Source organism: Carcharodon carcharias, chromosome 3, assembly GCF_017639515.1.
Source record: "Carcharodon carcharias isolate sCarCar2 chromosome 3, sCarCar2.pri, whole genome shotgun sequence".
NCBI classification, from domain to species: domain Eukaryota; kingdom Metazoa; phylum Chordata; class Chondrichthyes; order Lamniformes; family Lamnidae; genus Carcharodon; species Carcharodon carcharias.
Genome location: NC_054469.1, coordinates 109,732,212 through 109,804,300, shown reverse-complemented (window position 1 = coordinate 109,804,300; position 72,089 = coordinate 109,732,212). Strand labels below are relative to the sequence as shown.

At 44.4% G+C, this 72,089-nt stretch overlaps 1 protein-coding gene across 1 annotated transcript; it reads left to right on the top strand.

Moving 5' to 3' along the window:
* The first annotated feature begins 25,412 nt into the window (after window positions 1–25,412).
* LOC121276032 (tissue factor pathway inhibitor 2-like) lies at window positions 25,413–67,999 on the top strand. Its single transcript, XM_041183977.1, has 6 exons — window positions 25,413–25,560; window positions 36,926–37,105; window positions 38,319–38,362; window positions 39,648–39,879; window positions 39,994–40,167; window positions 67,544–67,999. Exons 1-6 carry the CDS (start codon window positions 25,488–25,490, stop codon window positions 67,642–67,644), a joined length of 804 nt encoding a protein of 267 aa, XP_041039911.1. The 5' UTR covers window positions 25,413–25,487; the 3' UTR covers window positions 67,645–67,999.
* The last annotated feature ends 4,090 nt before the right edge of the window (window positions 68,000–72,089 follow it).

Sequence of the window (72,089 nt, the reverse complement as noted above, 5' to 3'; positions counted from 1 at the left end):
AGCTTTTAATTAATGCATTAATGGCCTTAATAGGCCTCTTAATTGTTGGCGGATGCATGCCCGTCAACCAAAATATCGCACAAGTGCACGATGACGTCAGGACACTCGCCCAGTGCCATCACATGCCGTTTTATACCCGATAGGTTCGGGCTGGCGCCTTCCTCGGGACGTAGGATCCTGCCCCTGGTCTTCCTGGCCACTCCCAAGGGTATAATGGAGCCTTTGAAGCTTTTGTGGGGAGTACGAGTGATAGTACCTCCAAAAGAAAGAGAGCCATTGCTAATTGAACTATACAGCTCACATCCAAGTATATCAAGATTGAAGACCATAGCTCACAGCTACCTACGGTGGCCTGGGAAAAATGGTGAAATAGAGAGTTTGGTGAAGAATTGTGTACAATGTCAGCAATGTCAGAAGTACAAGAACAAGCACTTCAAGGTTGGTCACCAGCCATCCTGGCTGGTAATTCCATGTCTTCTGTTAAAATACGGTTTCATTTAATCAGATACAGGCTCTTTTGACCAACCATGAAGCACTTGTTCTTGTACTTGTGATAGGACAGGGACCCTACTTGAGTAGCCTCTGATCTGTTGAGCACATACCCGTGAGGAATTTAAGAAATTTAGCAATAAAACAAGTTCCTTTGGAACTGGGAGTTCCTCATCCTTTTCTTGTAAAGGCAAATGACTAAGTGCATCGGCGTTTGCAATTTGACTACCAGGCCTATGTATGAAAGTATACTCGTATGCTGCCAGGATTAAAGTTTTAATTGTGTTTCTGTGTCTTCCTTCTATGTGCCTTCTTCTCTCTAGCGCTGTCTTTAATCTCAGCCTTCTTTTCAATTTCAATATTGGCCAGACTAATCTCAGATGCAAGTTCGACTCAAGTGAAATCAGTGGTTCGGTCTCCCAGAATTTCATCATCTGTCTGCTTCTAGGAAAATTCTGTGACTTTTGCCTCCAAAGTCTTTTTGGCTTCATGTAACTGATTCTTCCATCTCTTTTTGGTATTTGTTTTCTGCTGCCTGGAAAATTAAGCATTCTTGTGGCTTCCCTGCCAACTCATCCTTCAGTTTTGTCAGAGAGGTGCTGAATTCTTTCTGTTTCTCTTCCCAGAGGTACAAACTTTGACCTGAGGCAATCTTGTGCTGCATGAAAGTCTTTCAGCAGGTTTTCTTTTTCCTTTCGGAAGTTGCTCACCTCATCTCGAACTCTGTCCTTAAGCATGGTCTCTTTGAATTCCTCCTGCTGTTCTTCAGGTTGTTGAGTCTTTACAAACTCCTCTTCCAATGCAGAAACACTTCCTGCTTCCTTTTGGAAGCAAAGTTGATTTCCCTTAGCCAGCTTCACCCTAGGAAGCTTGGCCCTCTGCCTCGCAATACCAAAACTGGCAGCTTTACTGATTGGCTCCCATAATGAACAGTTACTCCATTTTTGCCTTTGACTTGGATGGCTGCACCCAAGTATGTTTTTAATTGGGCAGTTGTTGCTTCTAAGTTTAATTGATGTTCACCATTACTCAGATATTTGAAAGTATGTTGCCCAATTACTGTAGTGGAAGCTGCTGTGTACACTTCCATTCAAACAGGTCTACCATTCACTTTCACTGTTACATAGATTGGTTCTGTTCTTCCAACCTTCAAGTTTAACAACAAATAACTATCTGGATCTGTTTCTTCAGGCTCTTCTACATTGTAGATCTTGCTGTTTTTTTTTCTTTTGTTTAAAAGGCTGTTTGACTCTTTCCTTACACTGTCTCATTATGTGACCATTTTTATGACAATAAGAACATTCTATTTTATTAAAGTGCCAATTGTGAAAAGACTGCTCATTTCCACCTCTGTTGAAATTACTCCTTGTTTTCACTGCTAAGTCATTTTTTCTCATTTTCCTGCTGGCGGAGGCTGTTTCCCACCTCTCAGCAGCATATTGCATTTTCACGCCCTTTTTGGCTGGGGCTTCCCGCCCAATGTGGAGAATTTGTGCTCCCTGTATGGCTTTTGAATCTCTAACTGCACTTTCCATCGCCAGTGCAATCTCTAACATCTTCTTGAAATCCAAATTTTTTTTGGATAACAATCGCTTCTGAATTGTGTCCTCATTCACACCACAAGCTAAACAATCTCTATGCATATTGTTTAAGGGTGTACCAACCTCATAATGCTCCGTTAATTGCTTCAAGCTTGTCACATAGCTCGCAACTGTCTCCTCCGGGGGTCTAATTGTTGAATTAAACTTGAACCTTTGCATCTTTACTGGGGGCTTTGGTTGGTAATGTCCCTTCACCAGGTCCACTAATCCATCAAAATTTCCCCATTCTGGGGTGCTGGGTGCCATCAAACTTCAAATCAAGCCATAAGTCTTATTCCCACATGTACTTAAGAGGATCACCCACCTCTTCTCTTCCCCTGTAATCTCATTTGCTTGGAAAAAGAATGAGAGATGCTCAATGTAGTGGAACCAATTGTCCATTGCTGTATCGAAAGGATCAATTCTTCCGAATTGCAGCAGGCTGTGAAGGAACTACTTCAATGATTTGAACGGAACTTCTACTTACAATTACTGTGCGAGGTATAATACCAATTTTGTTTCTCTTGATTTCTTCTGTTTAACTTGTTTAATCCCCGTTGCCAGTTTGTTGGATCCTAGATGTCAGTTTGATGGATCCTGCTTGTTGTCGGTGGTGGCCGATTTGGTACTAATTATACAGTTGAGTAGCTGATGCTTCATAAGCAGAAACTCTTAGTTTATTTACAAAGCTACTCAGCTGCAATTAAACCTGTGCTTACAGTTCAAAATCTATCTCTAGACTACTCTAAACTACTAACGATTGACTACTAGCTACAGACGTACCCCACGCTACTTTGCTATTGGATACTTAGATCATGTGATCTTCCTTAATAATGTTCATCATGTTATATGTTATATAACATATGTTATACATCAGAGTACCACAATTTGCTACTTTCCCGTTCGCAGAGACATTTCCACAATTTATATAATTTTGAAATACCCCCCAATACACCCATTATCTCTCTAGCCACCTCCTTCAACACTCTAGGATGAAGCTCATCTGGTCCAGGGGGTTTATCAACCTTCAACCCAGTTAACTTTTCAAGGACTACCTCTTTACTAATATCAATTTCCTTTAGTTCCTCAGTTTCACAAATCCCTCGCATTTCTGGGAGATTTGCTGTATCATCTTTCTTGAAGACAGACACAAAAGAACTGTTTAGTTTCTCTGCAATTTCCCTGTTCTCCACTATATATTCTCCTGACCCAATGTGTATTGGGCCCGCATTGGTCCTTGCTAACCTTTTACTTTCCGTGTACCTAAAGAAGCTTTATGTTCCTCTCTACTTTGCATTCATATCCTCTTTTCTCCTTCTTAATCTGTTTCTTGGTCCTCCTTTGCTAGGTTGATCTGACTGTGCTCACCTTACTTACAGGAAGGTGGGCAGCATCTTGGCTGCCAACCATTGTGCTTATAAGCAGGATGACATAAACTGATCTAAAAGTGTTAGTGATTGCAGTGTTCCTCCAATTTTCAGAAGTGTGCCCACAATGCCCAGGAGAAAGGCTGAAAAGGAGGTGGTGTGCCTGACCTGATAGTACTGACACTGTTTGAGGAGGGACTTCTTGAGCTCTCTGCATCCAAAGCCTCCAGAGGCGGGATTGGATGAAGGTGTGGGTCTGATGTGATTGCAAATGGCTGAAACTGGGAGAAAGAGGGTTTGGGCAAAGGGAGGTGGATTGATGTTTGGCAGGATTGAATGAAAGGCATAAATCTCGGTGTGACATTAAAACCCAGGGAAGTTCTGAGTCAAAAGCTTTCCACGTTGCTGTAAGTGTGTATAGTGTTTACATCATGTCCTATCTCATGGTGCACATGCCTGTAATGTTACTGAACATTGTGACCTTGCACAGCAGTGGAAAGGCTTTTGAAAGTAACTAATGTCCTTTCTTCTGTCTCTCTGGCACAGGTGAAACCTCTTCCCCCGACCAAAATGTCATAACCGGCCCATCATTCCCTTCCGAGGATGAGGAAGAATCCTTGGGGGAAGCATCATCACATCCTCTCTCTGGCCCAAACATCAGTGCAGATATGGGCACTGCGGCAGAGATTAGCGCATCTGGACAAGGGCAAGCACATTCTAGTGAGGGTTCTTCACATTCACACACGCAGAAGCTGGACAGTGTGGTGGAACATGCCTCGGGCAAATGGAGGGCTGTCCGAGATGATCCTGAGACTGAATCCGAATGGGATTGATGAGCCTCTGATGCCATCCTTGAGGTGGCAGATGTTGGATATCCAGCATGAGCTCTTGGGAGATCTGGCGGATATACCAGAGGGGTTGTGTGCTCTTGCCCTGAAACTAGAGGTATCCATCCAGGCCATGTGCACTGTGATCGCCCACACTTAGGAGCACCAAGTTTCCACAATGGACAGACTGGTGACTGCCCTGGAGGGGCAAAGCAAGCATACTGCAGACACAAACCTGGGTATGTGCTCCGACCTGCACACCATCGCTCAGAGCCAGGATGACAGGTGGCCTAGGAGCCGGGACACCACGCCGGGTCCTGGGACCTCACCGGAAAGCAGGGAGGACCAAATGGTCTTCGTGGCAGAGGATGAGCAGCAGCTGCCACCAACTGGAAACATCTCTCATGGCACTTCTGATGGGGACAGCATCTCCTCCGTCCACCTGTCATTGACACAGTCCTCGTCCAGTGCTGTGGCGACAGAAGCTCTTCCTTCCATTCAGCAGAGTTCAACAATTATAACATATTGATAGTTTGAGACAGAGCAGGATGCATCGAGTGACAATAACTGGACATAGTAAGTGTATTGACCGGACTGTGATCGGAGTCTCTCATTCCACATGGAAAAAGAATTGAACACATGATGTGCCCACATCTCTGATGCCGAGAATTTAAAAACTGTTGAAACCTCTGCCTTATTAAGGCATCCCCTGTAACCCCCCCGTTTAAGAAGGGAGTGAGGCAAAAGACAGGAATATACAAGCCGATTAGCCTGACCTCGGTTGTGGGTAAGATTTTAGAGTCTGTTATTAAGAATGAGATTTCAGAATACTTGGAAGTGTATGGTAAAATAGGGCAAAGTCAGCATGGTTTCATCAAGGGTAGGTCATGCCTGACAAATCTGTTAGAATTCTTTGAGGAGGTAATGAGCAGGTTAGGCAAAGGAGAGCCAATGGATGTTATCTACTTGGACTTCCAGAAGGCCTTTGACAAGGTGCCACACAGGAGGCTGCTCAGTAAGATAAGAGCCCATGGTGTTAGAGGCAAGGTACTAGCATGGATAGAAGATTGGCTGTCTGGCAGGAGGCAGAGAGTGGGGATAAGGGGGTCCTTCTCAGGATGGCGGCCGGTGACTAGTGGAGTTCCGCAGGAGTCAGAGTTGAGACCACAACTTTTTACTTTATACATTAATGATCTAGATGAAGTAACTGAGGGCATCCTGGCTAAGTTTGCAGATGATACAAAGATAGGTGGAGGGACAGGTAGTATTGAGGAGGTGGGGCGGCTGCAGGAGGATTTAGACAGGTTAGGAGAATGGGCAAAGAAGTGGCAGATGGAATACAATGTGGGGAAATGTGAGGTCATGCATTTTGGTAGGAAGAATAGAGGCATAGACTATTTTCTAAATGGGGAGAGAATTCAAAAATCTGGAGTGCAAAGGGACCTGGGAGTTCTAGTCCAGGATTCTCTTAAGGTTAACTTGCAGGTTGAGTCGGTAGTTAGGAAGGCAAATGCAATGTTGGCATTTATTTTGAGAGGACTAGAATATAAAAGCAAGGATGTGCTGCTGAGGCTTTATAGGGCTCTGGTCACACCACATTTAGAATATTGTGAGCAATTTTGGGCCCCGTATCTCAGTAAGGATGTGCTGGCCCTGGAGAGGGTCCAGAGGAGGTTCACGAGAATGATCCCAGGAATGAAAGGCTTAACATATGAGGAACTTTTGAGGACTCTGGGTCTATACTCAATGGAGTTTAGAAGGATGAGGGGGGATCTGATTGAAACTTACAGAATACTGAAAGGTTTGGATAGAGTGGACGTGGGGAAAATGTTTCCATTAGTAGGAGAGACTAGGACCCGAGCTCACAGCCTCAGAGTAAAAGGAAGACCTTTTAGAACAAAGATGAGGAGAATCTTCTTTAGCCAGAGAGTGGTGAATCTATGGAATTCATTGCCACAGAAGGCTGTGGAGGCCAGCTCATTGAGTGTATTTAAGACCGAGATAGATAGATTCTTGATTGGTAAGGGGATCAAAGGTTACGGGGAGAAGGCGGGAGAATGGGGTTGAGAAACTTATCAGCCATGAATGAATGGCGGAGCAGACTTGATGGGCTGAATGGCCTAATTTCTGCTCCTATGTCTTACGGTCATACGGTCTATCCCTAGTCACAGGCATCCATGCTATCACATCCAGGGTCTTTCAGCTGAACATTGCTGTGTTCCCTCAACTCAACCTCACCCTCAGATGAATTGGCCTCCATGTACCGTCCCCTCTTCCTCAAGGCCAACCCCTCTCTTAATAGTGGGGTTATGGAGAGCACAGCATTCTGTGACCGTGAGGGACACACGTGATGTAATGTATTGCAATACCCTTCCTGATCTGTCAAGGGATCCGAACCTGATTTTCAAGAGCCCGATTGTCTGTCTGACATTGGCCCCGCTGCTTCTGTGGTTGTCACCATAGCTCCTTTCCACATCTGTTCTGGGTGCCCTCACTGGAGTCGTGAGCTATCTCTTCAATGAGTAACCCTTGTCACCCAGAAGTCATACATCCAGGACATCAAGACCCCTGAATAAGTCTGGTACCCATAATTACGCAGAATGAAGGAGTCATGGCTGCTGTTCAGGTACCTGGTGCATTACTGAATTATCCATTGATGATCATGGACCAGCTGGACGTTCAACAAGTGGAAGCCATCTATGTCTATAATGGTACAGGGCTGTCCAGCCGGAGGCTTTATGGTGTCGTCTGAGCAGTAAACGCCTCGCTGTACCTTGGGGAAACCTGCAATCGCCGCAAACCCCCGGCTCTTTCCAGGAGACTCTGGCCGTCCATTATGATTGAGATGTAATTTCCTACCCATCTGAACACAGCATGAAGTGAAGACCTTGAAACAGCAGGCTGCATTATACAGTGCTGTGCTGCAGGCTGCATTATACAGTGGTGTGAAGCTGGCTGCATTATGCAGTGGTGTGTAGCAGGCTGCATTATTCAGTGGTGTGCAACAGGCTGCATTATACAGTGGTGTGAAGCTGGCTGCATTATGCAGTGGTGTGCAGCAGGCTGCATTATACAGTGGTGTGAAGCTGGCTGCATTATGCAGTGGTGTGTAGCAGGCTGCATTATTCTGTGGTGTGCAACAGGCTGCATTATACAGTGGTGTGAAGCTGGCTGCATTATGCAGTGGTGTGTAGCAGGCTGCATTATACAGTGGTGTGCAGCTGGCTGCATTATGCAGTGGTGTGCAGCAGGCATTGTCATTCAGTGGTGTGCAGCAGGCTGCATTATGCAGTGGTGTGCAGCAGACTGTGTTATGCAGCGGTGTACAGCAGGCTGTGTTATGCAGCGGTGTGCAGCAGGCTGTGTTATGCAGCGGTGTGCAGCAGGCTGTGTTATGCAGCGATGTGCAGCAGGCTGCGTTATGCAGCGGTGTGCAGCAGGCTGTGTTATGCAGCGGTGTACAGCAGGCTGTGAATTGCGACGGTGTGCAAGAGGCTGTGTTATGCCACTGAGGCCTTCACATGTTGCCTGAAAGGATCCTGTCACAAAGGAGTTGAGTGTAAGAGTGACCTTGAAGCTACAGGCATTGGGTAATCCCCAATGCAGTGGGACGAGATCTACCTCACCAGCACATCATGAAGGAATGTGACTGTGGCTCTTGAGAGCCTGAGCCTCCTCTTGCATTGTGTTTCAGACATCTGCAGATAGCTCATTCTCTGCCTTCAAGAGTTCTCAAAATTCCTACGTTTTTCATATCATCAACAAGGATATGACTTTTGGACTTTTAAACTGCTGAGTTAAGTGTAAAACCCTGCAGACAGGAGACTGGGCCCATGAAAGCCTGGGGCTGTACATGCCCGGGCTTATTGAGTACAGAGTGGATTGTTTTGCCTGAAACCAGACAATGAGAGGAGACAGAATATGCGTTCTTCCCTGTAATACAATCAACCCAGAGAAAGACGTCACCTCACTGAAACTGAAGCCCATCAAAATCTTGCATAAATAATCGCTACTAACTACTAAGGCAGGAAGGCATAATCAATTCAAATTATGTGAACCCATCAATACTCCACACATACATTGGCTTTCAGTTCAAAACTACTTACTAGTCCGGAAGACAATGATAAACATCATGCGAGCCCATTAAAAACAACGAGACATCAATCACCGGGGGAAGCCCACCAAAATCAAACAAAAAACTAACCTTGATTTGGATTGAGATAAAGAATTCGAAAGGCAGTATAACTGGGCAGTCAGTTATGAAAGAGAGAGATAGAGAAACCAGCTAGCAGAAAGGTGAGCACTTTGGAAAGCTGAAACAGGGCAGTGAGCAGTCGGGAGCAGTTGAAGCTGAGTCTAAACAGAGAGAGAAACCAGCTAGCAGAAGGCTGAGAGAGGGAAACTAGCTAGCAGGCAGTGAGCAGTTGGGAGCGGTTGAAACAGAGATTAAGCAAGAAGATCTGGAGGTTTGCAGGCCCGCAGGCAACATCACGGTGAGGGGCACGGGGTGGCAGGCTCAACCGAAGACAACAAGGCCACAACCGCAGCCCTCCACCAAGATCGACCACCCACAACCTCCACTCCTCCAATCAACAGAAGGACCTTCGCAGATTCCACAGACCAGGACCACGTGGGGATGGCAGGGTCCAGAGGACACAAAGAGCGTACCCCAAAGCTGCAACTGGCTTACCTGGCTGGATTTCAAACTGTCAAGAACCCTGGGTTGGTGACCATGATCCCTGACCTCTCCTAGTTCAATTTAGTAATGTTTTGGGGGTGGGACAAGGGTAAGGGGATTAGTAGCGTGATTTTCCCTCATTACGCCGTGTTTCCCATTCTTAACTAAGTGTACTTTGTAAGTCTGTATAATTTCAGTGTAATCCTAATATTATAAGTTCATTTGTGACTTCAATAAAATTAGTTTTTCTTGCACCAAAACCAATTGTCTGCTGCACTTTGTCACAACCCCCAAATAAGTCTAAGGTCTAGAACCCAGGGAGTGGGAGTGATTCGAACCGCTCAGAAGTCAGAGGTGAAACTGACACACACCACCACCCCCTACATAATGGCGACTGTGGCAGAACCTTGGCAAAAGGGACGCGATGCAGTGGACACTGATTTGGAAGAGAGAAATGTGATGGAAGAGAGGATTTCAAATGTGTTCAGTAAGGTGAATATGGGAAAAAAATGGGTCACTACTCTGTTAAAAACTGGGCGCCCGGCAGATGCTGCAGCTAAATGGACAGAAGGGAAGAATCATAAAAATCCATAGAAAAGGAAAATATCCATGGATGTGCTTCAAGAAACAGATCCAGCTTTTGGACAGACTTGTTGAAGCACAGGCAGCTGAGATTCGGGAGTCAGCCCTGGAAGTCCAAACAAAGGCCCTAGCAGGGGAGAATTTACTGAGGGCATTGCAGGCTCTGAACCAGGAAAGGGTGCAGTTAGTGGGGGAGCATAAGACCCAGCAGGAATATTTACAGTGTCAGGTCACCGAGGCCAGGAACAATGAGCTGAGGTTGCGGGGAAAGAAAGCCCGCTTAGCAAGACAAGTAAGAGAGCAGGAGGAGAAAATAAATGGCTTACAGGCAGCCTATAAGATAGTGAGTGCACAGGGGTTTGAGGATGCAGATCATGGCCCCTGCCAGAAGCAGATAGAGAGTCTGAACCTTGCTCTAAGGTCGGCAAAAGGCATGGTGTGCCTCATAAGCCCTAATGCAGCCCAGGTCGACTTCACAGGGAACCTGGAGAGGACACTTCAGACACCACAGGTAGTGCCAAGGGACTACCCGGTTGAGGAGCAGGAGGGCCCACGACCACCACCCGAAGCACCAAGCTTTAACGAAATCATGCAGGGTGGGGCGTTGGAATTAGGGGCAGAAGCTGAGGAGGAAAACCCCCAGCTAGAGAGGATGTGCCCGGCAAGACAGTAAAGGTTCGGCCCACCCGCTAATAACGGGGATGAGGGGCCCCTCCAAAACCAGTCTGTAGTTCCCCATGGCACCCAACAGCTTAGGGCCATGGTAAGACATTTAACTAAACTTGCGGCAAATGGGGATCCCTCGGTCCACTTCAGGGAAGTGGAACAAGCAGTAAGTATCAACGAGTGCAATGATGCTGAACAGGCCAAAATGCTGCTATTCTCCCTGGAGAGTGAGCTCTTCCAATCCCTCTCTGACCAATGTAAGATGGGACAGTGTGATTATGGGGAGCTCAAGGAGGAAGTTCTTGAGGCCATGGGGATGAATGAGGGAAGTCCTTTCTCCTGGGTGGAAAAAACAGTGCAGCTCATAGGAGAACCCCCACAGGCTTTTGCAGACAGGTTGTGGCCGGTGTATAGGAGTGCATGCAGTGGGATGCCAAACAGCTTGCCACAGGAATGCCGCAGCAGGAATATGATTTGACCCAAAGAATCCCCTGACTACCGAACTCACAGTGATCAGATAATTGACCATAGCTCACCGTAATGGTAAAGGAACCGATGCACACCCACCTAAAGGGAAAATGCATGAAATGAAACTCGGCCAGGGTAGGAAGGAGAGGCATCAGGAAGGGAATAACCCTTCCAGCACAAAGCTGTAGAGTTATCACAAAATTATTTCTATACTTTGGAACAGAGAACACACGAGATACAAGGAGAGATGCAAGGTATCATAGTTCCACCCTGGTGGGACATCTTAGAAAACATAGAGTTCCCTTCATGGGTCAGAATGGCTTCCCACATCCTCGTGGTTTGCCAGCTGGGAATAGTGTTTCCTCTGCCATTTTTGCCAACTCCAGCATGATGCCACCACCAAACACATCTTCCCTTTAACCCCCCTGAAGACATTCCGTAGGGATCGTTCCCTCCATGACATCCTGGTCCACTCATCCATCACCCCCTACTCCTCAACCCCCTCCCATGGAAGCTCCCCATGCAAACACAGAAGATGCAACACCTCCCCCTTCTCTTCCTCTCTCCTCACCGTCCAAGGGCCCAAACACTCCTTTCAAGTGAAGCAGCATTTCACTTGCACTTCCCTCAAGTTAGTCTACTGCATTCATTGCTCCCAATGCAGTTTCCTCTATATTGGAAAGACCAAATGCAGAATGGGTGACTGCTTTGCAGAACACCTTCGGTCTGTCCGCAAGCATGACCCAGACCTCCCTGTCGCTTGCCATTTCAACACTCCACCCTGGTCTCTTGCCCACATGTCTGTCCTTGGCCTGCTGCATTGTTCCAGTGAAGCTCAGCGCAAACTGGAGGAACAACACCTCATCTTCCGACTAGGCACTTTACAGCCTTCTGGACTGAATATTGAGTTCAACAATTTTAGATCTTGAATTCTCTTCTCCATCCCCACCCCCTTCCCGTTTCTTCCCATTCCTTTCTGTTTTTTCCAATAATTTATATAGATTTTTCTTTTCCCACCTATTTCCATTATTTTTAAATGTATTTCCACCCATTGTTTATTTCTACCTTTCAGTATTCCCCCACCCCCACCAGAGCTATCTGTTCCTTATCTGTCCTGTCTTCTACTCTTAATTAGCACATTCCTTTAGATAATATCACCACCTTCAACACCTCTTTTTTCTTTTGTCTGTGACAATTTTTGGTTATCTCCACCTATCACTGGCTGTTTGTCCCAACAAATGCTCCCCCCCCCCCTTAAAGCAGCTTATATTTCACCCCTTTCCTATTTTTATTTAGTTCTGTTGAAGGATCATGAGGACTCGAAACGTCAACTGTACTCTTCTCCACCGATGCTGCCAGACCGGCTGAGTTTTTCCAGGTATTTCTGTTTCAGTTTTTGTTATAGTGTTGTACCTGTTGTGCTCTCAGTGCAAGGGAAAAGGCAAAATCCTAGAGTCCCAAAACGAAAGGACCTGGAAGAAGCATTATGCTAAGGTGGAGAGAGATACACCTGTTTGAACCTTTCATGTATTTTTTGTTGTGTGTTCCTGAATAAAGATTGTTTTTCTTTGTGTTCAGTTATTTTTAAGAAAGACTTTTATGTGTTGTTTTCTTTTAATAAAGATGCATGTGCACAAGTCGGGTATTGGGCCCCCTATATGTTTGGACATATGTAAATAACTGTATTTTGCCTATGCATGCTTATGTACACCACATTTTAAGAATGGGGAATGTATGTGTCGTGAGATTTTAGATAGGTAATTACAGGGTAAGATTGACTATGGAGGGTTGGGAATTTTTTTTTTCAGTCTGATACTTGAATCAAGGTTTAAGTATCACGGGGGACTGAAGGGTTCTCAAAATTCCCACTTTTTTCATATCATCAATAAGGATATGACTTTTGGACTTTTAAACTGCTGAGTTAAGTGTAAAACCCTGCAGACAGGAGACTGGGCCCATGAAGGCCTGGGGCTGCAAATGCCCGGGCTTATTGAGTACAGTGTGGATTATTTTGCCTGAAACCAGACAACAAGAGGAGACAGAATACGCGTTCTTCCCTGTAATACAATTAACCCAGAGAAAGACGTCACCTCACTGAAACTGAAGCCCATCAAAATCTTGCATAAATAATCGCTACTAACTACTAAGGCAGGAAGGAACAATCAGTTAAAATTATGCGAACCCATCAATACTCCACACATACAATGGCTTTCAGTTCAAAACTAGTTACTAGGCAGGAAGACAATGATAAACATTATGCAAGCCCATTAAAAACAACGAGACATCAATCACCGGGGGAAGCCCACCAAAATCAAACAAAGAACTTACCTTGATTTGGATTGAGATAAGAAATTCGAAAGACAGTATAACTGGGCAGTCAGTTATGAAAGAGAGAGAGAGAGAGAAACCAGCTAGCAGAAGGGTGAGCAGTTTGGAAAGCTGACACAGGGCAGTGAGCAGCTGGGAGCGGTTGAAACAGAGTTTAAGGAAGAAGATCTGGGGGTTGCAGCCCGCAGGCAACATCACGGCGAGGGTCATGGGGTGGCAGGCTCAACCAAAGACAACAAGGCCGCAACCGCAGCCCTCCACGAAGATCAACCACCGACAACCGCATCCTCCACCCAACTGAAGAACCTTCGCAGATTCCACAGACTAGGACCACGTGGCGATGGCAGGCTCCAGAGGACACAAAGAGCGTACACCAAAACTGCAACTGGCTTACCTGGCTGGATTTCGAACTGTCAAGGAACCCTGGGTTGGTGAACATGATCCCTGACCTCTCCTCATTCAATTTAGTTAGGTTTTGGGGGTGGGACAAGGGTAAGGGGATTAGTAGCGTGATTTTTTTCCTTGTTATGCCATATGTTCCCCCTTCTTAACTAAGTGTACTTTGTAAGTCTGTATAATATCAGTGTAATCCTAAATTTATAAGTTCATTTTTGACTTCAATAAACTCAGTTTTTCTTGCACCAAAACCTACTGCACTTGGTCACAACCCCCAAATAAGTCCAAGGTCTGGAACCCAGGGAGTGGGAGTGATTCGAACTGCTCAGAAGTCAGAGGTGGAACTGACTCACACTACCACCCCCTACAGATCCTCTTATTGACGTGTAACAGTAAAACATACAGCCTAATTCATAGTCTAATGGCACCCAACAGCATTAATTTAACCCAAACTGGTTAAAAGAGATTAACCGTGAGAGACTACTGAGATCTTAACCAGAAGCAGGAAAAGTTACTGTTTGGAAAAAGGACCACTTAAAGACTCAACAAAAGGAACTTGTAGAGGTGATGCTTCAGCACAGAGTTCGAGTTGAAGTCTGTAACCTCCAAAAAAAAGGAAAACCTGCTCAAGGACTTTTGCATACCGCAGGATTCCCTCAAATCCCAATTTGTACCACTAAAAAGATGTGAGGAAGAACAGAAGTAATTCATCATATCTCTGGCCAAGATGGGAAATAACTTAGCCGAGAAAATACAGCAATACTAATTCTCCAGGAAACAACTAACAAATATAAAAAAGAAATTGAAGAGCTGAGGAATCAGCTACATGAAAGCCAAGAGACCCCTGAATTTTCAAAGGAGCTGACAGATGAAGAAATGGTCGAAGACTCAATCACTGACTTCACCAAGTTGAGCCCATACCTGAGCTTAGTCTGGTCAATAGGGAAGTTGAAGAGGAAGCTGAGATTAAAGTCAGTGCTACCAAGAAGAAAACACATCAAAAGAAGACACGTAAGAAGAAAAAACAGAATTACTAACAAGGCACCGAAAATTTTAATTTTAATTTTTATTTTTATACAAGTAGCTGATCATACCAATTTGAATTTAGCCTTACCAACATCCTGATTTTGAGAACCTTCCTGACAGTTGACCTTCATATTGTTGAACTAAGAGGGTGAGGCAGCAGAAGTGCATGCGATTGGGCCCAAAAGAGGGTGCAAGCATTCCCATTGGAGTCTACACCACAGGTTGAAGGAACTCCACTTGGTTTGGAGATACCTGTAGGACCCATGGAGGCTGAGATAGTCGAAGAGTCAAACTTACAGGTTCCTACTGGAAAGTCTAGTGGACAGATAACTCCCGAGAGGGAGGCCTCCGATAAACCATCCAGAGTCATAGAACTACGACGTTCGACATGTTTGAAGAAGCCTCCAGAGAGACTGAATTTGTAAATAGTTTATTTATTTAAGTATTTGATATATTGTAAAGATTGTAAATTGTACTTTGGAGTAAAGGGGGAGGGATGTGGTAATCTGAGGTGCAATATACCTTTAACAGAATGTGAGCAGATGTACCAGGTGACTGTGTTACCCAATTGCTGGTAGCACGGGCTACAATGTTAATCAGTAGCTTAGAATAGGGTCCGGTTGGAGAAGCACACATTGTGCTCATGCTCTCTTAATTGTGTAAATAAACAGCATATGTTTCATCTTACATTGGTTTCTGCATCTGCTGTATATTGTTTGCCAACTAACCCACCAGTAGATAGGCATGTAACTGAGTTCATGAGCAAAGCAATACCCGACAGAAGCAACATAACATATACTTTTCTATTTTTTCTTAAGAAATGATGTACTCAGATTTACAAGGCTGGGTACAGTGTTGGAGCTATTTTACCCTCGTCACCAAATATATTTATTTTACGTACTAGACCCCTCAAGCCTAATCTATCACCTAATAAGATTGTGGATGATCTGATAGTCACCTCTTACATTCCTGTCTGCCCCCCATAACACTTGACTCGCTTATCGATAAAAAATCTATCTAACTCAGCCTTGAGTGTATTCAATGACCCAGCCTCCACTCCTCTCTGGAGAGAATTTCACAGACTAACGACCCTCTGAGAGAGAAAAAAAATCTCCTGATCTCAGTCTTAAATGGGAAACTCCTTATTTTAAATTGTGTCTCCTCGTTCTGGACTCTGCCAAAAGGGGAAATATCCTCTCAGCATTCAACTATTAAGTCCCCTCAGGATCTTAATGTTTCAATAAGATCATCTCTCATTCTTCTAAACTCCAGTGGGAGTTTAACAATCTTAGCGGATGGCAGATTTGGCTCGAGGGGCAGAATGACCTATTCCCGCTGCTAATGTTTGTATTCATTTGTTTGGCTCCTTGGGTTTATTGTGGGTGAAACTTCCTTTTAAAGAAAAAATCCATATACGGCATGACAGAATTTTTCAAAGTCAATTTCATGTTAAAAAAATGCACACTATTTATGTCCCAGGTTGTTGGATATAACGACTGTACAGGGCACTGTGATATATTTTCTTCCCTTGACATTTTGTTTGCTTTTTGGCAGGTGACAGGAAAACAGGGAAAATCAAGGAAGTTCTTGCTGTCCCAGAGCTTATGATAATTAAAATACGTTTAAAGAAAGCAGTTTTTAAAAATCCCAAAGATGAAAAATTAAATGTTTAAGATTCTTAGCAAGAAGGTCCAGGTCTTGAGTTCCTACATTTTTAAAATCCTGATTACAAATCTAAACAGATGATTTTTTTCTCCATATTTTTTGAACATGACAAGAGGCATTGTAATCGACATCGAAGCCTCCCAAAGTATTCTTAGAATAGAGATCTTTTCAGATTATGCTTCTGTTACATTTATACTAATGACATTAATTTTGCTTAAGGAAATGTTGTAAAAAGGACAGGGAGGCCTTGAATTATATGGTTTGTTCTTAGATTTGATGGACTAACTGACCATTTCTCATTCCAGTTTTGATTTTATATTATTCCAGTGGAAGCTGTTTGATAAGTGTAAAATGTGGATAGATTTAAATGGAGGATTTTACTAAGTGGAACTTATTAAGATCTTGCTGCAAGATGTATGCACCACTTTCTTCTTAAGTGATTATTTAGTTGGAAAAGACATTCCCTCATAGCCCATTTCTTGTCTTCTCTACAGTGACTTGTTTGAGTTCATATAAATGTAAAACTCTGTATTCATTTAATTCTCATAATTATTTCTTAAATTTATAAACACCAGTAATTTAACCCCTTTACTGTATTTGAATGGTGCTAGTCCCTGCTTTGGGCTATTTGTGACTGCCAGTGCCACAACAAGGACATAGAGGTTTAATGGCTACTGAATTATTTTAATAATCCATTTTTTTAGTAATTAAATACATACAGAATGCATATAGAATATGAATATAGGGATGTATGAATTACAAGAGTTTATTCTTAGAATAATGGAAATCTGATAAGTAATGCATCCTTTTCAAAGATGTTGCCATGTTGTAATAAATTCTGCACTGCAACTCCCTGTTATGAATGCTTATTAGAAAGCATATAACATTTTATGTGCTGAAACCTTTTAAAAAATTAAAATTGATTGAATTGCAAATAATGTAATGTGTGAATGGATTTATGTCTATATATATTATCTATATTATCATATATATGATGACAGTTCTGACCCTGTTACATTTATACAACATTTCTAACCCTGCATTACAAAGTTAGCTTCTGCAGAAGTGTTGTCAATGATTTCACATTTGCTCCAATTTGGACTTGGTGCTGGATCTTCCCCTCTCCATCAGGAAATGTGAGTCAAGCCATTTCCAGACTTTGTGATTTTGAATCCGTCACATCCTCCCAATTTCATAGTTTTTCAACTCTGTGATCCGTGGGCAGGGAAGGTGTAGGCAGGACCAAGGCAGCAATGTCAATGGGTCGTTGCCAAGGCAGGTTGAGTAGAAGGCCAGAATGAACCCTCTGTTAGGAAATAGAGACAGTTTAAGTAAGTTATATTTGTATTTATGGGTGTTCTGAACGAGTTTTAACTTTAAAGTTTAAGTTTGATTTGTATTTCTGTATGTGTGTGTTAAGAAAAGTTCAAGTTGAGTTTTAGTTTCACTTTAAAAGGTGCCTGCATTTCTAATGAGTTTTTTATGACTGTTTAAGAGAATTTAAAGCAAACACAAGAGTAGGAAAGGTTGTGCTCTTGCCTAGCAAGAGGAGTCCAGAGAGGCAGGCCCCACCAACACACAAACACACACACACACACACACACACACACACACACATATTTATACACAGGCAGAGTGGTTGAGTTCAGTTGGAAGAAAGTGCCAGATCAGGCAAGACATGAAATGGGGCAGTTAGAATCTCCCAAGCAGTAGAAGAAATGTCCCAAGACCAAGGAGAGATAAAACCAGGAGAAAGTCCCAGGGTGACTTTCTAGTCCGAAGGACAGGAACCTGGAAAATGTCCTGTTAAGTGAAGTTGAGAATGAGGAGCAGAAGAAAGCTCCAAGCTTCAAGCTTAAAGGGAGAAAGCTGCAGGAAGCAGATTTAAAGCAAGAGGCCAGAAGGTCCAAAGAGATAGCTGAATGTCTGTAACTCTTTGCGATGGTCATGTGAAGCAGTGGGGTACTGATGATGGCTGAGTTGGTGAGAGAGAGAGAGAGAGTGCGTGAAGAAAGCTTGAATGCATGTGGTGATCTGGGGAGAAGAACATTGCAAGGAGAGTTCAAAACCAGCTCCAGGGTATCTGAGAGAAAACATTGGTTTGGGACAAGATTCCAAAGCAAGTTCTTGGAGAGTGGAAATTGGAAGCTCTCATGTGAAATATGGAGTTCAGTGAGACTGGTCGGTTCATGTGTGACAAGCATCTGCGGGAGGTTGAGGAGAGATCAATAGCATCTGTTTGGCGTGGCATCTGTCACCTGGTTTCAGTGTCTGTGAGAGGTCGCCAATTGGTTTATATGAACCATGCACTTACTGTGAACATTAGAGTTTGAGAAAGCTTTTGTAACTTGTGTTATCCTTAAAAATCTGTATATAACTGTCAAGGTATAGCTGTGGGTGAAGAGTATTGTAATATAGTTCATATTTTCTTGTTTAATAAATGTTTTATTCTTTTGTTAAAAGTTCATCAGCTGAATCCTGTGACTCTGCTCAGCAGCCACTCTCCAAGTTTCTAAACGAAAAATAAAAGTTAGAATGTATCAAGCCGGGTTCCACCCTGGGTTCAGTCTTGTCCAGTGGTAACATCAGCTGAGATAATAACACCCTCTCACAGCTACTTCTAATGCAATCCCATTCCTCCTTAAGTAAGGAGCTCAAAACTGTCACGGTACTCCAGATGTTGCCTCACAAAGACCCTGTACAGCTGCAGCAACACTTCCATGGGGCAGGATCTTTCCCCTGTAGGAGCAGGCATGAGCGGGAGGGTTCCAATTAAGGCACACCCAGCGTGATGTGCACTCCCTGTGTGTACGGAGGGTTGGGGTGTTGGGGGGGGGAGGTGGAATTCCCTGAGCCTGGAGCGGGCTCTTTCGTGCATGTGTACGGAAGAGCGCACAGATCTCTCTGAGGCAAAGTGCTGCCTCAGGGAAATCGGCTCAGGTTTCAAACATTGAATAAAGATGAGAAAAAAATTACTGACATATCCCCTCTTGTGCCGCTGTCACATGAGCTGGGACATGTCAATTTCTTTTATTTAGACATTTCATACAAATTTAAATCCCCTCATGATACCCCCTCCGGCCCGTGGATGAGGTTTCATGTTTTTTCTGCAGCTCACCAGGGCTCCTGCCTGTCCACCAACCTTAAGGTCCATTGATTACTTCAGTTACTTTATTAATGGCTCTGCACCAGCCGACCTGAAAATGTAAATGATGTGGAGTGACGTTGGGGCACCCGCCCGATATCACCGCGCGTCATTTTATGCATCGGCAAGTGGGCCCCGCCCCCACTTGCTAACCGGAAGATGCAGACCTTAATTTCCCTTGCAATAAATTCCAATATTTCATTTACCTTCCCAATCACTTGCTGTACCTGGATGCTAGCTTTTTTGTGATTCAAGCACCAGGACATGCAGATCCCTCTGTACCACAGCACTCTGTACTCTCTCTCCATTTAAATAATATTCTGCTTTATCATTCTTCCTGCCAAAGTGAACAAACTCAAATTATACTCCATCTGCCAAATTTTTGCCACTCATTTAACCTATCTAAATCCCTTTGCAGACTCTTTAGCTTGGATTTTCAACTTCGAGATGGGTATTGGAGTCTGGAATTTTCATGACCTGTGATCCTGTCTCTGTTGCGGAGGTGCCCACATTCTCTATTTTCACCCTGGTGAGGAGAGTTTCTGATGGGAACAGGCCTGCCAACTCTGAAGGCTCTGCGGAGGCAGAAATGGGCTCAGATGCGGAGGTGGGCAAATCGTGTTGCAGCCCGGTATAAATGCCCGCCCCCAATGGCATTGCTGGGAATTGAGACTCAAGACGATATTGCTGACCCAGCACTCAGAAGTATTCTCTAACTCTTGTCATGTGCATAGTGAACATCTCCCTGACTGTATGTGACAGCCCACAGTTTGTTTTAACTGTGATAAAGTTGGCCCAGCTTGCCTACCCTATAAGCTGTAAGTCTGGCTGCCTCCATTTCTCATGTGACTGCCGCACACAGAGATGACTCACTACTAGCATTTGTTCCTGCTGTCCTAGCACGTGTCTGCACTCTGCAGCAATTGTCATCAGAAGCGCAGTTTTGGGTCTGCCCTGTGATGGTTGGGGAGAGCTTTTTACCCATCAGGTGCAGGATGTCCCTCATGCCACTCACTGACTACACCAGGAGCTCCAGGTCCTGGTCACTGAATTGAGATGCACTTGATGCCAGGCTGTCCATTGATGATATCCTCTAGGAGATTCTGGAATAGCAACAAACAAACACATGGGTCATTATGCATGCTCGCCTGGTATGTCATAATCCATGGGTCCACTTGGATAATGGAGAGCCACTAGTGAATGGTTTGCTGTTTGGGGCTCAGTGTTTGGAATATCTACGGCAGATTTTTGGACAGCTGGTGGAGTTTCTGGAGGTAATGCAAGTTCATGCTCTGCGAGTGTAAGAGTTCATGGCACAGCACATGAGTTCTTTGCAGGAGAGAATGGTCATCCTCATGGAGAGCCACACGCAGCAGCAACTGGAGTGCATGCCACCCACACAAGTAAGGGCATCTGTAATATGGTGGGCTTCCACTTGGGAAATGCACACGGGTCTGCAGCAGACCCCTGGAATGAGCTGGTCACAAAAAAAGTTAGGGCCATTGTAACCTTGATTGCAAAGAGCAATGCTAGTTGTCTGTTGGTTTGAGGCACTTGTTCATCTTTCACAGTAGCACAGATGTCTGTGGCCATCTGGCTGGACAGGCTCAGCTTTCTCCTACACTGGTGCTCTGACATGTCCAGATAGCTGCACCTAACACAATGCATCCTGTGCTCAGGGTAATAGTGAGTCCTTCTTCCTGCTTGTGCCTCTTGAGGCTCTACCCTTGCTCTTGCTGTAATCCACAAAACCACGTTGACTCTACCTGATAGTATTATGGTTTTCTAAATGTCCTATTATTACCTCCTCAATAATGGATTCAAGCATTTTATCTTTGACAATTATTAGGCTAACTGGTTATATTTATGTGTACATATATGATATATGTGAATTTGTGTGTGTGTGTGCATATATATGTATATATATATATATATATATACATGCAGACACATACATATATATAATATATATATAAATAATCTGAATGACTTGAGTATACAGGGCATAAGGTCAAAGATTGAGTTTAAACAAAACTCACACATATAGTAAACAATGATGAGGGTAGTAACAGACTTCAGGAGGACATAGGCAAAAGGATAATTGGGCAGACACATGACGGTGAAATTTAATGTAGAAAAATGTGAAGTGACACAATTTAGTAGAAAGAATGAGGAGAGACAACTTAATTCAAATTGTAGTTTTAAAGGGGGTGCAGGAACAGAGAGGCTTGGGGCTGAATGTAATGGCCCCATCCACTGGTGGAATGATGGCGGCAATCCTGCTGCAGCCATTCCTGGCAGCCCCGACAGAATTAAATGCCTATCAGTCAGTTATCTGCCTGCCGTCAGGATTCCTGCACCTTAGAAGGTGAGGAACATACCTCCAGAGCCGCCAGACAAACCGATGGCTGGCAGTTCTTCTGTCCCAGCAGCGCAATCGGTCCCAGCAGCGTGATCAGGACCAGTGGCCACTGCTTGTCCAGCTGGCAGCCCTGGAGCAGCAGCAACAAGGAGGCCCCAAAGAAAGAGACAAATTGGATGGGCCCATTGGAGCCAGTCAGGCAGGCCCAAGTGAGGTGCTTTGCTGGGGTGGGGGGGTGGGGTGGGGGGTGGTGGGTAGGCAGGCTGGCGGAGGCTGGTGGTGGTGGTGTGGAATCATCAATGTCATATTTTATTTTATAAAGCTCCTGTGCTTTGGTCTCAGCTGTGGGTCAGTTGGTGGAACACTTTCTTCTGAGTCACAAGATTCTGGGATCAAGCTGCACTCTAGGGCTTAAGCACAAATATCAAGCTGACACTGCTTTGCAGTACTGAGGGAGCACTGACTTGTCTGAAGTGTTACCTTTCAGGTGAGATGTTAAACAATGACCCCCATCTACCTGCTCTGTTGGATGTAAAAGTCCCATGGAACAGTTTCAAAGAAGAGAAGGGGACTTATCCCTTGTGTCCTGGCCAATATTTATCCTTCAATCAATATCACAAAGAAGACTAACTGGTCATTATCACATTGCTGTATGTGGGAACTTTCTGTGTGCAAATTGACTGCCATGTTTCCCATATTACAACAGTGACTGCACTTCAAAATAAATTACTTTAATTGGCTGTAAAGTGATTTGACACATCCAATGGTCACAGTAAATGCTATAAAAACAAAAAACTGCGTATGCTGGAAATTCAAAACAAAAGCAGAATTACCTGGAAAAACTCAGCAGGTCTGGCAGCATCGGCGGAGAAGAAAAGAGTTGACGTTTCGAGTCCTCATGACCCTTCAACAGAACTGAGTGGTTCACTCAGAAGAGTCTCTCAGTTCTGTTGAAGGGTCATGAGGACTCAAAATGTCAACTCTTTTCTTCTCCGTCGATGCTGCCAGACCTGCTGAGTTTTTCCAGGTAATTCTGTTTTTGTACAGTAAATGCTATTATGCAAGTTTTTCTTTTTTTAAATAAATACAAGATGATCTTGTTGGTGTTGCCTGAAACCATTATTGTATTATTTTTATAAGACGCTCTACCTGGCCTAAAAGGTCTAGCCTTTACTCTGGGTATCAATGGCACACAACAGCTTGGATATTGTTCCACTAAACATGGTACACCTTTATTAAACCATCAAGCAATAGTATATACTCATGATAATACTGGTTGCTTAGTTCCCTGTGAGCTGGAGCCCATCTCAATGGTCAATCCACCAAAGAACCCTCCATGTGTGACTTCTGAGTGACTGACCAGGTCACCCTAACCACTGAAGCAACAATGTCTTTGTATGTTCTTTCTTTATACTGTTTTTGGATCTAGCCTTGTGTCATAAAAGATAAAACTTGTTTATAACCAATTCAGTTGGTCTGCAATTACCTCACTGCTCTTCCCAAAACAAGTCAGTGGGTTCAGAGTATCTTCTCCAGACATCTCCTGCCTGGGACCCTTGCTGGAATCCCAAGGCCACAATTGAAGTAATAGAGCCAGCTTGAATGTGTTTTAACTCTCACATTGTTTTCAATCTCCAAGCTGAGAGGCGACATTTTTATTAGTCTTAAAGAGGCAAAGTCAGTATCTTTTCACTGATGCAAGCACTTCTGCTGTTTAATTCATTTTGCAAAGCTTGCTAATTCTACCAAGGCTTTGTGTTGGCTAAATTAATCATTATGCCGTCCTCAATGCCCACACTGCACAGTTCTTAGATATCTCAGTCTGGATTCTTCTTTCATCTCAATATTCCATCTTCTACCATCTGACAAAATCCATACACAGACCACACCAGAACCAGTCTACATACATTAATATAGAAGTAATTACATAGTTAAAAAATAGAATTAATTAATCACATGTTCTCTGATACATTGGCTTACATTTTCTGTTCATCAGTTAATGTGAATCAGCCCATTTATCTGCAGTGGATATTTTGGAGCATTGGATATTTCCCTCTGCCTAACTGACCCAGTGACTTCAAACATACATATTTGGCTATGAAGTATTTAGGGATGTCTTGAAGTCATGAAATAAGCTGTATAAATACATGTTGGCTTTTTCAAAACCAGCCCAAAATCAAAGATGCCTGGCCTTGGGCATCAAAAAATTCAGAGCCCGTTCTCCATCCACTGCACAGCTCCCAGAATGGATAACAAAATTTATACTGAATGGAACCTCCAAAATACTACCTCCATATTTAGAATTGATGGTTTGCTACTTTCCTGTCATAGAGTTTGATCTGATTATCTCCACTCACATTTTACTCAGTGAACAGCCACCACACTTACACTCGCATAACATATTTGTCGACTGCAGTATCCTTGTGTACCAGTTCTGTTTCTCTTCAAAAAATCAATAAAGTTGGTCAAGTATCACCTTCCCTTTTGAAATCTATCCTGTCTATTGCATTACAAACATATGAACATACATATTATGAGTAGGAGTAGGCCATTCAGCCCCTTGAGCCTGGTCTGCCATTTGATAAGATCCTGGCTGATCTGTTTGAGGCCTCTATTTTCTTGTCTAACCCCTATACCCTTTGACTCCCTTGTCAGATGAGAATCTATCTAATTTGGCCTTAATAATATTCAATGACCCACCCATTAATAGATGAAAGGTCATATCAACCTGAAACTGTTTCTCTCCACAGAAGCTGTCTGACCTGTTGACCATTTTTTTGTTTTTATTTCAGATTTCCAATATGCAGAGTATTTTGCTTTTGTATTACTGTCTTTTATATTTTCAATTTCTAGATTTTCCTATTCCACCTTTGAATAAAGATTTTATTACCTTTCCTTTTTTTTGCAAGACTAACCAAATATTTACTTTTTGAATCCTGTTAAATTTTCAGTAATTTCCTTCATGATCTTTCTTAGTAATCCCAACACCACCACCTATCACCTTCATAGCTTATCCTTCAATTTGGAGTTTAGGAGACTTGGGCTTGGCTTTATAACTTGATCAACATCACTGCTATTCCACGTTCATCTGACTGGTGAAGTAGTTTTTCAGGCATTGTGTTTTTTTTCCAAGATGGATTCTTTGCTGCTATTAAGTGATCTATCTGAACGATGAGCTGAGAGTTCATGAAACTTGGCCAAACATCATGGATAAACTCATAAGAACTTCAATCTTTGTGTTTCATTAGGATTACCCCTTCATGTTTAAAACTATCAAGTGTGATTTCTCATATTTAAATAATACATCCAAAATCCATTCTTAAATTACCACCGCCAATGGAGATCTTCCCTATGTTATGTTTATATAGTTTCCTCCAGTACAAACAGGAATGGTATCCCTACAGCTTAATTCACATATGCAACCCCTGCTTCCACATGTCAGCAGTTTTTGAGGTTGTACTGCTGCTTAAGCTGTAGGACAGGGTTTTCAATAAATACCTGAACTCTAGACTGAAAAGTACAGCTACTCCCAGCATACGTTATAAAGCAAAAATACTATTTTGGTTAAAATAATAGAAACTATTATTATGGAGTGATATAAAATGTGCACAGGAGAGTGTAAACATTGTGGAAGTTATATGCATGATTGACTGCACTTTATTTTGTTTTGAGAAAATAACAGTTGAAGTTGAAGTCTTTGGTTTTACAGTTGGGGTCACACTGGCGCATCTCGGAGCCAAGCTGAGTGCAGTGACCGGAACCCTCGCTCTATAAGTGTACCAGGTTCGAGCCTCAATCAGGGAGTGAGGAGTCCACTTGATTCCGCTGACCAGGTGTAGACTGAAGTCACGAGGCACCGCGAGAAATCGACAGTGAAATCATCGCAACTCACTCACTCCATCAAAATCATGGAGTTGCAGCTTTTCACGGTGATCTGCAGCATCTTGCTGCTGGCTCCACAGTTTGACATTGCATCTGCAGGTAAGGAGTTTCAACATGGTCTAATGTGCAGAAGCTGAGATTATTTTCTTCAATGCTTTGTTTTAAAATAGCCATGTTAGGAACAGCGTTACTGAAAAATAATTGAGATTTGCCTTTGAAGAAGGTGGAGTGCAGCTTGCCAAGTGCTCGTCGCTCAAGTAACAAATGTTGGAACTTTAGCTGGGCAGACGGGTTTACAACCTCCTGTGGGAACAGCCCAGGTCTGCTGCTCGAGGGCTAGAATTACTGTCAGCTTTGATGGTAAAGCAACATAAATGAAAAATGGACAAACATGTAGAGTGGTGATCCGTGCTTATTTATAACTTAGATAGCTGGCAAGACTCCATTCCTGTTTCATTGAATGAGGGTATCAGTGATGAGACATTCAGAGGACTGGTAGAGTCCACTGTGAATTCCCAGATCAGCAGAATTCTGTAATTTCCACCCGTTAGGTTTACGTAGGATATTGGGAGATTGGTAAAGGCAGAAGAAAGTTTTTACTTGAATTCACGGTGAAATTCATCTTAATTATACTTCAAAAAATCCCGAATCAATGGGAGGCGTTCAAAGCAGAGTTGGGAATGATTCGATCGATGTGTTTCACAACTCTACATGAGCGACGAGCACTTGGCGAGCTGCACTCCACTCGCACCTTTGAGGTTTGTTTGCCTACCTTGCTTCCGGCAGCATTGCTGGTCAGCAGCGCCAGGCTTCGCAGGCAGCACCACATCACTTTTAGGGAGGCCCAGAGGCAGGTCTCTCTCTACCAGACCAGCTGTAAGGTGGGTGTAGCTATTCAACGGTTGCAGGGCCAGGCTTGTTTGGGGAAGGGGGAAGGAGAGGCCTCAGGCAAGGGAAGAGACTGCAGGGCAAGGGCAGTACTGGGGAAGCAGGGTATCCCAGGGTGTGTGTGGGTGTTCAGGTTGATCTGTGCTAGTAGCCTCCAAGGTGGTGAGGGCTGAGCAGGCAGTCTCCAGAGGAGATGAGGCCAGAGGGAGATGTGAAGGTGTGCGTGAGAGAGTGACTGGTGACGTCCCTTAAGCTGACAGTGAGTGAGTTGCAAGTGAATGTGTGACGGGCTTGTGAGCGTGTGAGTTTAGAGTGATGAGATGGTTGCCTTACCTGGCAATACAGATGAGATCATTCATCCTCTTTCTGCACTGGATGGCTGACCTCTTCTGTGCAGCGTTGGCACTGACTACCACCTCCCAAGTTGGAATGGTGAGATCGCTGGACTTACTGTGGCCAGAGCAGTGGTGAAATAAATCATGGCAGGCCTCTTAAAGGCATTCCAGTGATGGGTCACTGAACTCTTCTTGGCTTTCAGGGGCTCATCTTCACTGGAGCAGTTCTGGGCTGCAAGCATTGAGAACTGTGCACGTGGCTGCAACTTAGGTATGGTAGCTAGAGTGTGGAAACAGTGAGGTAATGGCATGGCGGGCGATTCAGAGGTCACCCTCTAGCACGACGGTGTGCTTCCCGTGGCTGCACAATTAATGAGGTGGGAAAGGGGTGATACAGTGCGAAAATCCGCCATTGTGGCTGGTGGGTAAAATTTTTTTACGCCTGCTACTGCACTTAGTGTAAAGCCTGGATGATTTAGCCCTAGGGCTATTCTCTCTAACACTTTCTGAGTAACTATCCCCAGGTAAGTAAGTCAAAACTGTCCAAAGTTTTCCAACTTAGAGTTGGATATTTTTTCAGAGGGTCCTGGAGAGCAGGAGAATTGCCCATTGGAAGTTCAAACCTCCTGGGCAATTCCCACAGAGCCATTGTGTTGGGACTTCTGAGGTGTCCTGTAGCACATCTAATGGGATACATTTTATCTCCAACCCATCTGGAGATTGGAAGATCTGGGCCATTGTGTCGATGCTAGGTTTTCATTTTTTGGGGGGATCCAATTCCAAGGTTCCATGGAATTCTGTGAAGTAAAGTTGGGGCAATTTCTGAAAATGCCCATCACAAATTCCCTTTTTGCAATACCATCTTTGGAGTTTTAAACATTGACTTATTTTAAGTTGAATGCATTCTTGATAAGGACCAGCTACAGGACTCGACTCCCAAGTGATTGATGTTCTGATACTTTTAAATCAACTTCTCCTGTCCTTGCTGAGCCAAGGCCTTACTGATTAACTTTTAGTTGTCTCTTCTTTCACCCTCTGCTCTCCATCATTGCCAGAGATAGCAAATAGATCACAATGATCAATTGGGTTATGACCAACACATGAGACATACTGTTCATTCCCAACTCCATAATTGTTCCCAAAATGGGATAAGTTTAGTGTTTTGTATATCTTTCCTCACATCACAGTGCCTGAGTTTTAATTCCCACATACATGTTGAGCTACGTCAAGATCATTCAATAATTTAGTTATTTCGCTGTGATCTTCAGGCCCAAGTAGATCTAGCTCTTAGCCAACTTTACTAACAAATCCTTCTGCTTCAGCCATTTTCTGCAGGTGGGTGATGGTCACCAAATGATTATCAAGGGAAGCACTGACACATGCTTCATCACCTCCTCCTCCTTTATCTTCCTGAAAAAAAGTGAAGGTTCACTCTGCATTGTCCCCTTCTATACTATCTGGGTTGCACTGATCTAAATGGTTAAAAAGCAACTCCTTCAATTACAAAAAATACAGGCATGCTCATGGCATTTATGACTTCTCAAGTTATATTTTGGGCCTATAGAGCTAACACCCTCTGGGCTCTCTCCCTTCTGGTTGCCACCTCTTGTTATTGTTTTTCAAGGGGCTGAGACTGACAGTGGTGACCATTGTGACTGTCCCTGTGACTGCATCATCATAGGTACAACCTCATATTCTATGGCCCACCATTTAGCCATACTCATAACTGTCCCATCTAATTATGTTGCTTCTTTTGGGGTTTGTACATTTTTTTTGATTGATATGGAACCATTTGATCTTTCCGCATAGCTACTCTTACTATTCCATCAGGCTCGCCTTTTCCTCTATATTATATGGTCCCATATACGGAGGTTCCAGGTGGAGCATAATTTGTAACCATCACCTGATTATGTCCCATTCCTGTGGTTTGTGTCCTCGATTCATTGTGTTAGCACTGTTTTCTGCTAATATTTCCTGCACCTTGCCTATAGAGCTCCTCTGTTTCTTTAGGTCTCTCACAAACCTATCTCAAGTAACTGCTTTTAGTTAGAACAGGTATCAATAAGTGAACCAGCGTTCTCATAGATCGCCCTGTTATTAACTCATGAAGTGAATAGGCTCTTTTATAAGGAGTATTTCCCTTAGTATTCATCAAGTGGTAACATGTCATTCCGTTTCTCCTTTTGTTCATCCAGTTCTTTCCTATGTCTTTCTTTGAGGGTTCTAACCATGTCGTCTACAATTCCTGAAGAGTGCAGATTATGACTTACATGCCCAGCAGTTTCAAAGTCACTTGTATTACATGTTGAGTAACGTGGCTTCCCTCATCTGATTCCATGATCTGCTGCTGTCCCCATCCAGAAAATACTTCCTTCACTGGACTTTTCATTGTAGTTAGGGCAGTGGCTACCTCTCATGGAAATTCCTTAATCCATTTGGTGAAGTTATTTACCAGAGCTTGACAGTGCTTATTCTCTCTGCTTGAAGTTGGGAGAGGTCCTATAAATTTTTTTTTTTCACATCACTAGGGCCTTTCTGACCTTTTGGTGTGTCCTAAAGGTGCCTTTCTCCTCTGTGGGTCTGGATTTATTGACACAAATCAGACAATTGTGACAAAAATACTTCACAGCCTCTCTCTGATGAGGTCACCCACTCCACTGCATTCAATCCTTTCTGTATTTCTTCTGCACTAGGCTGTCCTGCCCTTGGTCTCCCATGTACTAATTGGAGTAAATCTTCCCTCTGGTTTGTAGACACCACCCATTTGTCATCCTTAAATAACATCCTTTCTCCAATTCCCATTTCAGGTCTTCCATTGAGTCCCTCAACAGTGTCCCCCTTTCCTAGTTTACTTAACACCTTCCTGAGTTGTGGTTCCGCCTTCAGCACTTCCATGAGGTCATTCACTCACAATTGTTCAGCTGCTGCTGCCTTTGCTATTTCTCTCACTCCTTCCATGGGATCCCAAGGCACTCCTCCTGTAATACCTTTCTTTGCTAGCATGTCTGCTTTCTCATTTCCTTCCTATCTCAGCTTTGTCTTTGAGTGAAGCTGCAACTCAGGACTGCTTGCATGCCATACAGCGAAAGCAGCATCCAATGGACAGATCTAAGCGATTCCACAACCAATGGACCAAATCTAAGCTCTGCAGTCCTGCCGCATTCAATCATGATTGGTGGTGGACAATTAAAGATCTAACAGGAGTTTCCATGCAAGGTAGCTACCACCGTAAATACAACGAAAAACCTAGTGAAGGAGGTATTTTCCAGATAGGGGCTACCCACAGATCGTGGAATCAGATTAGGGAAGCCACTTTACTGGACAACTAATGTAAGCAACTTTGAAACTGCTGGGCATGTAAGTCATAATCTGCAGTCCTCAGGAATAGCAGAGGTTGCACAAATATTCCCATTCTCAATGAAGAGGGAGCCCAGTACTTCAGACAAGGCTGAAACATTTGCAATCATCTTCAGCCAGGAATGCTGGGTAATGATCCATTGCAGCCACCCCCCCCGAAGTCTCCAGCATCACAGGTTGCCTTCAGCCAATTTGATTCACTCCACTTTATATCAAGAAATGGCTGAAGGCACTGGATTCATGAAAGGTTATGGGCCCTGACAACATTCCGGCAATTGTACTGAAGACTTGTGCTCCAGAATGAGCTGTGCCCCTAGCCAAGCTGTTCAGGGACAGCCACAACACTGGCATTTACCTGGCAATGTGTCCACAAAAAGCAGGACAAATCCAACCCGGCCAATCAGTCTACTGTCCATCATCACCAAAGCGATGGAAGGGGTCTTTAACAGTGCTATCAAACAGCACTTATTTAGCAATTACCTACTCACTGACGCTCAGTTTGCATTTAGCCAGTGCCATCAGCTCCTAAACTCATTACAGCCTTGGTTCAAACATGGATAAAAGAGGTAAACTCAAGAGCTGAGGCGAGAATGAGTGCCCTTGACATCAAGGCTGCATTTGACCGAGCATTTTATCAAAAAGCCCTAGAAAAACTGGAGTCAACGGGAATAAGGGGGAGAACTCTCCGTTGGTTGGAGTCATACCTAGCACAAAGGAAGATGATTGTGGTTCCTTCACTGTCCCCGGGTCAAAATCCCTAACAGCCCTGCAGGTGTACCTGCACCACATGGATTGCAGTGGTTCAAGAAGGCAGCTCACCATGACTTTCTCAAGGACAATTACAGATGGACAATAAATGCTAGTCTAGCCAGTGATGCCCACATCCTGTGAATGAATAAGCAAAAAGCATTAACTGTGTGTTTAAAATAGTTACAATGCCCTTCATTGTTCCTGTAACAGCATTTTCAGGATAGGGCCACTTAAGAGTGGTTTCCCTTCCACTGATCTAAATCTTCACTTTTCCCAGATTAATTGAAATTCTGCAGAGGATTTTCCAGCCTCAACATCAGCAGCCCTCGCCACTGACAGGATGTGAAAATTTGGAGAGCCGTTACAAGTTAATGGCTCTCCAAATTTTCCCGGCAGTGGCAGGACCACTGGCCCAAGCCAAATCTCCTAAGGAGTGGTAATAATCATCAGATTACCACTCTGCTCCTTTTGTTCTGCACTAAAATGGAGTTCTGCATTTCTGACCCGAACTTCCAAACAGGCCTCTTTCAGAAATGCGGAGCATAACTGTTCTTGCAGCCATTCCTCATAGGGCAGATCAGTGGGGGAGTGGGGGGTGGTGGTGGGGGTGGGGGGGGGGGGGGGGGGTGGGGGGTTGTGGTTGGGGGGGGGGGTGGGGGGGTTGTGGTGGGGGGAGGAGGGGTGGTGTGGGGTGGTGGGGGGAGGAGGGGTGGTGTGGGGTGGTGGGGGGAGGGGGGGTGGTGTGGGGTGGTGGGGGGAGGAGGGGTGGTGTGGGGTGGTGGGGGGAGGGGGGGTGGTGTGGGGTGGTGGGGGGAGGGGGGGTGGTGTGGGGTGGTGGGGGGAGGGGGTGGGTGGTGTGGGGGGGGTGTGGGCGGGGTGTGGGGGGGTGGGGTGGGGGCGTAGTGTGGGGTGGTGGGGGGAGGGGGTGGGTGGTGTGGGGGGGGTGTGGGCGGGGTGTGGGGGGGTGGGGTGGGGGCGTGGTGTGGGGTGGTGGGGGGGTGGGGTGGGGGCGTGGTGTGGGGTGGTGGGGGGGTGGGGTGGAGGTGAGGGGGGGGTGGGGTGGGGGGGAGGGGTGGTGGGTGGGGTGGAGGTGAGGAGGGGGAGGGGTGGTGGGGGGGAGGGGTGGTGGGTGGGGTGGAGGTGAGGAGGGGGAGGGGTGGTGGGTGGGTGGGGTGGAGGTGAAGGGGGGTGGGGGGGAGGGGTGGTGGGTGGGTGGGCTGGAGGTGAGGGGGGTGTGGGGGGAGTGGGGGGGGGGGTTGGGGGGTGTGGGGGGGGTGTGGGTGTGGGTGCAAGCCGAGCCCCTTTTCTATTGCACTAGCTGCTGTACTTTGCCAAGTCTTCATTCACCAACAAATTGAGAAGCTTTGGGGCTATTAAGTAGATTTTCAGTGTTTTAGTGAATAAGTGTGTGAGGCACGTTGCTAAGTGGATAGGGTGGCAGGGTGGGTGAGGTGGCTGGGTGGCAACTTGGATAGAGTGGCAGATGGCAGGTGGCAGGGTGGGTAGGTAGGTGAGGACAGGTGGAGTCGATGGGTCAGGGACAAGTCAGAGGGTCAGGGATGAGTCGGAGGGACAGGAGTGAGTTGGAGGGTCGATGGGCGAGTCAGAGGGTCGGAGGGGTGATTCAGAGGGTCTGGGGTTAGAAGTGTGATGGGGTTTTGAGGGTCGTGGGGTGGGGGGGGCTGGTCAGGCTGGTCAGTGGGGTGGGTGGGAGGTGGTTAGTTGTATGGTTACCAGGAGTTAGACATGCTTTTTTTCTGTCTAACGTTTCTTAGATAACTATCCAGGCAATTCAGTCAGAACCGTCCAAAGACGATGCTAACTCAGAGTTGGAGACTTATTTGGAGGGTTCCGACTTACTTAGCTGGACGCAGAAGAGTTTCCCATGGGAAAATCCCATGGTATCCTTGCATTGGGACTACTGAGGGTGTCCCGTAACATATTCTCTGGGGTATGTTTGGTGTCTGACCATTTGGAAACTGGAAGATCTGGGCTATTCTTTGGTTCCTAAATTCCACACCACTCACCTTTCCACATAACTGGATCCATCTACAAAGATGTCTCTGCATTCTGGGTGAATGCTTTTCTTAAATCCTCCTCCTATTTCCCACATCCCCTCTACTGTATAGTGGTGCAGTGCAGTTTCCCCATGTAACCCGTATTTACTGCAAGCGTCAGGTGGTTCAGTGGTTCCATCTTCATATCACATGACCTCAATAACACAGTCTACTATATAAGGAGCTCGGCACTGTTCCTTCTTTAATTCTCCCATCTACAAATAATCTTGTTAGAGAATGTCCTATTGCAAGAGTTACCAAGGCAGTTCCTCTGAAGACAGTGAAGTGTTACTGCCCAGTAGGAAGCTAAAAGATGTCTCTCACAGGATGAGTATGCCACTTCTACTCGAGTTAATGTCTAAGAAGTGTATGCTACCAGTCTAAGGGAAGAATTTTCTCCCCGTTGTGCGAGGTGGGCAGGAGCGGTCACAGGCGGGCGTGCAGCCATTTTATATGGGCGGGCCAATTAAAGCCCACTCAGCATGATTGTGCACCCGGAAATGCTCTGTGCGGGGGGAGGAGGGAGAGTCAGGGCCCGCGCTCTTTCGCACATGCATGCAAAAGAGCGCAGAAATTTCCCTGAGGCACAGAGCTGCCTCAGGGAGATTAATTTCATGATGAAAAATGGAAAAAAAGAATTAAAAAAGTTACTCAGACATGTCCTCTCATATGACAGTGTCACATGAGGTGGACATGTTTATGTATTTCAGTAAAATTGTTTATTTAATTTATAAAGCCTTCATGAAACCTCATCCTGCCCCTGGATGAGGTTTCATGAGAAATGTGAAGGTCGCCTGGGCTCATCGCCTGTCTGCTAACCTTAAGGTTTGGAAGAGCAGCCCTGTTAATGATTTCAATTGATTTTTAAATTGTCCTAACAGGCCTTTGACAGTTCAGCGGACACACAGCCAACACTGGTGTGCGCCCACTGATCGGAATGACACACTGTGATGTCAGGACCCACACACAACGTCACCGTGCGTCATTTTATGCATCAGCCAGCGGGGCCTGCCCTCACACGCAGACCAGAAGTTTCAGGCCTAAGTCTCCCATGGGCTGATTGTAACATTACAGTCCTTAAACTAACTTCTCTGGCCACGCACCCTGTGAAGGGTTATTTTCCCCAAAGCGAGGGCTGGTTGCAACTCCTCCTTAAATGTGTGAAATGCTCTCTCCCATTTCTCTGTCCACTCCCATTCAACTAACTTCTGTGCTAATGTATACAATGGTCTAGCTATACCTGTGCAATTCATTGGAAGCTCTCAGCAATATCCTGTCAGCCCTAAAAATGACCTTAAAGCTAAAACATCCTCTAGTATCTGTAGCTCTTGTACTTTTTGCCTCATCTGTGACCCTTTCCCACAGTCTCAGTGTAAACCCCAAAAATTGTACTGCTATTGGATTATCTGAGCATCTAAAGTGTTTACCTTCAACCCATACCACATTAGGAGCTGCAACTCCTTCAGCAGCATCATATGTTCCTCAGGTGTCTGTATAAATAGTAACAGATCACCCACATGCTGGATCAGCTCATCCCTGCCAGAGAACTCTTCTAGACACTTAGCTATTTGTTAATGGCACATTGACAGGCTGTTGTGAAACCCTTGTTGGAGTCCTGTCCATGTGGACTGCATTGAAATATCAGCTAGATTTTGTGCTCAAGCTTCTGAAGTGGAACTTGAGCCCACAGCCTTCTGGCTGATTAGAGTGCAATCACTGAGCCACAGCTGACACACGTTTACACCAGATCGAAAGTTCATGATTATTTTGTGTTTGCAGGCTTGGCCTAAATAGCCAAGTGGTTATGGTACTGGGTTTGTAACCCTAAGATCAAGAGTTCAAATCTCACAATGGCAAAAACAATGTAACTTCATCTGAAACAGATGGAAATGTGTTTGTACTCGCAAGAGTTACATACACACACATGTTACAAATGATCAAGAGTTCAAATCTCACAATGGCAAACTCTGAAACAATGTAACTTCATCTAAAACAGATAAAAACATGTTTGTACTCAAAAGAGTTACTTCTTAAGGCAAATTGAATTTTTCCGCGGCTACATTCGCTGCCGGATGTCCCTGGAGAGGGAACACGCGGTGTCTGCTGACACGCTCGAGGCCTTCCGTGCTCGGTGGGCACCGCGGGGACTGGGGTGTTTTGTTGACCCCTTTAATCACATTTTGATTTAAAGTTTGTAAGGTTCCTTTAAAATTTGTCCTTGGTTTTACAGCTGACCTGAATTAGGGGCTGTGCCTGATTTATCCCAATTTTGTTGATTTAGTTTAATTGGTTTCATTTAAAAGATTATCAAGAGTTCAAATCTCACCATGGCAAACTATGAAACAATGTTACTTCATCTGAATAGGAACAGATGGAAATGTGTTTGTACTCAAAAGAGTTATTTTGTGTTTGCATCCCAAATAGCCTAATGTTCTCAGTACACAGCTAGTTTCTTATCATCACCAATACTTAAAACATCCAATTGCTCAATGTTAATGTTGAATAGAATAAGAAAGCAGGTTTGTCTTTGGATATAAAGTTGGCAGGTGTAATCTTCTCCCACTTTCTGGAGGAGTTAAGGCATTTCAACAGGAGGATGGGGATTTGAATTCAGTTCATTGAGGAATGGGTAACCAGAGGAGATAATAAAGACAGAGGTGAGCAGAAATCAGTGAGTAGGTTGTGCATGGCAAGAGATTTGGGTGAGTTGATAATTATATAGAGTGGGATGTGGAAGGGTGGTGAGGAAAGCATTGGAGCAATAGAGTCTGGAGATTAAAATGCGAGGGCAAATTTGTGAATAGCTGAAGATTCAGCTGTATTTTTCTACTTTCAACCATAACAGAATAAATGAAATGGAACATTTTGATTAAGAAAACCACTGACTTACAGAGATCACATTCTAATGAAGCCTCCCTGAGGTTTATAGCCAGGCCTGCTGGATTCATTTCATATCTCAGCAAATGTATTAAGTTACTTACCATTAATACATCCTATTTTTTACAAAATGACATCGGAACTAACTTTCATTGTGCTTAATTTTTCTCTAATTTTGTTTAACACTTATCCAATTACAGCAAAAAGTCCTAGTAGACCCTGCCATGACCACTGGAAAACTCTTGTTTGCATGGATCTCCAATAACTGAAGAGTCCACATTTGCTTGGATTTACTGCTCTGTGTACTATGGTTTGAGACTTACATTGATGTATGTTGTACTTACTCCAAGTTAGATGTTTAAATAATGCAGCATTATTTTATGTATCAAACATAAGAACTGGGAATATGACTAGTTTCTTAAAGCTTTATGAATAGAGAAATGATTCTATTCAGCTATCAATATTTTGTGATTATGGTAAACTATCACAGTGCATTTGTCTTTGTTGTGTCCTAACACCTTTTAAGATTTTTAATACACACTCCCCTTCACACTTCGGTGTCAAAAGCTATTTTTAAATCATGCTTTGGTTATTCTGTCACAAGAGGTTTTCAAATTATTTATTTTGCCCAGTAATCCTTCTTCAGCCAATCAAAACACAATGAACACATTTGTGTTGTGAGATTCACATGGAAGGCAGAACTTTCTACAATTGAAGATTTTAAAGACCAAAGTAATCTTATCCAGCTTTTACAACTCTTGTTACAGGCCCATCCTTCTCCTAGCTATTACTTCGAACCCTACATCATTCACCCTCAAGATTACCTGCCTCCCCCTCCACAACCTGTGCCATTGAGAGTTAATGGATTATTCAACCATAGGGGAGAACAGCATCACAACAAGCTCAATCTATTCATGGTGCAAATACATGCGCATTGTCTATGTGGAGTCATTGGTGATGATCAGAAGTGGGGACTTCTTCCCAGCTCAGAGTGCTGAAGCAGTATTAGTGCACTTGATGTTGCACTGGCAAGGGTCTGTTACCACCTTTCTGAATTCTACATTCTGGAGGTACTTCTCCAGCCGGTAATGGTTTGGATTTCCATTGTTTCATGCTCCTTGGCACCAAGCCATTTGTTTAATAACTCAAGTTATCATGCAATTTTACAGAAGTTACATGTAGCAATCTGTAATTTTCTAGACAACCGAGAAGACTGCTTATTGTTACCAGACCCAGGACCCTGTAAGGCCTCGTCCCGTCGCTATTATTACAACAAATACACTCAGCAGTGTGAGAAATTTATCTATGGTGGATGCAGGGGTAATGAAAACAACTTTGAATCTGTGAGAGAGTGCATATCACATTGCCAAAGAATTAAAAGTAATTTTCTGTTCAAACATTTTTTCCTGTTAAGTAATGTGAAGTTTTGCCAACAGGACATGCTCATTTAGGACAAAGAAACCGTGAAAGGGACAGTGAGAGTTCCTGCTTACTCGAACAGTTTTAAATAGAGTTTGAATAGCTGAAAAACTGAACTGTGCAACTGGTGCTTACAAATGACCAATTCGGAGAACAAAATATAATTTTGCATTTATTCTCATGCTAGGTGGATTTTTTTAATATTTAGATATTTCTTTTTTTACAAAGCATCTTCAAAATAATTTTCCAAGTCATTCTATAGAAAATTTTATATTTAGTGGGACTACTTTATTTTTTTTAAAGTTAGGTCTGAATTTTTAGGTCAGTGGGCAGGCATGATCAGCAGGCCCAGGATTGGCCGGGGAATAGACCGCCGACCACAATTTCATCACAATTAACGGCCAGCCAGCATGTAACATATGCTGAGAAGCTCAGTGCTGCCGGGGTGAAGGTGGGAAGAGAGCAGATGCTGACGTCAATGCTGGCGCGGGCCAGTGCTGAGAGAAAGCTCCCTAAAGGCAGAGAGCTGCCTCAGGGAGCTGAAGGCCTGAAAAATCAAAAATAAAGGTTTCAGAAGCTCAAAGTGTCCTTGCATCATAATAAATCACCTGAAAATTTAGCTACTGAAAATGCTGTCCACAGAAATTTATTTATATTTTATTTCATCATGGAAACCTCATCTCGCCCTTGGATGAGCTTTCATGAAAAACGTAAAGGCTGCCTGGCTGGTTCGCCTGGCCACCAACCAGAAGGTTTGATGGACCATGAAAAATCGGAGTCAATAGCCCTGTTAATGGGCTTAATTGCCCTCTTAATTATCAGCAGGCGCACCTCCGACTTTTGCGCTTGCCCGCTGACCAAAATATCGCGCGACTGCAGGGTGACGCTGGGAGGCTTGACCGACATCATCTTCTACAATTTCACATCAGATCAGGTCAGGCGCGCACCCACCCGCCGAGCTAAAAATTCTGCCCCTAATTTTTGATTGTTTGTTTTCTTTGTGAACACATATATCCAAGAATGACTCAAAACTTTGAAAAATCCCATTCTTCCATTGGAATTTATTCTCCCCTTGTTCCAACTCCACCTATCTTGATGCTGCCAAGATAGCATTTTTGCTTGAAGTGTTTTCACAAGACCAGTTATAAGAAAAGATTGCTTTCTTTCTTTGCAGCATTTCAATTATTTTGTTGTCTGAAGACATTGTTTGATGCTGATGTAGGTTCAAGACACCCTCTGGGACCTTTTCCAAATAACCATTCTCTTCACAATGAGCTTGATCTTGTTCTTACTTTATGTTCCCAAATAAGCACTTTGCAATAGTACATTAGTCACTGAATAACGATCAGGGATGGGAACCCTGGCATTCTTTCTTTCTGATGCTTGTTACCTGACACTAATGTAGGATATAGCACCCCTATCTCCACTTCAGCTAAACTAAATTAATTCAGCACTGACCAAAGGTGGAATCCGTGGTCATGTTAATTTTAGTACTCAAGGTAAAAGTGGAAAATGTAATCACATGCGACTTGATTTCACACAGGTCTGTTAATCTGCCAATAGGGCTGCCAAGAAGTTCAAGTCAATCCTTTAATAAAATGCTGTGTGAAAGATATTTTATTTAGCTTTAATCAGAGGAAAATTAAGATAGCACAGACCTTGGTTAACCTCGTTAAGAGGGAAAGTCATACTCTGTTATAAAGATGTAAGACCTGTTAATTAGAAATTGAACAGTTCAAAAATCACCTGTGATTTAGAGAAATTTATGAAAATTGCAGGGAACACTTGTTCAAAATTCCAAGATCATTAAGATTTAGCCCTTTGCTTTGTGGATGAATGCATCCGCTAGCTTGTCTGGTAATGGTGTGAACAATCCATTTCAATCATGTAGGTAAACAAGGTAAGTCAAACCAGAGCTTTAATGGTCAACCATCAAGGTAAGTATTGTACAATTCAGCCTCATTTCATACCATTCCTCAAATTATTCAAGCGATAAATCAGAAAAAAAGGAAACTTGTCCTGTAATAATTCTTTCTATCTTGGATCTCATTATAATGAACCCAACATGCTGTATTCACTTAAATATATAAGATTTTAGCCACCTGTCCTAACAGCCAGGATTCTCCGGACCCGCCTGCGGTGGGAAACATTGCAGGCGGGATGGAAAATTTGGAGAGGCAGCCAAAAGTCCATTGACTTGTGGTGGAAATTTCCAGTCCCGCTGGCGGATGGGACCGGAAAAACCCAGCCAATGTCTTCTTATGTGGCTCAGTGATTAATTTTGTTTTGTAACTCTCCTCTGAAGAGCTTTGGGGAAATTAAATTGCACTAAAGGCACTATATAAATATATGTTGATATTGTAAATTCTTATATCCCTTGATATCCTTCACCACTTACGTGAAGTTGACGGCAATCACAAATGGGTAACATTTCTTTTGGTTGCATTTTAAATGTATAGCTGGCAGTAATGTTGAACTATGATTTATTATAAATGGGAAACAGTATGAAGAGATACATTATATAATGCATTTAACAACATTTTTTTTAATTGCAGAGGTTCCCAAAATTTGCAGGTTGGAGGCAAATGTAGGACCATGTCGCGCTTCCTTTACCAGGTATTTCTATAACTTTACAACAGCTCAGTGTGAGGACTTTGTGTTTGGTGGCTGCTATGGAAACGCTAATAACTTCAAAGACATTTCAACTTGCCTGAAGGAGTGCAAACCAATATCAGGTAGTTATCTTCAAATATATTTTTCTTTATTTTAAGCTATTTTAAATGAAATCTTAGTTTTCAATATAGAATGTTAGACATTTTTAAAGCTATGATTTCTTGATTGCTTTACAGTTTCACCCTCATTCTGTTTCAAGCCCAAAGACAGAGGATATTGTGCAGCTGAAATGCTGCGGTTTTACTTCAACAAAGAGAAAGGCTGTTGTGAGACATTCAGTTACTCTGGCTGTGGTGGAAATGACAATAACTTTATTTCTCTTGAGCTTTGCCAAAAGATATGTCAACCATGTAAGTCACACAATCAATAATACACACGGGCTCTGATATTTGGGAAGATGTGTAAATGTGTTTGGAGCAGGGGGCAGGGGTGGGCATGGAGAGGAATTCTGGGCAAGAAGCATGGAAGTATGGGTTTTTCAGTGTTCTGTAGCTATTAAATACAGGACAGCTATTCCATCTGATTGACATGTCAGCTACTTGTTGGGTGGTAAGGCCTGTGGCTCAGAGCCGCAGCTGAACAGCAGAGAGGGATGGAGGCAAAAAAGATTGCAGCTGGGGGATGGAAAGAATGTGTAGATGGTGGGATCTTGGAGGGAGTAATAGAGATGGAAGTAGGTAAGCTTGTTTGCCTAGAGGGAACAATCCTGCTCCCCCTGTCAAACAGGCAGGGCTGTAAATGCATTTATCTTCTCAAATCCTTTTACCTCTGGGTTTTCTGAGGCTCGAAAACCCAAATGAAAAGGGTAAAAAATCAGAATGGCGATTTTAAGAAAACAAATGGAAGCACACACCTTCTTTGAAAGCTATTACTGACTGAGCTGTCCCCCCCCGACAGCAGATTGGTCACCCAACATTTCCACACCTCAGTTAAAGCTGGAATTAGATGGACTCGAAGTGGGTTGGGCTGGTTTAAAATTTTTAATTTCACATCCAACTCAAACCCGCCCATTATTGAAGGCTAAACCTACCCCATAATGGCTCCTGCCTGATTTGGAAATACATCGCCATTCCTTCACTGTCGCTGGGTCAAAATCCTGGAACTCCCTCCCTAACAGCACTCTGGGTGTACCTACACCACGTGGACTGCAGCAGTTCAAGAAGGCAGCTCACCATCACCTTCTCAAGGGCAATTAGGGATGGGAAATAAATGCTGGTCTAGCCAGTGATGCCCACATCCTGTAAATGAATTTTTAAAAATGCAGTAAATTTGTTTCTCAATAAATAGGCAACCGCAAATTCCATTGTTATTCCTTTAATGTGTCCAGAATTACACTCCTGTGATTGAGAACTTTGATGTCCAGTTTATGGACTGATGCCTAGTTCTAGCATCCTCCCCCACCTTCCCACCTTTTCCTCCTTACATCCGTATATATATATATATATATATACACCCACTTAAATATACAATCACTCAGAGCTCCCACATCATAACACATTCATCAGTTCCTGCCCCTGTCAGTTAAGTGCTTTTGTCTCTGATTATGCCCACTTTGTCTTGCAAGAAAGAGGAAACTGTATCAGCAATTGTTGTGGTACATTGTAATTGGGTGATATGCCTGCCACAGTTGAATAGTTGGCAGTGTGTGCAAGCTACTAGATGTGACAGTGATGTTTGTAACACTGTTGAGTCTGTGAGGGAGAGGTGAGGCAACGAATGTTAGGATTTGAATTGTGTTTGATAGAAACTATTAGGAGGTAAGTGAAGTCGCGGATTGTGAATGGAGCAGTGTGCGAGGCTATTGGTTCATGTGTAAGGATGTGGCATGTGAAGATAGATTCACGGACCTTGGCCACGCGTGTGTGCTTATTAAAATTTTTGAGACTCTGCATCCAGTTCCTCAGAGTTAGACTGCTGGCATTAACCATAATAGTTATCTGCTCTAGCCATCTTTCCAGTGGCTGCCTGGATTGTCTCCAGGCTGCCCGAGGGATCAGAACATCTTCCTCCTGTCCACCTACTGAAACAAGGCCTCCAGGATCGAAATTGAACGACCTTCAAGCAGCTGTCTGGTCTGTTGCACCATTTCTTCTGCTCAATATCTCTTCCATAATGACTTCCAGCACTTATTGTAGCCAGAAGGCTCCTCCCTTTCAAGATTTGAAGGATTAGTTTAAGTAGGCTCGCTTTAAGGGTGTTAGGCCCATGGGAACTTGGGCCCTTTGCTGAGATGTGCAATCCACAGTGAGTTTAGCAGTGGGCTGTGCATGACCTCCATCTAATTTAGAGACAGCTTGAAGTTTGGAGGAATGCAAGATAATACAGCATCATAATCCCCATGCATTTTTTCAGGGACAATCTAATTTTTAGCCCCTTGTTCTTTTGAACCAAATTCTATTTTCCCACATTATTCCCTGTGCTGTAGCAAGCAGAAGACACCAGCTGCACAGCCTGATAAATAGACCCCAAGTGCAGTCCTGGCATAATGTGCCTACCTCATACATGATCCAGATTTTTACATGACATTTTCTAGTATATAAAACTTGTATTTAGATTAGATGTTTTTAACATTTAAACCAATCACTTTGGTGTGAGAGTTTCAAACATATGAACAGCACATGCTCATATAAGTTAGAATCAGCATCAGCACAAACAGTTAAAAAGATCAAAATAGGTTAATTATAAGGATCCAGAGGGTTCAAAGGTATGTGGCTAAAAAAGGATGCTACAGAAACTTTTTTTTAACAGTAATCTGTTCCAAAAATTAGACTTTGAGAGCATTTGGTCAATGATAAGAGAGACCTAAACTTACCATAATCTGAAACAAGTGAGTTAAGAGGAGGTAGCTGCAGACAATCCACTCAAGCTTGCTAAACAGGCTTCTTACAAGACAGTGGTCCCAATGAAAGTGGTTTCATAGCAGAGAGGATTGAAATTGTGTGTGTGCAAAACCCAGGACTCATGTCAGAGGGTTGTGATTTGTGATCACAGTTGAATTTAAGCAATGAATTTGTATTTTTGGATTTACCATCTTCGAGCTGTACAGCGGGCATGAGCTGTAATCTCAACTGTATTTAAAGGAACCATGCACAAATGGAAATTGGAGATGCTTGGGATGGATGGTGCTTGTAGACCAATGGCAGCACCCAGATTCAATATTGTATCACTGGACTGACTGCAGTCAAGAGCCAGAGAGACTGAAAGAACCCTGTGGCATTCTGCAAGATGTTCTTGGAGGGAGCTGAGGCTGTGAGCAGAAGTAGCAGTTTTTCTTGCCCTGGTCTTGGATGCAGTGCAGGAAGCAGTTTAAAACCCAAACTAGGTGAGGAAAAGTGAGGATATTTGCTGATTTTTCTATATTCCCTCCTTTCACTGTCTCGCCAAGTGTTGGTCATCACCACATTGCTTGTACCCACTTGATTTCAGCAACACCAAGGGCAGAATTTTTAGGTTGGCGTGTGGGCATGCTCCCAACCTGATCGGACACAAAATCGCGTGAGATGATGTCAAGCGAGCGTCCCATCATCTCGCTCGTAAAATATTTTGGTCAGTGGGCACGTGTGGGTGTCAGAGCTGTGCCCACCATCAATTAACAGGTCAGTTATAGCCATTAGAAAGGCAAATAATAGTGATTTTCCGTTGCCCCTGGAATTTTACACTCATCACATGGGCAAAACTGGCAAGCGGGCAGTTGGCAATTTGCAAAACCTCATCCAAGGGCAGGATAAAAAGGGTCGGCAGCATTGCCAGTGTGAGTAGTGAGGAGTTTTGGAGAGAGTTTGCAGCTGGTTGCTTCTTGTTACCTGGCAGCTTCATCTCAGTTCAGGGCTTCATTGTTAGCATCTCCAGGCTTCATTTCAGGTCTCATTGGTGCCTCCAAGGCCCCTGGAGGATTCAGACTGTGTGAACCCTTCCAAGTATCAGACAGTCTTCTGTTATCCTGGTAATGGGGATTGTGGTCTCCGCAGGTGGCACCTCCTCCTCTGAGGAAGAGAGGGGCAGAGGGGAGAGGAGGCCTGGTGTCCCAATTCAGCTTCCAGGGGAGGGACCTGTGGGAGGAGGGACGCAGGCAGAAGGGGTGCAGGGCCAGCAGGTAGTCCAAGGTAGAAGGGGCTGCAGGAGATGCCACAATCCTGCTGCCAAGGTTTACAGCAGTAATGCAGCTACCTTAATATGTCTGAGGTGCAATGCCGAAGGAAGTTCCGCCTCTCCAGGGAGGCTGTGACATCCATTTGCCTTATGATTGGGCCTGAGATCACCTCCGACTGTGCGGGTGGACACCCCTTGCTAGTAGCAATTAAGGTCACAGTGGCCCTCAACTTATATGAATCCAGACCTTTCCAGGGGTCAGTAGGGGTTCTTTATGGAGTGACCCATTCAGCTGTCCACAGTTGCGTCAAGCTGGTGACAGAAGCTCTGTTCAGACAGGTAATGACATTTATTCATTTCCACATGGATGTGGCCAGCCAGGCTGAAAGAGCCAGAGGCTTCATGGCCATTGCTGGATTCCCCTGCATTCAGGGTGCAATCGACAGCACACATGTGGCCATCAAGGCGTCAGTGGGCCATCAACAGGAAGGAATTCCACTCCATAAACATGCAGATAGTGTGACCACAGGATGCAGATTCTGCACGTCTGTGCAAGGTACCCTGGCAGCTCCCACGATGCTTATATCCTGAGATGCTCCCAGGTGCCGAGGCTCTTCTGTGCTCCAGCCCGACTGGATGGATGGCTGCTGGGTGACAAGGACCATCCGTTGAAAAGGTGGCTTATGACGCCTCTCCGGCACCCAAGAACAGAGGCAGAGCATCATAATAATAGGAGTCTCTACCTCCGCCTGCATCTCAAGCGAGTGCAAAGATGTGCTTCTGATGCCTGGACTGTTCAGGGGGTGCACTACAATACCCACAGCGTAGTTGTCACAGATCATGGTTGCACGCTGTGCTCTCCACAATCCGGCACTTGCATCGGGGGACCCACTGGAGGAAGAGGACCTTGATGCAGCTCCACAGGTCACAGAGGATGAATTCAGTAGTGAGTCTGAAGTGGAGCACGGTGAGGAAAATGCTGAGGGTATGCAGCCAGACCTCGGTAACCTCCAGGGAGGCAGTGACATCTTGATCCAACGTTCCTTCAGCTAGGCTGCCAAAGAACCGCTCCCATCTCATCCCAGGGCTGCCGCCTCCATCATGAGAGTCTGAAATTACCCTTTCATTTGAACCCAAAGTCCACTCAGTGCCTGTGCAATAAGATTTATAGCCAGGCACATCCAGTGCTACATGCTTGCGTACCCTGCACCAAAAATAAAAGGCAAAGTGCACTCAGGCTATCAGAACAAAAAAAATTATCTCAAATTGACAATCCAAGCAAATTAACAGAACCTGCTCTGGTCTTCAACCCAAGACCAGTAAACATAAACAAAGCATTGTACAACAGAAGATCACCCGTGACCTGTTCCTCTTCTGCTTATGGTGCTTTAAACTTTCGTTTGCGGGTACTACATCTAGGTGGTCCCCCCTCACTGGCAGCAGCATTGGAGGCAGCCTGCTCACTCTGCTGTCCTGTTGGCCTTGATGACCTTGGTGGTCTACCTCTGGAGAGGTAGAGCCTGTGCTGGTCCTGCCTGGGAGGGAGTGGCCAGTGCCATGGCTGGCATCTCCCTAGTCGTCGCAGCCTCATCAGATGTTACAGTCACTGTCAGAGGGGTGGAGAAGCTGCTGCCATAATCCAGAGTGCCCTGAGAGGAGCTTGCAAAGACAACAAGCAGCTCATGCACCAGCGTGAGGTCGCTCTGGACCTCCATGCTCACCACTGATGGACGGGCTCCAAGCTGGGATACTGGGTGCCTCGACCATCTCCAACATTGACATTGACCACCGGAGGTCAGTGCCTGTATGAGGCCTTGCAGGTCTGATTCCCAGGAAACCCTGATTCTGTTCCTGGAGCCACCTCACCATAAGAGTTGCCACTCTCAATGGAGGAGGCATTGCACTTGGCTATGATGGTCAATGCAGTACTGATGCTCAGCATGGAATCCTCCATAACTGGGACCATGACACACATACCCTCATGGATCTCTGCCAGATCCTCCCATACATCCCACTGGACATCCAGCATCTGCCGCCTAATGGACGACTCCAGAGGCTCATTATCAGCCTTTGACTGAGCATCGTCCTGGTCTCCAGCAGTCCTCTGACTGCCTGTGCCCTGGGCAGTCTCCACCTCCACCTACACTTCAAGCGAGTGTGAAGTGCCCTCACTGCTATGCCATCAACATTCTAGCCACCAATCTAACAGCCACCGAGATGTTAGTATCTGTGTTGGTACCTGGTTCAGAGAGTGAGTGTGACACAGGTGCGTGTGAAGTCTGGTGTCCTCTGGCGTCAGGGGTGGCTCTTCAACGTCCGGCAATTGGATACGTGGTGACAAATCTAAGGGAGAGCAACAATGTCATTAGTTAAAGTCATCACACTGTTAATGTGCATGCCAGGTATGAGATAATGGAGATCTGCATCATGGTGTCATCATCTTTCAATGATCAATGGGGACTTCAGTTTTGAAGCCCCCATCAATGATGAGACGACACAAGAATGTTTGCACCATCCAAAACTCTCACCTCTCTGCACTGCACTCTTACCTTCGTCTGACACCCCAGCCTCTCTGCAGCCGGTTGGTTGAGGTGCTTGGCGCCTCTCCAGCTCCAGGGCATCCTGCTCGTACCTCGTTAGGATTAGGAGGATTTGGGGGACTTTGTCTGTCCGCGACCTCTCAATGTTGTTATAGGTCGTCTTCTCTTGGGAGGACAGAAGAGCATGGATTAGTCCACTCTCTACCTGCAGCACCATTGCTGTCTGGCCAACCACGCCTGAGGAACACTTTGCAGAGCATAAAGGTGTTGTGGCCCTCAAGCCACAAGGCACTCAGACCAAGCAGCCAGGGCTCACCTCCTTGGCTAGCTCTGGCATCACTGACAGTTGGCACTCAGACTCTGAGCTCCGCAGGGTACAGCAGGCCCTTAACACTTCAACACACTGATCCATGCCAACACAGTACTCAACTTTGCTGAGTGCAGCAGGTCGTTAAACTTCATATGGCACTGGACAACATCATGGCTGCTGACCAGCGCTACCATCTCCTCCTAATCTCTTTTGGTAAGGTGCTGTGCGCTCCTTCTCCCACCCCTGGGGACAAGGGTGTCTCTTCTGGCAGCCACCTCCTCCAGGAGGACCGTGAGGCACTCATCTGAAAACCGGGGGAGCCGACCTACCCTCCCGTCTGGCGTCTGCAGCCGCACTTGATGACATAGCTTCATGGTCACAACATTGAAGATGTGTTCATCGCTGGCAGCATTCCAGGGGCTGCCTGTGCCATTTATAAACTGGACGCCGGTTCGCCGTTGGACCCAGCAGCAGACAGGCCACTGCCCTGCCCTTCCCGAACATTGGGAAGTCGAATTTCACGTTGGGTGGGCCTTAATTAGCCTGGCAGCGTGAAATCACGGTTGGCAGTCCATTTCCTGGCCACTCCCGGGCCCGCTAATCGCACCCGCATGCCAACCTAAAATTTCAGGCTCTCAATTTGACTTTCTATCCAATTTATCACTTCCCTATTCATCTATCCACCATTGTAACTCAATCCTAATCCTCATTGTTGCAAAAATGTAACTTCATGTGTCATAGGAATGTAATTAATAATTTGGAGTTTGAAATTTAAATGTAAGATAAATGAAATCCTTTGGTAAGAAGCTGATATCAGTGAATGATGGCTTGCGGGTCGAACACAATGTAGCTTCATTTGGACACTGATTCAGTGATCAGTGTATCCAGCATTTCCTATAGCAGGAGTCCAGATGGAGGGCTGGGTGTCACAGTTGCTGATTCGTTCAGTAATTTGGGTAGGTTGGATATGAGCCTTCCCCTGGCATGTTCAGTTGATCCATCTATAACAGCGACAGCATGATTAATATCCCTATCTGCTTTGTTTCTTCTAACATCTGATTAACTTTTGGCTCATAAAGGTTTTAACTGATTAGTATGAATCCACTTGTAGCACTTCTTCTTTCCGATCATAGGTATTTCTAATTGATTAACCAGTGTTGACAACTAACAACAAATGGCCTTCCGAGATTGGTTGGAACTTTTTAACTACATTTGGTTGTCAGCTGAACTCAAAGTAACACACTTCGGAGTCGATTCAGTGCCTAAGTCAGGTTGGTTTGTACTGCAGAAGATTCAATGGAATCTCAAGTACTAATATCATTGAATTTTGAGGTCTAACCTTAATGGCATAATTCATCATTCAGATGCATGCTCAGGTGTGCCAAGGGATAGCCAGCTTCGGATTTAGAGTTGGTGGGGCCCTGTGCGCAGCTTTTAAAAAATATCTCATACAGAATTTGCAGGCATTAATAAGCATTTCAAAACAAATAAGGATTAGAAATTGAAACGAATTAAGCCGATATTTAATACTGAACATGAAATGGAAGACGGAAATTGTTCCATTTCTGTTGAACAGAAAGTTATCTGTTTTCTAAGATACACAGCTCTTTGTATTCTTGGTATTCAACAGTGTTAAAGAGAAAGCCATTTCACTTTCAATAGCAAATATGCACATGTTTTGTTACTCAGCTGAGCTACCTCAGCCAAATCCAATTATTTGCCTGGCGAGTATTGTGAATACACTAGCTTCTATTGTTTGTAAAGAATACAAAAGTACATGACACTGCCATAAAGCAGCAACATACCTAAGGTGTTTAAATATTAAGAATTCACGCTCTCACAGTTTTATGATTCCACCTGAACCTTCGATGTGCTACTCTGTGCCTTGCAATACCCCTACTCCGCCCCTCCCCTCAGCTTTGCATCACCCTGGACGGAATGTATTCAAAAACTACATCAAAAAAATGTAACTACTTGAGGCACAAAGATATGCAAAGCCATGATACAAAGAATTGCTAAAAAGTGTCAATTGAATGCGAGCTCCTGAGCGCTGCATTTTAATGTGAATGAATGAACAACTTATGCTGTACATTTCTCCCAATCTACTCAGGAAAGGAGAAACACCTATTGTGAGGGTTAGGAATTCCTTTCTGTTGAACAGTTTCCAAAGGATGTACCATTATGCTTAAAAAATCACAGAATCACAGAATTTTAATGTCACAGGAGGAGGCCATTCGGCCCATCATATCTGCACTGGCTCTCCAAATGAGCATCGTGACCTAGTGCCATTGCCCTGCCTTTTCCCTGTACCCCTGCACGTTGTTTCAATTCAAATAATCATCTAATGCCCTCTTGAATGCCTCGATTGAACCTGCCTCTCCCACACGACCACATTCCCAGGCAGTGCATTCCAGATTCGAGCCACTCATTGTGTGAAAAACATTTTTCTTGCGTCACGTTTGCTTCTTTTGCAAATCACTTTTGATCTGTGCCCTCTCATTCTTGATCCTTTACGAACAGGAATAGCTTCTCCCCATCTACTCGGTGGTGTGGTACTGTATCAAATGCCTTGTGAAAGTCCATGTGAACCATATCAACAGCATTAGCCTCATTGACCTTTCCTGTTCCCTCTTCAATAAATTCCAAGTTAGTTAAACATGATTTCCCCTTTAGAAATCCATGCTGGCTCTTCCTTATCAATCCATATTTTCCCATGTGATTACTAATTCCACCCCGAAAATGCTTATTTCATACAAAACTGTATCTAGAAGTGTAGGGGGTGGTGGTGTGTGTCAGTTTCACCTCTGACTTCTGAGCGTTCCGAATTGGTCCCACTCCCTGGGTTCTAGACCTTGGACTTATTTGGGGGTTGTGACAAAGTGCAGCAGACAACTGGTTTTGGTGCAAGAAAAACTGACTTTATTGAAGTCACAAATGAACTTATTACTTTAGGATTACACTGATATTATACAGACTTACAAAGTACACTTAGTTAAGAATGGGGAACACATGGCATAACGAGGGAAAAATCACGCTACTAATCCCCTTACCCTTGTCCCACCCCCAAAACCTTACTAAATTGAATGAGGGATCATGCTCACCAACCCAGGGTTCCTTGACAGTTTGAAATTCAGCCAGGTAAGCCAGTTGCAGTTTTGGGTCCTTCAGTTGAGTGGAGGGCGCGGTTGTGGGTGGTCGATCTTCATGGAGGGCTGCGCTTGCGGCCTGTTGTCCTTGGTTGAGCCTGCCACCCCTTGATGTTGCCTGCGGGCCTGAGAACCTCCAGAATTTCTTGCTTAAACTCTGTTTCAACCCTTCCAACTGCTCACTGCCTGCTCACTGGTTTCCCTCTTTCCTTTGTTGCTGACTGTCTTTCGAATTTCTTATCCGAATCCAAATCAAGGTTCGTTCTTTGTTTGACTTTGGTGGGATTCCTTAGGTGATTGTAGTCTTGTTATTTTTGATATTTGTCATTGTCTTCCTGCCTTGTAACTAGTTTTGAACTGAAAGCCATTGTATGTGTGGGTTCGCATAATTTGAATTGATTGTGCCTTCCTGCCTTAGTAGTTAGTAATGATTATTTATGCAAGAGTTTGATGGGCTTCAGTTTCATGTGAGGTGAAGTCTTTCTCTGGGTTGATTGTATTAAAGTGAAGAACGCGTATTCTGCCTCCTCTTGTTGTCTGGTTTCAGGCAAAACAATTCACACTGTACTCAATAAGCCTGGGCATGTGCAGGCCCAGGCCTTCATGTGCCCAGCCTCCTGTCTGCAGGGTTCTACATTTAACACGGCAGCTTAAAAGTCCAAAAGTCATATGAAAAATGTGGGAATTTTGAGAACCCTTCAGTCCCCACTGTGATACTTAAACCTTGCTTCAAGTATCAGACTGGAAAAAAATTTCCCGACCCTCCATAGTCAATCTTACCCTGTAATTACCTATCTAAAATCTCTTGACACATACATTCCCCATTCTTTAAAACGTGGTGTATCTAAGCATGCATAGGCAAAATGCAGTTATTTACATACATCCAAACATTTAGGGGGTCCAACACCCCACTTGGTGCACATGCATCTTTATTAAAAGAAAACAACACGTAAAAGCCTTCCTTAAAAATAACCGAACACAAAAAAACCCAACAACCTTTATTCAGGAACACACAACAAAAAAATCTATGAAAGGTTCAAACAGGTGTATCTCTCTCCACCTTAGCAAAATGCTTCCATAATGCTTCATCCTTTCGTTTTGGAACTCTAGGATTTTGCCTTTTCCCTTGCACTGAGAGCACAACAGGTACAACACTATTCCCACCTGGCAAACCACGAGGATGTGGGAAGCCATTCTGACCCATGAAGGGATCTCTATGTTTTCAAAAATGTCCCACCAGGGTGGGACTGTGATACCTTTTATTATCTCCCTCTATCTCATGTGTTTTATGTTCCAAAGTATAGAAATACTTTTGTGATAACTCTACAGCTTTTATTAGTTTCGTAAGATGTTCTGGTAGAAGGGGAATTTTGTAACTGAAATGTGTGACAGAGCTCTGCAGTTGGTAATGTTTTCCATAACAGTGAGGTGAACAGTGGAGGGTTCAGGAATGGGGACAATCCATTCCTGGGCCACTTGAACTTCTGCCTCGGATTTGAAACAAAAACTGCTGTCAATAACCGGACACCGGATGTGCCGTCTAAGCTGGGGCGCACTTGTGGTGACACAATATGTCCCACCCCCTTCATATGTTACCTGTGGGGGAACATGGCCTTGTGCCATTTCCTCCATGGTATAGTTTATAGGCCATGCACCAGCAGTTTTAAACCTGCACTGTGATCTGGAATTGGCGTTCAATTGCTGGGGACACAGTACTACGTGTGCACCCCCGGCTCCGGCACTCAGAGAGGTCTGTACCTGTCACCATGTGCTCCCACTTTATGACGTAAGGTGGGACCACTGCGAAACAGACGTGTGCACCCCCTTGAATGACTCCAATGTTCTCCACCCTATATACCGGTGCAGGTCAGGCTGTCCCACCCATGACCGGCATCCTTACTACTATATCCATGATGGTGTGGTTGGAGCGCCCACAATCTACTGGGACAGGGTAGGCTTCAGAGACTAGGCGGAACTGACACGGGTTTAGTGAATTCTCAAATGGGTGGAGGGCTGCGAGGTGCTTGTTGCTGATCCAGGAGGGGACTAAACCTTGCTTTAAATCCTCCAGGTTGCTGCGGCCCTCGCCCAGCAACCATGCCCCATACAGCATACACACCTCATTCTGTGCAGCCTGGTCTGATGCATTCCTATCCTCTTGAGTAAGTGCATTCAATGTTTTGGTGTGCCTTTCCAACTCAGCAATAATCTCCTTTAAATGGATCGTCATAGCCTGGTCCTCGTGTAGCTCTGAGCCTATCACTGTGTTCTCCTCTGTTAAGATTTTTCGTAACTGTTTTTAAACCATTTATTTGTGTCTGCAATTCTATGTCATCCAGGCTGTTTATCACAGAGGATCCTGTATTAGATGCTGTGAAAACATCATTCCACGTTCCCCTTCTTTGTCTCCCCACATTGCTAAAGTACTCAGTGTGGGGAGTGTACAGTTCTGTTTTGACTATATTGGCAAAATCAAACTCGTAGAATTTCCTGAACATTTCTCTTAACAGGGCCTGGTGTAGCTGTTCTGTCTCCTTGGGGCACCACTCAGGTAAGTGTACCTCCTGTGAGGTTTAGAATCACGGAAGCTACCATGTGGTGTACCCCCTGGTATAGCACCTTTTCGGTTGGCACTAGTACCAGCCCATTCCCTGGTCCCTTGCTGGTGGCAGGGCACTTCTCCATATGTGTCCTTACCGTCGGGGACATGGGCAGGGGCTTTTGGCGTGTGCCACGAGTTCAGTGGCCTTAACTGAGGCTGGAGAGTTTGGGGTTATGCAAGTGTGTAGGTGGGAATCACATTCCACCCCCTTCCCCTTGTCCAGCCATGCTGTGGAAAAGATAATGGATACGCCCGTGGGGCAGATCTTCTGTGATTCCCACATGCAGACATAGATTCCCTGTTCCAATTTCCACCACTTGTCTCAGCACACGCTCACCCCCCCATGGTTCCCGGTAATGGTCCAATGGGTGTCGTTCCTCAGTTACTCCTAGTCAGCTGTACCGTCCTCCATGTCTCTGCTCAGCTTCCTGAGCCACCACCACCTTCCCAGGGGAATCTGTCCTCTGCAGGTCAGGCACACGTGTTTCCCCTCAGTGACCCCGACCCGTGTGGCCACAACCTGTATGCTGGAGTGGGGGAGGGAGGCCTCCCTGTAGGTGAACCCGGTCTGACTGGAGTATTGGGTGGAGTTAGATCCCACCCCTGGCCATCTTCCCACATGGGAATAGGTAGTGAACTCCTCCGCATTACCTTTGCTGCCTCTCGCAGTCACAACCAGTGCTCTCTCCCCTGAGCACCCAAAAATGTGGGAGTCCTCCAGGTCACCTCACCTCCCAGCAGCCATTCCTATCAGGGCAAGTCGGAGTATGCCCCCCATCCTATGGAAATCCTTTCTGTAGGGAGACATAAGAGCATATAGCCGGGTCCTGAACGGATTCGCTGGCTTGGGTAAAGCATAGTCAAGTCTTGAGACCTCGACCCAATACAAACACTCTTAAACAATAATAATTAAACTACCAACCACCTTATTTAAAATTTAACTAAAACATCCAAACTTAGCTTCATTTATTTAATTTTGAGATTGTTATGTACATCCACCGCCCATCCCCGGGCGGCCAGGTTAATCCCTACTCGGGCTACAGCACACTACTCCCTTCAGTGTGGCGGCTGTCTGGGGACCTCTGTCCTCAGATCGATCCTTGACTTGAGGGGCTGCCCTTTTAAACTGGGGAGCCAGTAACCATGGTTTCTTTGGCCATGGCGTTCGTGGGGGCCTTCTAGTGACTCTGGCCGGTGGGGGTTTTCTGGCTAGTGGGTCTTCAACACGAGCCACTGTCCCCTCTTGTGCGGTCTGTGGAATCTCCACTGCCGCTGGCTGGGGGTTTCTATCCTCAGGCTGTACCTCTTCTAAACCTGTGTCAGGGGCAGGTAACTCTCTGCCCTCAGGTCCCACCTCGTCTGAGTCCCAGATGAATGGGGGAGTGTCCCAGACGGTAGGTGGGATGGCCCTTCCCTTAAAACAAGCCACTGCACTTGCTTGTGCAGTCTGTGAGTTTGCTTCTGCTGCAGGCTGAGGATTTTTATCCTCAGACCTTGCCCCAACTGGCTGTTTCCTTCTCTCGGACGTAAACAACTTACATTGGTTCCCAATCCTACCCGTGACTGCTGCTTTTGGACAGGACCCATATGGGTCCCAAGAAATGCCTGTGCGGGCACCTTCCTTCAGTAGCACATTGGCCTGCTGGTTGCCCTCACTCCGGAGTTCCACAGAGGAATGGGCTTTCACCTTATGAATGAAAACCTCCCCTTCCTCCCCCACTGCTGCTGGCTGTAGTCAGGGTTGTGGGTTAGATGGGGCTGATGGGGGTCAGTGTGCCGGTGGTGGCTGCTACCTTCCCTGGGCCAGTCAATAGGGTTCTCATGGCGTCCAAAAATGACTCGATGATGGATTCCGGTCTCTGCCTTTTGGGCTGGAGTTGAGGAATTCTTTCCCATGTCATCTTTCTAAGGATTCTTACACTCCTTCCTCCAGTGTCCATTCTTCCCACACCCATAACAGTTGAGCTTTGTGCTGGAAGGGTTATTCCCTTCCTGTTGCCACTCCTTCCTACCCTGGCCGGGTTTCATTTCATGCACTTTCCCTTTAGGTGGGTGTGCATTGGCTCCTTTACCATTACGGTGAGCTATGGTCAATTGTCTGATCACTGTGAGTTCGGTAGGCAGGGGGTTCTTTGGGTCAAACCACATTCCTGCCGCGGCCCTGACCTGTGACAAGCTGTTTGCCACCAGGCAACGGAGCTAGTGGGCCCGCTGATCCTAGTCCAGGTTAGCTCAGTTAGGCATCCCACTGCATGCGCTCCTATATATCAGCCACAACCTGTCTGCAAAAGCCTGTGGGGGTTCTCCTATGAGCTGCACTGTTTTTCTCACTCAGGAGAAAGGACTTCCCTCATTCATCCCCATGGCCTCAAGAACTTCCTCCTTGAGCTCCCCATAATCACACTGTCCCATCTTACATTAGTCAGAGAGGGACTGGAGGAGCTTACTCTCCAGAGAGAATAGCAGCATTTTGGCCTGTTCAGCATCATTGCACTCGTTGATGCTTACTGCTTGTTCCACTTCCTTGAAGTGGACCGAGGGCTCCCCATTTGCCGCGAGTTTAGTTAAATGGCCTACCATGGCCCTAAGCTGTTGGGTGCCGTGGGGAACTACAGACTGGTTTTGGAGGGGTCCCTCATCCCCGTTATCAGCGGGCGGGCCGAACCTTTACTGTCGGGCCGGGCACATCGGCCCCAGTCCCACCCTCTCTTGCTGGGGGCTTTCCTCCTCAGCTTCTGCCCCTAATTCCATCCCCGGCCCCCCTGCAAGATTTCGTTAAAGCTTGGTGCTTCGGGTAGTGGTCATGGGCCCTCCTGCTCCTCAACTGAGTAGTCCCTTGGCACGACCTGTGGTGTCTGAAGTGTCCTCCCCAGGTTCCCTGTGAAGTCGGCCTGGGCTGCATTAGGGCTTATGAGGCACACCATGCCTTTTGTTGTCCTTAGAGCAAGGTTCAGACTCTCTATCTGCTTCTGGCAGGGGCCATGGTCTGCATCCTTAAACCCCTGTGCACTCACTATCTTATAGGCTGCCTGTAAGCCTTTTATTTTCTCCTCCTGCTCTCTTACTTGTCTTGCTCGGCGGGCTTTCTTTTCCCACAACCCCAGCTCGTTGTTCTTGGCCTCGGTGACCTGACACTGTAAATATTCCTGCTGGGTCTTATGCTCCCCCACTAACTGCACCCTTTCCTGGTTCAGAGCCTGCAATGCTCTCAGTAAATTCTCCCCTGCTAGGGCCTTTGTTTGGACTTCCAGGGCTGACTCCCGAATCTCAGCTGCCTGTGCTTCAACAAGTCTGTCCAAAAGCTGGATCTGTCTCTTGAAGCACATCAGCTAAACTGCCTGTTCTATGGAGTTTTTATGATTCTTCCCTTCTGTCCACTTAGCTGCAACATCTACTGGGTGCCAAGCCTTTAACAGAGTAGTGACCCATTTTTTTCCCATATTCACCTTACTGAACACATTTGAAATCTTCTCTTCCATTACATTTCTCTCTTCCAAATCAGTGTCCACTGCATCGCATCCCTTTTGCCAAGGTTCTGCCACAGTCGCCATTATGTAAGGGGTGGTGTGTGTGTGTGTCAGTTTCACCTCTGACTTCTGAGTGGTTCGAATCACTCCCACTCCCTGGGTTCTAGACCTTGGACTTATTTGGGGGTTGTGACAAAGTGTAGCAGACAACTGGTTTTAGTGCAAGAAAAACTGAGTTTATTGAAGTCACATATGAACTTATAACATTAGGATTACACTGAGATTATACAGACTTACAAAGTACACTTAGTTAAGAATGGAAAACACATGGCATAATGAGGGAAAATCACGCTACTAATCCCCTTACCCTTGTCCCACCCCCAAAACCTTACTAAATTGAACAAGGAGAGGTCAGGGATTATGCTCACCAACCAGGGTTCCTTGACAGATCGAAATCCAGCCAGGTAAGCCGGTTGCAGTTTTGAGGTACGCTCTTTGTGTCCTCTGGGGCCTGTGTCCCCACGTGGTCCTGGTCTGTGGAATCTGCGAAGGTTCTTCAGTTGAGTGGAGGAGTGGAAGTTGTGGGTGGTCGATCTTGGTGGAGGGCTGCGGTTGCGGCCTTGTTGTCTTCGGTTGAGCCTGCCACCCCGTGCCCCTCACCGTGATGTTGCCTGCGGGCTGAAAACCTCCAGATCTTCTTGCTTAATCTCTGTTTCAACCGCTCCCAACTGCTCACTGCCTTCTTGCTGGTTTCCCTCTCTCACCCTTCTGCTAGCTGGTTTCTCTCTCTCTCTCATCTTCGTAACTGACTGCCCAGTTATACAAAAACAAAAAACTGCGGATGCTGAAAATCCAAAACAAAAACAAAATTACCTGGAAAAACTCAGCAAGTCTGGCAGCAACGGCGGAGAAGAAAAGAGTTGAAAGTTCGAGTCCTCATGACCCTTCAACAGTACTGAGTGAATCTAAGGAGAGGGATGAAATATAAGCTGGTTTAAGGTGGGGGGGGGTGGTGTTGGGTGGGGGGAGAGAAGTTTGTGGGGGGTTGGTGGTTGTAGGGACAAGCAAGCAGTGATAGGAGCAGATCATCAAAAGATGTCACAGACAAAAGAACAAAAGCACATAGAGGCATTGAAGGTGGTGATATTATCTAAACGAATGTGCTAATTAAGAATGGATGGTAGGGCACTCAAGGTACAGCTCTAGTGGGGGTGGAGAGAGGAGGGGAAGCATTCTCCGGGACATAAAACGTTTCTCGGACTGCTGTTCCCGTCACATTCTGAGATCCACACTCAGTGCCATGCATACCCCTTCACTTCCTCTCTCCTCACCGTCCAAGGGCCCAAACGCTCCTTTCAAGTGAAGCAGCATTTCACTTGCATTTCCCCCAACTTAGTCTACTGCATTCGTTACTCCCAATGCGGTCTCCTGTACATTGGAGAGACCAAACATAACCTGGCGACCGCTTTGCAGAACACCTGCGGTTTGTCCGCAAGAATGACCCAAACCTCCCTGTCACTTGCCATTTTAACACTCCACCCTGCTCACTTACCCACATGTCTGTCCTTGGCTTGCTGCATTGTTCCAGTGAAGCCCAACGCAAACTGGAAGAACAGCACCTCATCTTCCGACTAGGCACTTTACAGCCTTCTGGACTGAATATTGAATTCAACAACTTTAGATCTTGAGCTCCCTCCTCCATCCCCACCCCCTTTGTTTCATCCCCCTTCCTTTTTTTCCAATACTTTATATAGATTTTTCTTTTCCCACCTATTTCCATTATTTTTAAATCTTTTATGCCCTGCTAGTCTTTCCACCCCACCCCCACTAGAGCTGTACCTTGAGTGCCCTACCATCCATTCTTAATTAGCACATTTGTTTAGATAATATCACCACCTTCAATGCCTCTGTGTTCTTTTGTCTGTGACATCTTTTGATTATCTGCCCCTATCACTGCTTGCTTGTCCTTACAACCACACCACCCCCCACCCCCCACCCCCCCACCAACACCTTAAACCAGCTTATATTTCACCCCTCTCCTTAGATTCACTCAGTTCTGTTGAAAGGTCATGAGGACTCGAAACGTCAACTCTTCTCCGCTGATGCTGCCAGACCTGAGTTTTTCCAAGTAATTCTGTTTTTGCCCAGTTATACTGTCTTTCGAATTTCTTATCCGAATCCTAATCAAGGTTAGTTCTTTGTTTGACTTTGGTGGGCTTCCTTGGGTGATGGTAATCTCGTTTTTAATCGGCTTGCATGATTTTTATCATTGTCTTCCTGCCTAGTAACTAGTTTTTGAACTGAAAGCCATTGTATGTGTGGAGTCTTGATGGGTTCACATAACTGAATTGATTGTGCCTTCCTGCCTTAGTAGTTAGTAGCGATTATTTATGCAAGATTTTGATGGGCTTCAGTTTCACGTGAGGTGAAGTCTTTCTCTGGGTTGATTGTATTAAAGTGAAGAATGCGTGTTCTGTCTCCTCTTGTTGTCTGGTTTCAGGCAAAATAATCCACACTATACTCAATAAGCCCAGGCATGTGCAGCCTCAGGCCTTCATGTGCCCAGCCTCCTGTCTGCAGGGTTTTACACTCAACTCAGCAGTTTAAAAGTCCAAAAGCCATATTATACTTGATGATATGAAAAATGTGGGAATTTTGAGAACCCTTGAGAAGAACCTCCATAATAAGCTTTGTGAAAATTACGATATCATCGCTAAATATGTTGGTCGGTTAACATTTCGCCCTCACGAAGCCAATCCATGTTCAAATTATGTTTCCCTTTCAGAACGTACTGAGTCCGTTCACATAAGTGCATGGCACTTTCAGTAAAGTAATTCAAACTTGGCTTTAGGTTGAACTTGTCACTTTCATAGAATGATGGGCAATTCACCATCATTGCACAAGTGCATACTCCCCAACTGTGGAGCTGCCCAGGTACACCGTGCCCCAACTGTGGAGCTGCCCAGGTACACCGTGCCCCAACTGTGGAGCTGCCCAGGTACACCGTGCCCCAACTGTGGAGCTGCCCAGGTACACCGTGCCCCAACTGTGGAGCTGCCCAGGTACACCGTGCCCCAACTGTGGAGCTGCCCAGGTACACCGTGCCCCAACTGTGGAGCTGCCCAGGTACACCGTGCCCCAACTGTGGAGCTGCCCAGGTACACCGTGCCCCAACTGTGGAGCTGCCCAGGTACACCGTGCCCCAACTGTGGAGCTGCCCAGGTACACCGTGCCCCAACTGTGGAGCTGCCCAGGTACACCGTGCCCCAACTGTGGAGCTGCCCAGGTACACCGTGCCCCAACTGTGGAGCTGCCCAGGTACACCGTGCCCCAACTGTGGAGCTGCCCAGGTACACCGTGCCCCAACTGTGGAGCTGCCCAGGTACACCGTGCCCCAACTGTGGAGCTGCCCAGGTACACCGTGCCCCAACTGTGGAGCTGCCCAGGTACACCGTGCCCCAACTGTGGAGCTGCCCAGGTACACCGTGCCCCAACTGTGGAGCTGCCCAGGTACACCGTGCCCCAACTGTGGAGCTGCCCAGGTACACCGTGCCCCAACTGTGGAGCTGCCCAGGTACACAGTGCCCCAACTGTGGAGCTGCCCAGGTACACAGTGCCCCAACTGTGGAGCTGCCCAGGTACACAGTGCCCCAACTGTGGAGCTGCCCAGGTACACAGTGCCCCAACTGTGGAGCTGCCCAGGTACACAGTGCCCCAACTGTGGAGCTGCCCAGGTACACCGTGCCCCAACTGTGGAGCTGCCCAGGTACACCGTGCCCCAACTGTGGAGCTGCCCAGGTACACCGTGCCCCAACTGTGGAGCTGCCCAGGTACACCGTGCCCCAACTGCGGTGCTGCCCATGTACATCGTGCCCCAACTGCGGTGCTGCCCATGTACATCATGCCCCAACTGTGGAACTCTGGCCAGAATTTTACTGCTCTGTCACAGCGGGGACTGGGCGTAAAATGTGACGAGTCATTCTAAACTCCACTGACTTCAGCTGGACCGTAAAATCCCGCTGTCCTAAAATTCCACCCAGAGGGTTTATTTGGACGTTGCGAGCATTGAACACGCTCAATGGCTATTATAGAAATTAATATTTTAAATGCAGGTAAGTACAATAAATTACATTTTTGCTACTAGGTGGTAGAAGATACATAAAACACTTTATTTCTACATATCTTCCCCAAATCTCAAGTTATCAGCACGTCATATTCAGCCTTCACTCAAGTCGCTCCTACTGATGTCCAACACACCCACATCTAATATTGTTCTTCCTGAAATTATGTGCAGAACTACGACATAAGCCAAGCCCCAGTGCAGCCAAATAAATAAAACCATTTGTTTAACATTCGTAATATATTTCATAAATCGCTACTGTTGCAGTCTAGTGACCTGGAATATCATCTCTCAGTGATGTTTGTTTTCCCCTCGCTCATTCTGATTAAGATATCAAAGTTTAACAGCAAAAAATGCAACAGAGCGATGTCATCATAAGGTGAAATGAGATTTTCCAGAATGATATTATTAATCAGTAACTATTTATACTTCCCCAATCATTATATACTACATTGCGTATATGTATGTACATCTGGTTCGCAGACTGAACCGCTTGGTAACAGAAGTTCAAGTCCTTTGTTAGATACGCACATATATTAAACACGGAAAAAAACATTAGTAAGCTCCTGTAAAAAAAGTTGCAACATGTATTTGCTGGAAATGAAAGTTATCACAAGGTCAGATTGTAACATTTAACTTCTCCCCAAAATCAACGAATTATATGCTGCATGTAAGAATAAAAAAGGTTCTTGATTCACCGAAGCTCTGAAAGCAGCAGAGCTGACCCCGAAAAGCAAACCAACAAAACACTGCAGGGGGAACATATCAATTAACCTGATAATACCATTAAACCTGAAGCAATAGCATTCCGTTTGAGTGTCATATCCGTGCTCAATGCTCCGCAATTTAAACTGCACTTTCCTATGTGAAAAGTAATTTCTGCACAATCTCGGCAAATCAAACTGTACTGCTCACCTCACCACCACCAGGCAACACATGTGTACAACACATGATGGTCCATTCAGCAGCTTGTTAGAACAGCATAGATTTGGGTTTAACTGCGCCTGCATTACACAGGGAAAATAAGTGTCTTTCTACACAGTAGGAACAAATTCGAGTGGCTGCTCGATACCCGCCACTGATAACACCAATTATAAGGGAGGAACATTCTGAGTATTAATAATAACGATTTGCAGTTACTTAGTGCCTTTAACAGGCAAACGTCCCAAGGTGCTTCACAGAGTTGTTAGAAAAAGTTGAATTCGACCTTCAAGAAGGATGATGAGCTGAATTTTCATAAGGGCATTAAAGGAGGAAAAAGTGGTGGTGAGATTTGGGTAGGGATTTCCAGAACAAGAGGCCTAGATGGCTAAGCTATGGTTGCCAATAATGGGGGAACACAATACTAAGGAATGGAGAGAATCAGAGCCCTGCAACAGTTTTGCTCCACTTCACTCAAGGTGTTTGGCCATATAAGCTATAACCTGACAATTTTTGTTGCATTTTTAGTATAAAATGATACAACCTGTCTCAACATAGGCTTCCTTAATGGATTCATGACTTGCTAAGCAAGGATTCTTTTTTTGACTCTCTTCGGGCATCAATCTGTTCACTACTCTAGATCCAAGATGCAGCTTTCTTTATGACCAAAGAGCAAAAATACTGCAGGTGCTGGAAATCTGAAACAAAAATAGAAATAGTTGGATATACTCAGCAGGTGAGGCAGCGCCTGTAGAGAGAGCACAAGTCAGTCAATAATTCAGACACGTAATCCTTCCTCAGAACCCAAAACATCAGCTAACTTGTGTCCTCGTAACAGAAACAGAAAGTGCTGGAAAAATTCAGGAGGTCTAATAGCATCTGTGGAGAGACAAAAAACAGAATTAACATTTCGAGTCTCTATGACTCTTCTTCAGAGCTAAATCTTTAACTCTGAAGAAGAGTCATATGGACTCGAAATATTAAGTCTTTTTTTTCTCTCCACAGATGCTGGTGGACCTTCTGAGTTTTTCTAGCATTTTCTGTTTTTGTTTCAGACTTCCAGCCCCGCAGTGTTTTGCTTTTCTCTTAACAGATGCTGTCTGACCTGTCTCCAGCATTTACATTTTCTTATTTTAGAAGCTTATTGAAGAATTACGTAGTTCTAGCTGTTATGATCTTGGTAGAGACCAGTAACTTGTTTTTTTAGAATCCCAAAATCGTAAGTATTTACTAATAGAATGAAGCCACAAGGTTCATGGTTTAAATCAAAAGAATTTTACTACAGAAAAATCAAAGAACGTGAATACTAATAACTACACTCCCTTAAATAGTTAGTTACACAAAATGTATTAAAACTGCAATGAACACATTGCTTATATTTTAAACCAAACTTCCTGACTTAACTTTCCTCTACACCTGTTTGACTTACACTCCCAAAACTCAATTCAGATAATTATGCAAAATTGGAAGATTAACCACTTGATGCGTTTCAAAGATTCCTATGAAGGGCTGAGATTTCTTGGGCCTCCCATTAACTTCTGGCAAGTTGTCCCTTCAAATCTCCTCCAATCATGCCGTAGTTTTAGACTGTCCAATAAACACAGGCATCACTGGAGTATTAAGCATAGCCCCCTCAGGTCAGAACTCTCCAGCTTCTATTATTCTTTCACTTTAGAGTCTTACAACAAAAACTCTCTCTCTCTTCCTCTCTTTCTCTCCTCACCCTTCGCCGCCCACTCTCTCTCTCTCTCCCTCTCTGTCTTTTCTCAATGTGCCTATGATTGGATTTTCAACTGACTGTTAGGAGTCCATCACTTCACCAGAGTTTTAAACTCTTTAAACCAGCAGACAAAATTTCAACTAAATTCTGCTAGAAAGAGTTGTTCCCTCTTCTGCAGCCAGATTGCGTAAAACTCCAAAATCTGAGAGAAACAGAACCATATACACAATCTACTTACCCCAAAATTAACTTATTTTGACCCCTTTTTCTATAGTTTATCTCCCAGGCAACTTGGTTTCATGATTAATTACTGGAAAGCAGCTGCTTTTACAAGAAATTTGGAGAAACCTAGTTATTAAAGGGACCAAGACCACAACATAAAACACAGAGCAGGATTTTGCCCCCGTCAGGCGGGTGTTGTGGGTGGGCCCAGGAGTCACTGCGAAACAGTCTGCTGCCTGCGGTCAGGCTCCCACTGTGATTTCACACTGGCTGGCACTGAGAGCCTCAGCACTGGGGGCAGGAGGAGCGCTGACAATTGCACATTCGTGGTGTTGGGCTCTCTAGAAGCTCCCTAAAGGCACAGAACTGCCTCAGGGAGCTGAAGCTTTTTAAAATGAAAAGTGAAGAATCAGCAAATAATATAATAATAATAAATAATATAGACATGTCTCCATATGTAGAGGGACATGTTGAAAATTAGTTTAAAAAAATTTTATTGGTTTTTTATTCACTGTTGGAAACCTCATCCTGCCCATGGACGCGGTTTCACAAAAAATGCAAAGGCCGCCTGGCCTACTCGCCTGCCCGCCAACCATAAGGTTGGACAGGCAGTGAAAAATTCAACTTAATTACCAGCTTAAGGGCCTTAATAGGCCTCTTAATTGTCAGCGGGTGCGCTGCCGACTCTTGTGCGCGCCTGCCGACTAAAATATCATACGAGTGCATGATGACATTAGGTTACCTGCCCAACGTCATCACGCACTATTTCATGCTTGGGCCTGTCAGGCATGCGCCTGCACGCCGAGCTGAATATCCTGGCCATAGGGTTACCCCAACCTCCAAATAAGCACATGGGCCATTACACTCCTTTAAGAAGTGCAAGAAGTAATTGCCAAAACCCAATTATTTTATGTTGGTTGGAACATCCTAAATTCAGCATAACTTGAACATGGTTATGCTGTGGCAGAAATCCACCCTGTGTACATCATTCATGTACAATGCCACTCTTCTTTCATCATCCCCAATTTTCACAACACACCTCAGTTGACCCAACTTTTGTTTTGATTTTGCAAACTGATCAGGTCGGGTCTGGCTACCTATCATTATGTCAACAACTTAAGTCAAGTAGGAAATAATTGATTGCCGTGTCTCTTGTGATAAACTAAGTAGACTTGCATGGCAATCTTTTATTCAGTACTGCCAACTAAAACCCGTTGTGAATATCTAGTTTGTGGTTCGAATGTTTTGGAATTTTACAAATGGCTAGGGAATTGAAGATTTAACTTAGAAAAACAGGGGAATCTGATTGAGAACCTGATAAGCAACACTGAAGTAAATGCAATTTAAACAAGCTTGGAAGCTAATTTATGAATCTTACAAGGTCAGAATTGACAGTGAAAAAACCTTGAGCAATAGATCCATTTCTGGGCCTTTTGGTAGAGCTGGCGTGTCTAAAATTATCTCCATAAAATGAAGATAGATACCAGAAATTCTGGGAAAGAGGGTCATAAAACTCCATTAGAGGTAGAAATTATTCATTTGAGTTACAGAATCAAAGAATTATGCTGAAGGTAAAATAATTTGTTTGCACTTCTGTTTGAATCATCCCAAAGCATGCCACATCATCATGGAAATGGGATGTGGGATTAGACATTTATTTTATTTAATTCATCTGTATGTGTTTGCTGACAGAAGTAAATAGTTCAATTTTGGTTTTGTGAGGGAAACGCAGCTGTAGGATTTGCTCTAGCATGCAGCTAATAGACGAAATCTACTGTGGTCCCCACAGAGCTTCATGGCAGTCAGTAGATTAGTGTGGAAAGCTGTGGCAAGGCAGTTGGATATCTGCCAGCAACCCGAACAAGGAGCTGAGGCATCCACAATCATGAAGTCAGTAAAGGAGACGGTTGAGGGTCACATAGCCAACAGCTAATGGAAGGACACCCATAGAATCTTACCTCAGAGGAATAACTGGAATACTATGGAGAATCAATGTAAATTCCAGAGGCCTGTGGCATACCTTTTGGGTTGGCCCCAGGAAAAGTAAATAAACCTTCAAGATTTAGTAAGGTGAGGAAACTTTTGGGGGAAGCAAAAAGTAGAATTGAGTGAATAGAATATGTCTTTATAAGCTATAATGTTAAGTTAGTGGTGTTTGCTTTGTTTAATTTCTCTTTATACAAACCATAAAGTTGTTTTTTTGTTAAAAATCGTGAAACCTTGTTGCCTATATCTGTCAATTAATTGATGGGAGTTCTTTAAACGCTGAAGGCCCCTAAACAGGATCATAACAAGTCACTTTGCCTGATTATCCATCTGCCAGTCAAACACCTATTTAAACAAATCCCAGAAAATGTTTGCATTTGAATTGAATAGCTTGGACCATTCTTTGAATACCTAATGAAATAAAATAACTGAAATCTGTAACATATGAACATATGAATTAGGAACAGGAGTAGGCCACTCAGCCCCTTGAGCCTGCTCCACCATTCAATAAAATCATGGCTGATCTGATTGTAACCTCAATTCCACATTCCCACCTACCCCCGATAACCTTGCACCCCCTTGCTTATCAAAAATCTATCTAATTCTTCCTTAAAAATATTCAAAGACTCTGCTTCTGCCACTTTTTCGAGGAAGAGAGTTCCAAAGACTGTCGACCGTCTGGGAGAAAAAAATCTCTTCACCTCTGTCTTAAATGAGTGACCCCTTATTTTTGAACAGTGACCCCCCCTAGTTCTGGGCTCTCCAACAAGAGGAAACATCCTCTCCACATCCAACCTGTCAAGACCCCTCAGGCCTTATATGTTTCAATCAAGTCTCCTCTTACTCTTCTAAACTCCAGTAATTACAAGCCTAGTCAGTCCAACTTTTCCTCATAGGACAAATTGCCCATTCCGGGTATTAGTTTAGTAAATCTTCATTAAATAAGGAGAACAAACTGTACACAGTACTTCATATGTGGTCTTGCCAAAGCCCTGTATAACTGAAGCATAACCTCCCCACTTTTGTATTCAATTCTTGTCACAATAAATGTAACATTCCATTAGCTTTCCTAATTACTTGCTGTACCTGCATATTAGCCTTTTGTGATTCATGTACTAGGATACCTAGATCCCTTGCATCTCAGAGCTCTGCAATCTCTCAAAATTTAGATAATTTGCTTCTTTTCTATTCTTCTTGCCAAAAAACATAGAAGAAAAGCATAGAAAACAGGAGCAAGAGTAGTTCATTCGACCCTACGAGCCATTCTGCAATTCAGTATGATCATGGCTCCTCCATCTCAGCACCATACTCCCGCTCTCTCCACATACCCCTTGATGCCTTTAGAATCTAGAAGTCTATCTATTTCCTTCTTAAATATATTCAGTGACTTGTCCTCCATAGTCTTCTGTGGTAGAGAATTCTACAGATTCACCACTCTCTGAATGAAGAAATGTCTCCTCATCTCAGTCCTAAGTGGACCACCCTGTACCCTGAGACTGTGACCCCCTTGATCCCCCAGCCAGAGAAACATTGGCCAGAATTTTACATTCAGTGTGTTGGTGCGCACCCGACACACCTGAGTGTGATATAACGTGCTAAGACGTTGGGCGTGCATTCCAACGTTATCGTGCACTCTCACGATATTACGTTCAGTGGGTGTGCACTGGAGTCAGCTGCGTGCCCGCCAATAATTGAAAAGCCTATCAAGGCCATTAACAAGGTAATTAATTTGAAATTTATGCTGCCCGTCCAATCTAACAGTTGGCGGGCAGGCGAAAAGGCCAAGCAGCCTTTACATTTTTTAGGAAACTTCATCCACAAGCGGGATGAAGTTTCCTAAAGCTTTTACACACTTAATAAAAACTTTATTTTTAAATTAAAAACATGTCCCAACTCATGTGACACAGTCACATGAGATGGGACATATTTTATTAAATTTTTGTCTTTATTAATCTTTATAAAAAGCGCTTCAACCTCCCTGAGGCAGTTCCGTGCTTCAGGGAGATTGAAGCGCTCTTTCTCGCACATGCACAAACTGTGCGCTAGGCCTGGCTCTCCCTCTTCCCCCTGCCTGCACAGGTAGTGCTCGGTGCTGTAGCTCACGATCCACGCAGGGTGGGCCTTAATTGGCCTGCCCGCATGAAGTAGCGGAGCAGAGCCGATTGTGGGTTGCAGCCGGCTTCCCGATCGCTCCAACAGGGCCTGCCCGATGAGGGAAAAATTCTGGCCATCATCCCTGAATCCAGTCAGTCCAAATGGACAATTTCACATTTTCCCACCTTATAATCCATTTGCCAGATCTTTGCCCACTCGCTTAAAGTATCTATATCCCTTTCTAGCCTCCTTATGTCCTCTTCACAACGTATTTCCCTACCTATTTATATATATGTACTTCCATGCTTGCTAGGACATGTTTTCTTTGTGAGCGAAGCATTTATTTAAAGAAACAACCTTCCTTATATATCAAAACAGAGTTGTAAAAAAGTCAGTTCTGTGTTAAACAAAATACACTTAATTTGTGTCAAGGGATTGTTGGATATAATAGCTGTATCGGACATCAAAATATGTTCATTTTCCTTGACATTTTGTTTCATTTTTGGCAGCTGACAGAAAAACAGTGAAAATCAAGAATGTTCCTGCACCTAAGAAAATTAAACTAAATCGAAGAAAGCAGTTTTTAACAAATCCGAAGAGGAAGAATTAAATGCTTAACTTTCTTAACAAAAAGCTCCAGGTCTAGAGTTCTTACAGTTTTTTAAAACCTTGATGAAAAATCTAGACTGAAGTCAACTTTTGCTCCATATATTTTAAACATGACAAGAGGTGATACAATTGACATCAAATCCTCCCAAAGTATTCTTAGTGTAGAGATCTCTTCAGATTACGCTTCTGTTACATTTATTTGGGTGTCACTAATTTTGTTTAAGAAAATAACGTAAAAAGGAAAGGAAATTAAAGGAATGATTTGATGCACCAACTGAACATTTTTCATTTCATGCTTTTTTATATAATTCTAATAGAAGCTGTTAGATGGCTGATGCCATACATTTAGAGGGAGGAATTTAAGATGTGGATCATATTAGTTAATATCTTGCTGCAAGATGTGTGCACCTTTTTCTCCTTAATTAATCAGTTAATTGGAAAAGATATTATTGTAGTCCATTTCTTGTCTTCTCTTTGGTGACTCATTTAAATTCATGTAAACATAAGACTTCTGATTTATTTATTCCTCTCATATTATCTCTTCAATTCAGAAACACCAGCAATTTAACTCTGTTACTATATTTGAATGGTTCTAACCTCTACTTTAAGCTATTTGTGACTGATACTGACAGAGCTAGGACATAGACATCAGTGCCATTTGTGAGCAGAGTTATAAAAGGGAAGCTGAGCTCTGCTCTAAAAGGAAAATCTTTGCAAAGCCATTGATGTTTTTGGTCGATGAGCTTACATTTGTGCTTTAAATGGTTAGACTCACTTTGAATCCTATAATTGTTTAATGGTTACTGAATTATTTTAAAAGGCTATTTTTAGTAATAAAATATATATTGAATACATTGAAGATATATTAGAATAAGGGAAATCTGGTAACTTTCAAAGATATAGCCCTGGTAGAATAAATTCTGTATTGCAACTCCCTGTTGTGAACTTTAACTATAAAGCAGGGAACATTATATGTACTGAAATCTTAAAATAATAAAATTGAATGAATAGCAAATGATGTAATGTGTGAATGTATTTATTTCTACAGGTTATATAACAGTTCTAAATGTCTTATGCACAACATTCATAACCCTATATTACAATTTATGCTTTTGCAGAAGTGTCTTTAATGATTTCACTTTCACCCCAATGTTAACATTTGCCTGAATTTTTGTGCAGATTCAGATGGTCTCCAGCTTATCCAAAGTAGCACAGGAGGCCCAAATCCGGAAGTCCCTCACCTGAACCCAGCCCCCACCACTTTTGTTGGGGTGCGGGGTGACCGGGGCCAGGGGTGGGGGAGGTGAGGGAACAAGGGTGGGTTGTACAGTGCTCATCCATGGCTCAGAGGCAGCTGCAAGTTTTAAACTTCAGCTGCCTTCAGTCAGATCCAGTTTTAATTAGTGCGATGTTCAAAACACCACTTGGGCACTTTACACTTATCAGGAGAAAGTGTAAAGTTAGCAGAGTTCTTTGGAGAGGTAGGATAACCTTTTTGAGAAGGAGGGTACTCTTTTTGATATAGTCTTGGGACATTTATGGGAGATATATGGTGCCCTTTGGGAGAGGTCCTGTGCACTTTGGCAGAGGCATGTTGCCCTTTGGGACTGGTCAAGTGCCCTTTGGTAGCATTGAAAGTAGACATGAATGTGCATACAAAGTGAATAAACCCATTGGAACCGTCAAGGGAGCTAAGCAGGCATTTAAATCTCGTATCCTTTAAATATTTTTTAAAAGCAGTCTGTTACTTAAAAAAAAAGTGTTTGCTATTTCACTCTGTTGACATAAACCTATCAGTATAGGATTAGTTCTGCATGACTGATTTCACAACCTATCAACTTCACAGTGGTGTACCTCTCAGTTCACAGTTTGATTAATAGCTCCAAGCGCTTATAAAGTCTTGGAAGTGTGACTATGAATTTGCATATCTGTTGTTATGAGAGGTTAAGTTGTTGAAATAATTTAACTGCAGCGCTTGGGGTTTAACAATAAGGTTTTTTAAAAATAGTGTATTTATCAATAGACACCTAGAAGTTTATTTCTTCTCAGCATGGGTCCTGCTTTCAGCCCGTGGTGGATACTGGGTGAGTTGGTATGGAGGGTATAAGGGCAAAGGTTTGTAGGTGGGGGACATGGGTTGGCATGAGTTGGAACTAAGTTGGCCTGGAAGGAATGAGGGGCCATGGGTGATTGGTGGAGAGGCATGGTATTATATGGGTTGGCATGGATGGGACATGGCGATTGTCTGGGAGTTGAGAGGTTGTGAGGGGTGGGGGCCAGAGGCAGACCCGAATCCCATTACATCTCACCCTCCCAGAATGAAAATTAGAATTTCCAGGGTATTTTTTCAGGAGCCAGGTTTGCACTGCTGACATGGGAATGAAAATTCAGTCCCTTGTTCCCTATAATCTGGAAATAACATATTCATTCATAATCTATCCTACAAAGTGTTGCATGGGGAGGTGGTGGCATAGTGGTATTGTCACTGGACTAGTGACCCAGGGTAATTCTCTGTGTCCCTAAGATAGAATCCCACCACGGCAGATGTGAAATTTGAATTCAATAAAAGTCTGGAATTAAAAGTCTAATGATGACCATGAAACCATTGTCAATTGTTGCAAAAACCCCTCTGGTTTACTAAATCACTTTAGGGGAGGAAATCTGCCATTCTTACCTGGTCTGGTGTACATATGACTCTAGATCCACAGCAATGTGGTTGACTCTTAACTACCCTCTGAATAAGGGGAATGAGGTATGGGCAATAAGTGCTGGCCTAGCCAGCAACACCCACATCCCATGAACAAGTAAAAAAAAAATGACCAGAGGGTGAAAAGTTACTTGGTGTAAGCTACTCTCTGGATAATGAATACTACAATATTGAAATCAAGATAGAGTGCCTTACCATGATTCCAATCTTGTAGGCTAAAACAACTAATATGTTTATTGATAGCTAATAATGGGCTGCATCTTACCTTTGTTGGGTGGGCTTGGCGAGAGTGGGTGGGGGCGGGCGTGGAGCCAATCGCCGCTGGCGATTGTGCACTGCCATTTTACGTGGGCGGGACTATTAAGTCCTGTATAATACATGGCCAGTAGCGCTTAGCGTTACCTGTGCGGGCGGGGGGAGGAGTGAGGGTCAGGGTCTGCGCTCTTTCGCGTATGCATGGAAAAGAGCGCAGCAATCTCCATGAGGCATGGAGCTGCCTCAGGGAGGTTAAGCTGGTAATGAAAATTTTGAATAACTGATGTAAAAATTTATTTAAACATGTCCCCTTATGTGACAGTGTCACATGAGCTGGGACATGTATGTGCATTTCGCAAATTTTATTTAATTATTTTATTAAACCGTCAGGAAATCTCATCCCACCTGGGATGAGGTTTCCTGAAAAACTCGAAGGCCACTTGGGCCCTTTGCCTGCCCACCAATCTTAGGGTCGGACAGGCAGTGCTGTTATTGAGCTAAATTACTTTCCTAATTGCCTTAATAAGCCTTTGACAGTTCAGCGGGTGCACAACCACATTCGGCGCGTGCCCTCCAAACACAATATCGAAATGATGCATGATGACCTCAGGATGCATACCTGATGTCATCACGTGTCACTTTACTCATTGGCATGATAGGCCTGCCCCTGCACGCCAACGGCAATATTCTGGCCAATGGTTCAGAAATGTTGTTAATTCTTAACTGCCCTCTGAAGTGGTCTGGCAAGCCGCTCATTTCACAGACAATTAGGGATGGGCAACAAATGCTGGCCATGCCAACGACACCCACATCCCATGAAAGAATAAATTCAAAAATAGTAATAGTAATCAGGGGACGTAGTGGCATAGTGGTATTGTCACTGGACTATTATTCCAGATACCCTGGATAATTCTCTGGGGACCCGGGCTTGAATCCCACCATGGCAGGAAGTGATATTTGAGTTTGATAAAAATTTGGAATTAAAATGAGTCTAATGATGACCATGAAACCATTGTTAATTGTTGTTAAAAACCCATCTGGTTCACTAATGTCCTTTAGGGAAGGAAATCTGCCATCCTCACCTGTCTACCTGTGACTCCAGACCCACAGCAATGTGGTTGACAGAACTCTACTCCTTGGATCCACCTCATATATATAAAAAAAACCTCAAAACTTTAATTTAAAATCTTTGTTTTCATTTACAAATCCTTCCATGGCTTTATTTTGGTTTACTCCTGAATCCTCTCCAGCTCTAAGTCCTCTCACTTTTGCCACTATGGTTTTCAGTGCATTGGTCAACCATGTGGTTGACTCTAAAGTGCCCTCTGAACAAGCCAGCGATGCCCGCATCCCATGAACAAATAAACAAAATGTAATATTTAAGAAGGTATCTTATTTAAGAAATAGGTATCTTACCTTTGATGTAGGCTTCAGAAGAAATATGAGAAAGAAAATTGGTCTTCCGCAATTGCAATCCCATATCA

Coding starts and splice junctions, on each gene's coding strand:
- LOC121276032 (XM_041183977.1), top strand. CDS start 25,488: ATGGAGTTGCAGCTTTTCACGGTGATCTGCAGCATCTTGCTGCTGGCT. Junction 25,561..36,925: donor GTTTGACATTGCATCTGCAG/GTAAGGAGTTTC, acceptor GTAATTTTCTAG/ACAACCGAGAAGACTGCTTA. Junction 40,168..67,543: donor CCAAAAGATATGTCAACCAT/GTAAGTCACACA, acceptor CATTTTTGGCAG/CTGACAGAAAAACAGTGAAA.